Genomic DNA, 72,089 nt, shown 5'->3' with positions numbered 1-72,089 from the left:
GGTTGATATCTTTCCTGTACATTTGGACCTGTACCTCTCTCACTCTTGAAACACATATCAAGTACATCACAACAACTGCCTTCCTTCACCCTCATGTTTTAGCTAAAATATACCCCCATTGTATCCCGTTGAAATCCTCTGAAATCCTTGTACAAGCTTTTATAACATCCAGAATATCCTAGCTTCACTGGCTGGGAAATCATCAAATGATTGGGAAGAAGAAGTTTCCCCATATTTGTTCTGTTGCTATGTGAACTGTATATTTAAAAACTGAAATACTGTTGATATATTAACATTGTTACCATTTTTACATTTAAGGTCTCATGTCAGATAAATAGTTTTAATTTGTACACTGTTCATAAACTGAAGTTGAGCATTATCTTTCACATGACATACATACATTGAAACTGTAAATGGCTGTACACATTACTGGCCTTGAAGCCAGTCTGACTCCTTTGTGAAAGATGGAGGACATCATCCACAATCTTTCCTCCTTTCTTTCAAGCTCAGCCAAAGCTTCCGTTATATGAGACCTCAGCAGATTGAATTGGACAAATGAAGTGTGTACTGTGTATTCTACAGTTACTATCTTTTGTATGAAAGTCCTTGTTGTGATAATGTTGTACAAAAAAAATTAAAAAATAACTTCAAAGACATTTACAGTTTAATTCTTTCAATCCACAAATGGACCTTTGAGTATTGTTAAGACACTGTGATAATTGGGGGGCTTTAAGGTGAATCATTACTCAGATACAGGAATGAGGCTCAAACAGAAGAGCTTTATTGACTAATGGAGATGGATGTTGAAGGAGAGGTTGAAAGAACTGAAATTCCTCCCAGACCAGGACTTACTTTAGGGCTGCTCCCTAGCAGTGCTGCTTCCCTGCAGGAAAATAGAAAGGAGAGGAGTCATCCACAAATCCACTCCCTGTTCTGTCAGCACCACAGTACTCTAAAAACTAACAGTCACTTAGCACTTGCAACCCAGCCCACACTCCCTGAACCTTCTCCCTCCCTGGCCGGTGCTTTTTAAGGGCTACTCTCGCCACTTGGCTGGCTATTTATAACCATCCTCAGGTGTGCTTCCTCTAAGACCTCAGGAGCTGACAGTGGTAAAACTTCTGCCTGCTCGCTAGCAGCTGGTGGCAGTGATTTGATGGGAGCTGACCAAGGACTTGCTTGTGGATGAAGTGACACCACAACACATTAGGATGACAAAAATGCATTTTAAATGTGTGTTACTAAGACAGTTTTCAGTTTCCATAGGTCCTAATATGCCTTTGTTTGGACTTGTTGCAGTAACCCTGTTCTCCTGCATGACTGACATCATGCGTCATCATACAGCAGGAAATTAGAGGTGTTGAATCTTGTGGCATCAGGACACAGAACTTCACAGGTTTCACTCCAACCAAACACAGCAGCGCTTGGTGAGAAGTGAACACATCTGCACCCAGACAGGAACTGCTGAGCTGTTTGGATAACTGGCTGACAACCGCTAAAGGAAAAAGTGAGTGACACCATCCAGTAATAGGAATGAGCTCCCCAGAACACTGATAGCTAACAAGGCAACTTGTCAACCGCTGCCCCCTGCTGTTTGTGAGGAACAAACACAAACAGCTCGAATAAGCTAAAAAATAAAAAGGATAGCCTCCAGAGGACCATACACCTCCAACACAGCAATTTCAAATTAAAGAACACAACAAAATGAATCATAAACAACACAAAAACATTTTAGTCACAAAATAAGGATATAAACACACACACTCTCACAGCCCAGCCTGCTGGGGGAAAGCAACATAAATCCTGGGAGTTGTAACAAGAGGGTAGTTTTAAAAAAGTAAAACCACAAACACAAGAGGGTAGTCCCAAAGAAGAAGGGCCTGTGGATGCTCTTCAAAGCAAAAACCAAATATAACCAGAATAGGACCCTTAAACAGGAGCTAACACTAATATAATATAATATAACTAATATGAAGAAAACAATGAAATCCTCCCTAGATCCAGTCTTTAGTGGCTTTGAGAAGCTAACCTTGACAATACTAAACAAGTGTCTTGTACTAGTTTCATAGCAGTACATATCTACAGCAATGATAAGCACAGTTAGGGTACTTCTTACTAATTTCACAAGCAAATATATTATCTACCCTCTTGCACACAACAACAATGCAGCAAAGGCACAGTAGCAAGCTGTTCCAACTGTCAGGTTAGATCAGACGTTCATCGATTCAGCCCAATGATTGAAGCTTCTGGATTGGAGCACTGGACTGGGAGTCCCACCCCAGTCAGGATCACTGGTGAAACCAAACAGGACGTGGGAGCAGCCACGGAGACTGGAAACTGCTTGACATGTAAAAAGAGAGCACTAAAGAAAATGATTACACATGCACACATACACACACACACACACACACACACACACACACACACACACACACACACACACACACACACACACACACACACACACACACACACACACACACACACACACTGGCAGGCCAAAAATAGCAAAAGCTAAGATTGAGTAGTACGTATGTGAGTATCTGCAGTGCAGGTGGGAGTGAGCAGGTCTGAAATGACAGGAGACGTTAGTGACAGTGAATAACAAGATGAGAATGTGCATAAAAATTAAGCAAAGGTGGCTTCTTTGATTAGAGCACAGAAATTAAGTCAGGTTGGACCAGTAGTGGAACTGGGAAGGGAATTGGAAAACCCCACTTGGGGACCAAGAGACATAGAGACTCTGGCACAAGAAGGCGGTTAGGAGGAAAACCCTCACGGACTGAGGAATTACTAATTATCTTCACTTTAAAACTGGAAGTAAAACTTAAAAAGCATTTTAGGAATGGGAAGAATAACTTAGAGAATCAGAAATCACAAGAACAGGAATAAGTTATATATATATATATATATATATATATATATATATATATAGATGTTATGTTATATAGATCTTCTTTCTCTCTCTTACAGTTTTATTCATTTCTCTTTCTTTGTTTTCTTCTTCATGGTAAAATATATAAATACTGTAATGATAATAGATGTATTAATTCTGGTTATAAGCAAATGCAAATCTTTGCACATTCTTTCAATAAAATATAAAAAAGAATACTTTTGATATATTACAACTTGGGTGTTATTTTTGTGGTTTTGGCCATTGTTTCCATTTCAATGGACCTGATGATGCTTGGTTCACTGTGGAAGCTTAATGAAAAAATAACACCAGCGTCTTTCACTTTAACTGGGTTGAATGTGTTAGACAGTGACCTTTGTCAGGTCGGTTCACACACTGAAATAGCCAGCATAACATGCAACAGAAGTGAGGTCCTGCTGCTCAGCATCCAGCAGGGATTTCTGTATGATCTTGTTGGGATTCAGGTCGCAGTGAAAACTAGTCCATGTTGCTGGAGAGGAAATGGCAAAAACCTTTTAGGTGCCTTGCAGGAAGTCTGAACGTCACACTGTGTCAGAGTCACACAAAGGAAATGTGGGAAGTCAAGCAGGTGACTGTCTGATGCATCATTTATTAGAGATTCTCACAACAATGGAAAGCCATGGTTATCTTCCTCAAACATACAGCAGGATAAACAGGCGAGGTGAATGCCAAGAAAGGATTTCCACCAGGGGTCAGCCATTTTGGGAGAGGAGAATTAAAAAATTACTTTATAGTGTTGAGTGGCATTAGCAACATATTTGCTTTTGCCTTGAATATGTCTCTCCCTATCTTGGCTGAACTATTTTGATGATTGATTGTCATCAAGTACGTTTAGTAACTCATGTGTACCATTGTTCAAATCAAGAACAGTGGCAGGTCCTCTCTTTCTCTTAGTGTAAATGTTAGAGTAACCCTACTACAATAGGCTACAATAGAAATGGCTAAAGTACCCTACTCATGTCTCTGCAGTGGTGGAAGAAGTACTTGAATCCTTCACTTAAGTAAAAGTATCAATACCACAAGGTGTAATTACTCAGTTACAAGTAGCATTCATACACCTAACATCCTACTTTATTAGAAGTACTGAAGTATTGCCAGCTGAATTTACTTGCATTAATATAAAAGTATTTGTTTGGCAGAAAATCAGACACTGTGACAGTGACTGATATCAGGTACAGGAAAGAACAAAAAACACAATTCTGCTGCAGAAAATGTGACTTTTGGCCTTTAAACAACTGAAACATCAGTAACATGACATGAGCCACAACTAAACACAGAGCTTACAAGACAAAATGTTTGGAAACTAACATCTTTTGTATTTTATATATAATTAACTACAGCTGTTAAATAAAAGTAATAGAGTAAAATGAAATGTTGATGTTCTATATATTCTACCACTATTTCTCAGACTGGATTACTAGATTACATTACAAACTACTGGCTGCTATTACAGGACTGAAACACCATCAATATGTGTAGTCTAGTGCTGCTGTCTGTTTAAACATGGCCTGAGAAAGATTCAAGAACCTTTATGAATTGGTTTCAATGGGTAAAAGGGTGTGTGTAGGTTGAGTTAGACAGCTAGTTCTGCAAATCATGTATCCACATGTAGAATAATAGTCTGTACTGTATGATCATATTGATCCATCATTTAACTTGGATATTTAGTCCTTAACACTGAAGCTGTGAGAAAGTGAATGCAATCTTTATCCTCAATGTGAATGTGTGAGTCAGGAGGCTCGCCTTCACAAAGTAAAACTTAGCCTGCTGTGAAATAACCTTGGGCTCAAAAGAAACTGAAAAGAAAGAGTCTCTTGGTAACTAAAGATTTGTGTGTGTGTGTGTGTGTGTGTGTGTGTGTGTGTGTGTGTGTTTATGAACAAGACTTCCTTCAAAAAAGAGAATTTAAGGTTATTTTTGTTTTTTTGTTGTTGTTGCTTTTTTCATGTTAAATAAGAAATAATTTCAAAGACAGTTTATGAAGCAATTTCAACTATTCACCTATGTACTATGAAAGAGCATTTCATTCCACTTCTGCACTGTGCACGCCTCTCCTTTTATTTCAATGCCTTTCATTTGAAGTCAAGGAATAATCCATTAAAAGTAACAAACAAAGAGCAGGGGATTCAGTGGAGTTTGACTGAATACGTATGAACCAGGTATGAAAAACATGATGCAGTGTTTAGATTACATTGATTAGATTACTGCTGTACTGTTTTTTACCACACAACGTCATCTCAATGGATGATTGCTTTTTCATCTATTCCTGCATGGTCTAAAGTGGTCTACATATTTAAACAAAACAGTGAAATCGGCCTTTATTGCATTTTTTAACAATTGTGAAACTGTGTTTTAAGATAATCCAGTCCAAATTTGACCGGTCTAAGCAGATGGTCATATCAGTCATATCATTATGACCAACTTTATTATTTCCTGGGTTTTGTATCAGCATAGTCCCTAAATGTATGTATAAAATCCAGCAAATGGGATTCAAATCAAATCGTTTTTTTCTGAAGCTTTCAAAGCTTCAGAAATTTTTTTAGGGTCTTTTATAAAAAGTGTTTTTGAGGAGGACACCATATTGCAAAGTTTTTTGATAGATTTTCTTTGATTGAAAGATTTCTGATAGAGTCACTGTCACTGTCCACCATGGCAAATGTCATATTATCCAGAGTCAAGGTTGCCTTTTCACTGTTCGTTTCTTGACAGAGCATATTCATTCAGTTCCATTTAAAGCTGCCTTAATATGAAGCACAATGGCTTTGAAAGTGTCTTCAGATGTATGGAGGCCTTCTTATTAGCAGTGCATCACTTGACTATTTTACCTCATGCTTGCTTGCTGCTGACGACTGTAAAAACTCATTTCGTAATGTCATTAGCTGTATACCAGTTGAAACTGACGTCAATGAGAAAGTTACATGCTATTTAATGGAAACATTGATAGATTCCTCCTGCATACAGCATGATCATGCCTTGTGATTCTCTTTATTCAATACAGTGAAAATGTATAAAGTGATCCTCCACCCATCAAAAAGGTTTATTTATGGTGGTGATGGCAGCTTTTCTTAACGGCTGCTATGGTTACCTTCACACCAGATACAGTGTAGCGCTCAGGTTGGCGGTGTTGTTGTCACTTGTGTGCTCACCTCACTTTTGTCTCATAGCAGATCTTTTTCATTGGTGAAGGCGTCACCAAGGAGTTAGTGGGTTTGGGTGGGGGTGGCTGTGTTAGTATGTGCGTGTGACAATGATGATGATGATGATGATGATGATGATGATGATGCATGTAAAGCCTGTGAAAAGGTTGGAGTTTGCCTATCACACACTCAGTCTGCCATTCTGTCATGATGTGATTCTGTTTCCAGACACACAGCAGCTCTCAAATGGAAAAACAACGAGGGCATTCATTATTTCATGGCCATTGAACACAAGACAAACAATACAATATTCTAAGTAATTGTGTTGTAAATCATGACATATGAGATAACACCAGGAGTAGAGTGTGCGTGTGTGTGTCTGACAGCATGTGGGAGTACTAAGCTACTGTTCTGTATGAGATGCAGGTGTCTCCAGGTTACTGGAGAATGTAAATGCAAACAAGGCTGCTCAAACAGAGGAAGGGGGAGTTTATGAAACCCAGGGCTACACACATCATTGAGTATTGTGTGTGTGTGTGTGTGTGACTGTCAGTGTGTTCATGTTAGAATGATATCTCATTGGCCGATATATAGCCAATGTTGGAATGTTTTCAAAGATGTAACATGTATATCATATTTTGAGTTCTTCCTGGGGTTGTTGATGAATGAAAATCATTAAAATGAATATGTAGTGAGACTTATTTCGTTAAGACAATTTGTTTTTCATATAAACAGTAACACATGATGGTGCTCTGTGACAAAGTTGGTTTGGAACACCTCAGGGTGCTTTCACACCTTTCATACCTGTTTGATTCAGCTAAAACAAATAATGGAGCAGTTGCCTGTTCAATTCTAATTCTAAATATGACTAAATAACAGGACCAAGAGCTTTTTCAAACCTTTTCAAACGAGCTGATGAGTTAGTAAACTATTTGCGTTTTCCCCTTGGTTTGGATTCTTTGTGCAGAAAAAATAGAAGTGAATCAAAATGCATCACTAAAGACCAGCTGACAACATGTACAGGATCTTCATCCTCACAGAAGAAGATCCTGGAGAAACTCCTATCATCCAAAATATCAAGAAGACAATGTATTTTGTTGTTAGTTCAGTTCAGACAGTGATTCATTCTCCTGCTAGCAACCCATTGCCATGACATGGCAGCGTGCACTGACGCAAAGGCACCTCACGATCTGGACAAATGTGTTACTTTATATTGTCCTCAGCACAGGGATCCTGAGTAATGCAATTTCCTTCCTCTATATGTATTTCTTTATATAGAGGTAGAATGACAATAAATAAACTTGAACTTGAACTAGCAACTGTTGCTTGTTAAGAACTGTTTAGCTCAAACCTGCATAGTATACCTTGTTATTGGGTCAGGTCAAGGTAATGATGAATGGTAAATAGACTGTACTTATATAGCCTCTTTCTAGTCTTATCGACCACTCAAAGCGCTTTACAGTACATTACAACTCATCCATCCATTCACACACATTCATACACTGATGACAGGAGCTACCACACAGGGTACCAACCTGCTCATCAGGAGGAAACTAACCATTCATACACATTCATACACTGATGGTGCAGCAACGGGAGAAATTTGGGGTTAAGTGTCTTACCCAAGGACACATCAACATGTGGACTGGAGGAGCTGGGAATCAAACCGCCAATCTTCCAAATGGAGGATGACTGCTCTACCTCCTGAGCCACAGCCATCCCATCAGGTCATGTTAGCATCACTTCCTCTAAGCATGTGTATCAAACTCAAGGCCTGAAGGTTCTATGCTGCTAAGGAAGTAACCGGTATGTTTGTCCCAGAGTGCTCTCCAGTTGTGTTATCCACACAATGTGGATAGTTGTTTCTATCAATACCACCAGGCACTGTAGGTGAACTAACAACGTTAATAGTAGCGGCCTAGCAAGATGCAAAAGAAGAAAAAAGTTGACACAGTGAGAAGGCGAATAATGAGCCATGGGGTGGCTCATTATTTTCAGTTGATAAAATTATTATTACACACACACATTTTTTTAAATTTGAGCAATGTTTAGCTGGTGGCTGCCGCAGTAGCTCTGCAGACAACATTTAGGGATGAGGACAGACAGAGACAGCAGTCAAGGTTTGGCAGCTGAAGCAATAGAAAGAAGATGGGCAGCTAGTCTGGTTTAGATAGCAGGATAACGTAATTTAGCTCAGTTTGAAGTGTTTAGTGGATGGTAAGCTTAGAACTTACACAACTTTGTTACAGTTTATTTAAAAAATGGAAGAAAAGCCACTAAAATCAATTACATATGGTGCTGTACTTATCACTGTATGGTCCAGTTTGAATTATAATTATACTGTGATTTATATTTAGTATGGAGAGTAGAATGTGATGAATGCAAAAGCTTGTACTATGTAGTACAATTCAAGTTACCTTACATATTAATGTTCAGTTTTGCGGGTTGACTTATCTGGTCATTTTGTGAGTCTGTACTTGGTTGTGGTTGTATTGTAGTTGTCTGTGTCTGCTCCTGCTCATTAACCCTAACCCTCCACACCAACTCAGCAACCTCGACCAGATCACAATCACAGACCTGCCTTTTCCTGCCTCCAGACAGCCAGGTCCACCACCACCATGCTCCTCTACTGGAATTCAGTCAGCTCTCCCATTCCCCCTGTGCTTTGTTTTCAACATTAGTTTTTTCTGAATGCTTAAGCACTAATCATGTTCTTGTAGCACAATTTCTAAAACTATTAATACATATAGCAAAACCACTCACTGAGTTAGCCAAACTAAAAGCACAAATACTGCTTTGCACTCAGTTTGTAATTTTGTAACACACACTTTGCAAAACTGTAGGCACAATTCACTGCACAGCACTCTTTTTGCAGAACTTTAAACACAACTCGCTGCTTACACTAAAATTGCTAAATTTCCAAAACACTCCTAGCAAAATTATACACATGTATGGCTATTATTTACACTATTTTGCCAACTGGCACACTTTCACATGTGAAAACAATTTTAGAGAATTAGTTCACTTTGCAATCAGCCTAAGCACTAAATAAGCCACAGGTAAGCTGTCTGTGTGGAGTACAATGGAAGGAGCAAGAATCAGAGGAGGCCGAGGAAGAGGACGTGGAGGTGAAGGAGTTGGAGGAAGAGGACGTGGAGGTGAAGAAGCAAGAGGGTTAGAGGAAGTTAGAGGAAGAGGACAAGGAGGAGCAAGAGGAGGACGAGGAGGGGGAAGAGGAAGGGTAAGAAGAAGAAATAGAATAACTGATGACATCAGAGCAACAATAGTGGACCATGTCATAAACCATGGAATGACCCTGAGGGAAGCTGGCCAACGGGTTCAGCCTAATTTGAGCCGCTACACTGTAGCGAGCATCATTAGGACATTTCGAAATGAAAATAAGTACAGTCACATTGCACTAAGATTTGTAGCACTGCCCTACTCTAATGAGAAACACAACAATACCATACATGCAAAAATTCTGAAATTGTTACTTTACAGAATTGCTAGACATCCAGATGTTGGGGGCAGAGGAAGAATGTTCACTCCAGAGCAAGAGCCCCATATAGTGAATATGGGGATTGCCAATAACGCAATAAGACTACGCGAAATACAGCAGCGTATAATTGATAATGACACCATCTTCCAAAATATACGCAGTGTGAGCATGTCAGTACTAAGTCGTGTACTTGCCCGCAACAGAAAAAGGATGAAACTAATTTACAGAGTTCCTTTCGAAAGAAATAGTGAACGTGTGAAGCAACTGCGATATGAGTATGTGCAGGTAAGCTATAGTGTCATTGGTTCTGAATTTCGAAGTGCATAGGCTACTGTAGTGCTGTGTATGGGCCTGATGTGTTGCATTTGTTTTGTCTTGTCCAGAGAGTAATGGAGCTGGAGGCAGATGCCATGGGACACAAGCTGCTCTTTGTCTATGAGGCAGGTTTTAACCTCAGTAAAACAAGGAGGCGTGGTGGGAACATTATTGGACACCGTGCAATAATCAACGTGGTGGTAATGTCACGTGGTTTGTTTGGGTTAAAAAAAAACAATAATTTAGTTTAAAATGTTGCCAACAACGCCACCTAAGTTGAGGAGCTTAGGACTCCATAATTACAGATAGGCTACAGGTTCTTTTTATCAGGACGGAGCAGAGTTAAAAAAACACCAAAAATATAGAAAGTTCACCAGGATTTATTATAAAACATAGTCCAAAGTCTTTTCCTGGATCCGGACCGTCCTGGAGGAATCCTTCTCCAGACTGGATGCTGCCTTCTCTGGATCCACTTGTTCCCTCGGTCCGGTACTCCACCTGTAGACGTAAAACACAACCGCCAGCCCTCTATCGACACACCAGTCTACGCCCTCTCTCCCTCCTCTGCCTGGCCCTACAGCCGGCCTTCTCAGTGTCTGCATTTTAGATTTGCGAATTAACACTCACACTTATCCTGGGTGATAACTGAACGTCATTCACCCAGGCTGGAGTAGTTACGCCGACAGACACGGGCCGCTGCACTTCAGGTAGGAGGATCTTTCTGCGATGGTAGTCTCTTGGTAGTCTCTTGGTGGCCTGCTGGTTCTCCGGCTGGTTCCTCATCCTCATCCTCATCTTCTCCTTCTCCGGCCTCTCTGGCCTTCCTTCGTCTCTGGCTCATCTCTTCTCTGGCGTCTCTGGCCTAAAATAAAAAGGGTCATACCTGCGCAAGCTGCCAGCTGTGGCTTGTTGCGCTGATTGTCTGTCGGCTGTGGGACGTTCAAGGTCAGCTCGAAAAAAGGAACACAATGTGTAATTTCAACAAAACATAATTAAATCACAGCAAAACAAAACATTAAACTGACCCCGTCACAGTAACATCACTATGTGTGCAGCTATCAGCCAAAATGGTGTTGTTCACCATCATGCAACCATTGGCCCATATAACTCTGCACACATTATTGCATTCCTGGACACCTTACACGACATTCTCACTGTTCAGAGACCAGAGCAGACCCGATATGTCATCATATGGGACAATGTTAGTTTCCATAGGGCTGCTTTGGTCCGCAACTGGTTTACCGATCACCCACTCTTCATGGCACTCAACCTCCCCCCATACTCTCCATTCTTAAATCCGATTGAAGAGTTCTTTTCTGCCTGGCGCTGGAAAGTCCACGACCGCCATCCCCATCAACACGCAGCCCTTTTGCAGGCAATGGAGGAGGCATGTGGAGATATTGAGCAGGCATCATGTCAGGCCTGGATACGGCATGCAAGGAGGTTGGGGGGGGGGGGGGTCCAAACTAATAGTTAAAAAAGATAGTTCAGTATTATTTATGACAGTGTGAGACATAGCAGCCTGGCGTGAGCTCGTGACTCTCACTCTGATTGCGTGAGAGTTGACAGCTCTGGATGATACCTGGAAATAAGAACTAAACCCTCTGCTGTGCACTATTAGGAAAATAATCAACATTTGTAATAAGTAAGTAAGCGCCTATGATTATAAATGCAACGTTTCAGTCAGATAGACCTCATCAGACATTCACATGTTTCCATCCCTTCTCTACTGAAGCAGACACAGTCTGACATTACATTGAACTTTTTTTTATGGGAATCACATATTCATCTTCTGACAAAAGAACAAGGAATACTCAATTAGAAAATGTGGCTTACTTTTAACATTTTAAAATGATTTCTGGTGTTTCTACAGCTTCTTTTTTCCTTGTTGCATATTACTTTATACTGTTGCTATCACCATTAGTATTATCTAATTTCATATCCACTCACTGAGCACTTCATTAGGTACACCTGTAGAATATAATGCAACCCTGATGCAGCTCTGATTTAAATTCTACATTTATGAAGTTTATATTTTCAGTTTTCGTTAACATAGTTTGCCTACAGTTTCTACCTGTGATGAAATACAAGAACATTAACAAAAAATGAATAAAAAATAAAGATTATCCCGGACCACTAGGCTCAGTGAAGCCAGCCAACCCAAAGAAAGCCACCTTGTGCTAAAACGTCCTGCATATTTAATTTGACTTTCTACTGTGATGTAGTAACAAGCTCAGTCTCACCACTTACTCTCAAATTACTTATAAAGACAGAAGAGTTACAAATGAATCATTTTACAGTACAGTAGGCCCCACCATCACCCTAATCCATCCATCATTTTTAGTGTTTTCCTTTCTCCTTTAAACTCATTGATCTGTACCTCCAGCTGGACTTTTACATTGTTCATAACTGTCTCTCCACCTTAACCTTCCTGTCGTCCTCCCGGGTCAAATTGACTCCCGTCTGTTTTGACTGTTCCTTCTTTCCTCCCTTCCTTCCTTCCTTCTTTCCTTCCTCCCTCCCTCTTTCTCTCTTTCTTTCCTCCCTTCCTTCTTTCCTTCATCCATCCCCCTTTCTTCCTTCCTTCTGTCCTTCCTTCCTCCCTCCCTCCTTCTCTCTTTCTTTCCTCCCCCCTTCCTTCCTCTTTTCCTTTCTCCTTCCTTCTTTCCTTCCTTCCTTCCTTCCTTCCTTCCTTCCTTCCTTCCTTCCTTCCTTCTTTCCTTTCCTCCCCCTTTCCTTCCTTCCCTCCTTTCCTTCCTTCTTCCTTCCTCCCTTCCATCCTTCCTTCCTCCTTTCCTTTCTTCTTCCTCCCTTCCTTACTTCCTTCCTTTCTTTCCTTCTTCCTTCTTTCCTCCCTTCCTTCCTTGACTCGAGGACAACAGGAGGGTTAACCATCTATCAGGGTATCAGCCGTATCAGCTGAATCAGGGATTTGCAACCACACCACCCCTACTCCATATCCCCACCTACTACTGTTCACCTGCTCAGCACTGCAAAACATTGATAGAAGTGAGTACACACAAGCAGCATCAGCTACAGATCAAAAACAGCTGCCAGCAGCCATTATATGTGTGTATAAAATATCGGCGTATGTCCTAAATTCTCGGTCAGACCTAAGTGAGTGCATGAGTGAGTGAGTGTATGTGAACAGCCTAAGGAGTGGATTAATCATTTATTGAAAAAAAAAACCCCAGCAGAAACAAACATGGCCTTGTCCTTCAGGAAGTGAACAGAAACACAAGTCGCCTTATTTGGTTTGCTAGACCGGAGGCTTTTATTTCAGGGGGTTAGTGCTCCTCAGTTGCTACACTGAAGCACAGAGGGACCTGGTTCAGATACAGTATATAAAGAGATCTAAATGCCTAAAAGCAACACAAAACATGTGATTTAATGACAACACTGTAGAAACACAGATGTCAGTTGTCAGTGTTACATTTGACTCCTCTTGACCTCATCTATACTGCTTATGTCATCCCACATAGGTCTGTAGACTCATTATCCACATCTAATAAGCTGATATACTGTCAAAGTCACAGTCGACTAGTTTGAAGACAGTTCACATTGCCTGAAGATGCTCACAGGTTTGTCGTTTTGCTTTGGAGGGAAGTCTCAGGAGAAACAAATTCATGTGAACACAACCACATTCTAGGAAATATGAACAACTGAGATAGAAACACACACCTCTGACCCATGGCATAGCTCTGCTAGCACAACCCACAAGCTTACCATCAAGTTAAGGATGAGTCATCAAATATGTGTTAATATATAATTACATATTACAGGAAGACAAGAGAATGGGATTTTGAGATTAAATTACTTTTTTAAATTTTACTGCATCTTCAACACACACACACACACACACACTGTTGGAAAGGACTGAAGTGAATAGGCCAAAATGTTCACCTTGTAAGACCAATAACAACACTGCTGTGGAGGAACCATGAGTATATAGCTATACTGTATGTTTAGCATGATCTGTGTGAAAGTCAGTGATCCCTGTGTACATCATTACAGTATGCTATTTTATCATACATTAGCCATAGAGACAAGTAACTAATGTTGTCCCAGGAGGGACAGAGAGGGTTTTCTTGCTATATGATGTAAATGAGATTAATTTGGTGATTTAAGTAGTATTCTTCATTAAAATGTGCTCTGTCTTTACAGTTTTTATGTTCTTGTCACTGATGCTGTGCTAGAGCTTGTACTGGTGATGTAGATGTTTGCTATCCTGGTAAGAATACAAGTGAAAAAGAACAGATTTAACATTAAAACTGTCAAAGTTCTAAAAAATATCAGCATTGTTCTTTAATTTCAAGTCTTCCAAAATCCATCCTAGAGAGACGATAGTGTGACCATAATAAAACATTACAGTGTTTACTTGTAATACATCTGATCAAAATGTAGCATCAGAATCACCCTGTTTTACTCTTGCATGTGTGTCATTACACTGCATTAAATGCAGAGGTGGAAAGTAACGAATTACATTTACTCGCGTTACTGTAATTGAGTAGCTTTTTTGTGTATTTGTACTTTTTAAAGTAGTTGTAAAATCTGTACTTTTACTTTTACTTAAGTATGTTTTGTGTGAAGTATTGTACTTCGCTACATTATAAATCACATCTGTTACTGAGTAAAAAATGTTGAATGGCTGAATGTTTTTTTTAAAGCAAAGGGGATCGAACAGCATCATTAACCAGCATGATACAATAACGTAACATTCATGCAGCCTGTTACACCTGGCAGCTAGCTCTCATAGCGACATATAAACTCTAACACAACACAACAAACTCTAAAAGAAATGTCCGTTAGACGTTGTGCTGTCATCTGTCTCACTCTTCGTGTAGGACGAGGCATTGAGCATGATGCGTTCACGTGAAAAGGACAGCGTCGGAAATGAGAGAATTGAGCGAATGCTGCACATGGGCACAGCCTTTTAAACATGGGTACTTAAAAGTTTGGTCTTCTTTGGGTAATTTAAAGAAAAGTTATTGCTCTTGTGACTTTGACCCGTAGTGATTCATAGATTTGCAGTATGACTGTTGGTTTACAACAGGGTGATTGTAGGACTAGGATCAGACCTTTAGAGGGGCTCAGCTCCTAATGAGAATTTGACATTCAATGCCCTGCAAGTGTTTTAAAACCCCCCCAATAATCATTCAGTGTTTCCCACACAATATTTAGAGACTATGGAGGGTTTATCATTTATTTTTAGGGGTACTGAGATCAAATTTAGGGGTGTTAGAAAATCCCCCAAAAAAGTCTAAAATCGCTCTGGGTTTACAGAATCCACAATTATGCCACCTTCAATTTAATGGTTGTGTGATTTGAAATGAAAATGTTTTATGGGATGGTCTTATATTTTGTCATTGAAGCTGAATTTGTAAATGTATACCTTTATCTTTAATTAAAACAACTAGTTAAAACAACTAGTTAGAGATTTATGAGCCATCACTTTGTCCTACAGCCCCCCCCCCCCCCCCCCCGTTATAAAAGTAACTAAGTAACTTTTACTCAAAGTATTTTTTTAACAAGCTACTTTTTACTTTTACTTGAGTATATTTTTAGACCAGTACTTTTACTTGTACTCAAGTAAAATTTCATCGAAGTAGTGGTACTTTTACTTGAGTCAAACATTTCAGTACTATTTCCACCTCTGATTAAATGGTGTTTGATCAATTGAGGGCAGCAGAACTAGCTGTCAAACACAGCTTTTACACATAATTCACCTTCATAAAGTTCTTATGGCAAACATGTAAGCAAGCAACTTTCTATTTACACATCAAGCAAAAGCAACGTCTGAAAACAGAAGAAATTCAAATGTTTTGTTTTTTTCTTCTCACAATTATTTTATTGTCTTCCCAGTTTAAGTTGATCTAAATTGGATTGTAGTTTAGAGCAACCTGAATGAGAGAATATAGTATTAAAGACATTCCTTCTTGTGTTTTAGTCACCTCTTTGTTGTCACCTCTTCTGGACTCCCACAATAAAGCATTAAACAGCTGCAGCTCATTCAGAACGCTGCAGCTCCAGTTTTAACCAGAACAAAGAGATCAGAGCACATTACTCCAGTTCTAAAGTCTTTACAAAAAAAAAAAGAGTGGACACACCCACTCATCCAAAGCTTTTTCACAAGTCTACAAAGCTCATTATGGCACTGGATGGTTTTTGCGACTGCACTTAATGAACATTTCAAAGTTCTTGACACTTTTCTGACCTTGATGCCTTGATGTATACACACACACACACACACACACACACACACACACACACACTATGCCAATTTCAATATACTAATTTCTTTTTGAACAAATCTTCAAAAGTGAACGAAAATGAACCATTGTCAACCACTGAATCAGTAGATTTTCAACATTTCAATTCAGCTATTTTACCTGATTTTGAGAATAGCCAGTCATTGGTTCATTTTCCAAACCGCTTATCGTCTCTATAGGGTTGTGGGGGGGCTGGAGTCAATCCCAGCTGTCATTGGGTGAGAGGCAGGTCGCCAGTCCATCACAGGGCTAACATATAGAGACAGACAACCATTCATGAGTCTCCAATGAATCAAACCTGCATATTTATGGAGGAAGTCAGAGAGAACCCACGCAGGCACGAGGAGAACATGCAAACTCCACACAGAAGGGCCCAGACCTAGCATCAGCAACTAAGTCCAACTGTACAGCCAACAAAAACTATACACAATAAACTATGACATTGAAATAGGCAATAAACCACTACAATCTGAAATTGTAAATTAACTTACTTTTGATAATCATAGCAGGAATGTTGAACCCTGAAATGGTTTCATTATTCCAACAATTTGAACAGGGACAAATTGTTCAGGTTGTATGTCATCACATCAATGCCAGTTTTGATCTGACCGACAGAAACAGTCTTGGAGAATTACATTCTGCTGGTGACAGGGAAAGGGCTGAATTAGCATTAGCGTCTTTACTAGCTGGCACTTTTTGAGGAGAAAGTGGTGCAGAAGTAGGTGTCTGGGTTAAGAATGATTACTGAATTTAAGCTGAATTCTCTTCTTTCTCTTCCTCATGACATGTTTTTGTGACTGTTTTGTTTTACCATGATTTTTTTCTTAACCTACATTAAAAGCAGCAGGTTTCAGTTCCTCTGTACAATGTTCAGGCTGTATACTGAGTAAAAGTGGAGTGGCTGCTCCTCATATGGTCAATAAGAAGCAAGAAATAAATTATAAATACAATAGATAAACTGTTTTATTTTCATTGGTTGTATAGTCAGAAAATTTAAACAGTTCACTGACTGCTATGCACTTTATCATCCAGCCAAAAAAGGAAGCCTCCTGATTGGGTGAGGGCCAAGTGGATGGGCCCAGGCCCAACTAGGCCCACCCACAGCTCTGTGCCTGCACCCCTGTATTCAAATGAGTGGCTAATTATTGTGAGCCCTGCTCTGTCTGGATGACTAGTTTTTATGTGTGACAGATAACAATGTTTCAGCGTATATTGACCCCTAACGCCTTGATTCCACTGGAAACAGCCATGTCTGCTGTGGTGCATGGAAATCCCTCTTCTTGTTCTTACACCTGCTTGTAGTGTCTGGTATGGTCCTGGCACATGGCTGGCATGTGACTTTCTCCCTGCCCTTTACCACTGATGCTGTTGTCAGCAGCCCCTGAAATGGTCCTTTTCACCAAGAAGAAGAGACTGAGAGAGATTGGATTAAAACATCATCACCACCCTATGTGTTGGTATTAGTTTGGGTAGCCAACATACTCAGTCAGGTATTCATCAGTGCAAAGCAAAGTGGTTTTGTGGGTTGTCAGAGGTACTCCCCATTTGAGGATGTGATTTGTACACCTCATTATATCCTTCTTGTCAGTTAAAGGTTCACTACTTCTTCCCAGCCACTCTGAATCTCTCCAGTCTTCCAGACATGATGTTCATAGATAACATTTATTTATCAATTTATTTATTTAAATTTTGTTTATATCTTTACCCTGCAATATTTTTTAGTTTTTTAATAATGTACTGCATTACATTGTAATGCCATATTATATGGTCTTTCCCCACAATTTCACAAGCAGTGTCTTCTCACCCCAGGAGTTGATTACAAGCCATCCTAGAGGGAGGTGGACTCCTGGATTTTGGACGATTCTGTACCCTCACCAGCTGCATGCAGATTCAAATTGTGGAGTGGACAAAGTATGAGTTAGGATCCTGGAAATTGACCCAGATTGTCGTAGCCATTTGGCAATACTACTCTGAATATTGAACATTGGGGAGCTTTACATCTTTTGGGACGCTTCAGAGCAGGTCTGCTGTTCAGCTGCTTATCTCCTTTCCACAGACCATCTCAGTCAAGACTCTATGTCATTTGTCTGATCAAGGGTTGCACCAAAGAAACAGCTCTCTGTCTGGTTCTGGATCGCATAGAGACTTGGGAAAAGGAAATAAGGTCTATAAAGGATTCTCTTTATGTGGTGCTGTGAAGTCAGTCCATCCCTAAACTAGTACTCCACACTGTACTAGTGGAGGTCAAGGGAATCTGGAAGTCCAAACCATACATATCCTCCAACTTGACTGATCCTGATCCTGTGACCCCAGATATACTGCTTATGGTGCAACAGGATACTTCTCTTCTTCAAGTGATGTACACCAACAGTGACTTAATTGGAAAGAGGATGACATGGCACCATAGTCAAACTCTGGCTAATCAATTATGAGCAAGGTTCATCTGACATTGTCCACTAAACCTGACAGGTCAACCAGAGAAGGATGCAACTAACCTTTTAGTGTGGACAGGTAGTGATGATAATGGATGCTTGACTGCCTTGCGTTCCTTGGCCTGTCACGCAAATGACCCCGGTTCATCCAGAGTTAGATGGGTGTGTCCAAACTGTGGAAGTCAGAGTGACTCATACCCATCTCTTTCCAGTTGTCTGCATTGTGCTCTTACCTCAAAACCACACAGCAGTTTTTGGGGCAGCAGTGTTGAAAGTGGAGGTCACATGTTACATTATTTCACACAAGTATTGTTTGTGTGGTTTGTTTATTTTGTTTGATTTAAGTCAATTACAGGACAGCCTATTTCATGCAATTAATATTGTTTTGCTTAGTTTATTGTATTTATTTTGTCCCTAAGTTGGTGGTTCAGTGTTCAGTGTCGAATCACCACTGGCAGGAGGCCCGTTGTCTATAGCTGCTGATCAGTGTTAAGTGTCCCTGCATTAGGTCAACTGTAATTATCTCCACTAATTGTATATGGTGGTGTGTTGGTTTGGTATCTGTAGGTGGTGGTACCTCCTTTTATGTGTGCTGTGTTCATTTGAGCACCCCTGGATTTGACGTCATTGTGTATGTGTGTGTGTGTGTGTGTGCATGTGTGATTTAGGTTGGATGCCTCTCCTCCCCTTCCACTGGTAACCCTCAACTGTTAATAATTTCCCCTTTTTAATATATGTTTGGATGGTATGTTTAATTGCTCTTTTATTAGCTTTTGCTATTATTGAGTAAAGAATGATTGATTGATCTCCTGCTTATTAGCATAAGGAACCCGATTATCTCTTGGATTATTGGTCTGAAGTTCTTTGGTAAAACCTCCATGGTGGCGTAGTTGGTTTCTTTTTATTACACTGGTTAATGCCCTGTTACTCATGTGTGTTTCTTTGTGATCTAACAAATGTGTTTGTGCAGTCTTTTGTGTAGCAAATTGCTGTATATCACCTGTAGATCAGTGCAATGGTGTGAAAACCAACAAAGGACTATGAATCACCCATGAGCACATGCATGTGTCCTCATCCACATACATGGAACGCACACCAGGGACTGCTCCACAGCAGGACACCTTTAACTATGGGTCATTTAAGATATGATTGCTCACAGGCAAACCATGACTTAATAAGACATCTATCTCAGCATTTGTGTCACCCCGACATGCTGCTAAAAAAGAACAGCTCTGTCCAATCTTTGTATCAGATTAAGAAAAAATAAATAAAACCAGTGTAGAGCCAGGATTACTTCAGAAAAAAGTGAAGATGGCTTAATGCAGGTGAAAAAGTATGCCACAGTAACCATGGTAACTAGTATGTTCTATGCAATAATTCCATTACTGATTCATGACACTTACTTTGTGGTCTTAGATTTTACCTTGCACCATGCCGAACACTGCATTCAGTGTGATCCGGGTGTGTTCTTCTCAGCATGGAGGAAGAAAAAAGAAGTCTGACCCTTTCTTATTCAGGCTCCCCAAACTGTATCTATCATCTATCCATGGGCCAGGAAGTGATTAGTCACAGCTCACACAATTCAGTCTAGTTAGCGTCATCAAAACAGAACTTTCCCGGCCGTTGCTCTTGAAAAGCAAAGAGTGTCAAATGCTGACGGAACAGAGAACAGAGTTCCTGCGTGACTGAGGACAAGTTTCTCACTGCATGTTACAACACATTTTGTGACAAATCAAACAGTTCCCCAAAATTGTATTAAAGGCTCTGAGAGATGCTTTTAGACCATCATGAAATACACAGTTGTTCTCTTAGTTCAGTGGCATATAAGGCCCGTAAATAAAGGTGTATTTGACAGAAAACTTTATTGAACAACTACAGAAAAAATCCTGGCTAAAGCACATCTTCCTGTGAAGTAACAGCCTCTTTATGTGTTGGCCATTGTTCTGCACACGCAGTGAAAAACGACTTCTACAAACATGAAACGTTGCAGTCCACAATCTTGCATGTGGTTCCTTGCAGATGATTGGCCTCTGCTGTACTAGCAGCAAATCTGTTGGTCACATAAAACAATATTATTTTGTTTCGTCTTGATATTACTTTATTTACTTCCAGATTTGACAACATTTCATAGCCAACCTTAAAAATAATGTAGTTGCCATGTGCAGATAATGCAATTTAAATAAAAACACTGTCACTGAACATGGTAAAAGTGAAAAAAGGTAAATGTAAAGAAAGATCCACTACTAGAAACCTGTAAAAAAAAAAAAGAAAAAAAAAAAGTGTTGCAGTATCATGTCTTTATCTGAACAATGCCATGTCAAGTGTTGCCTACACTTATTAAAACATCATGAACAGATCAAAAGAGAACCAATTAATTGGAGTATGTTGACCTTCCTGGCGGCTTTAGTGTGTTTGAAGATGGTGCACAGAACACTTAACATTTCACTATTGCTTTATAGTAGAAACAGAGCATGCTTTGTGTAGTTAGTTATATTAACAAAAAATGGCTGAAAGAATATTAAATGTTATTCTTTATTTGATCTGTGTCTACTTGACACACTTCTATTATATTGTCCAAAGAGAAGACAGGTTGAACATGTCAATAAAGCCATCAGTATGCTTCAAAGTGATTGTTGTCTCATCAAATAACAGCTTGTAAGAGTCAGAAATTATACTATGGTTTGGGTGTTGATCATATAATATTGAGGTGGTGGCCCTACTGGCATATGTTTGCATTATTTACAGATCAAAACTTCTTATTGATCTTATCCTGACCCCTTATATTGCTCCTCAGCCTCTGTCTTCTGGAACTGAACAGTTATGCTTTCATTCTTCTTCACTTGTGGAGTGTTGTTGGTATGCTGCTGAATGCTGCATTACTGCTACATGCTGATCTCTTCTACCAATGACTACATCCTGTTAGCTACTCTTTCCCTCTCTATGATAACAGCTTTTTGAGATGACAACTTTTCAACCCCACCCTCAAGCATGGCCACGTGGAAAAGGTATACGCACTTTTGCACTTAGAAGTGTTTTGGAGACATGTCATACAAACTAGTCAATTTCTAGCATTCTTAACCCTTTAGTCACAGAGATGGTTCGCCACATCTGGAAACCTGGTTTGTAACAATAAAATAAAGATTCTTGTGTTTACGCCCTGACACTAGTGTGTAAAAATCAAAAATGTGCTGCATGACTGTTTTCTGTGTTGTTAAGATGTACCTTCATTTTAGAATGTGTGAGTCCCCTACCAATTGCAGAGCAACACATTCAGCAAATTACTGGAACATAGCTCAGCCAGTGTAATAAGTATTGAAATGTTGAGTTGTCATGGTAGTTACAGAGGTTACTTTAATATGAAATGAAATGTGCAAATAAATCAAATGTCAATGGGTTCTTCAGAGTGTAATTTTGCTGTGAGGTCTGTTATCCATAAAAAATATTATTATATTAAATATTTGTCTTACCAATCAGAGTTATAAATATAAATCTCAATCCAAGTAAAAGACTAATTATCAAGACAGACTGTGCAACTGGTACAAGTATGTTGTATGGGGTTGTCTTCCTTGGATGTATCCCCAGGGTTTCTCTTCTTCCCTCCCATAAAATAAAGGTAAAGAGCCACAGTGTGGTCCATCAGCGAGTCTTAAGAGGCTTCAACCTTGAAATGAAAAGAGGTTGAACGTGTGGATTATTTCAGTATAACAGAGCACTGGCAGGCATCACTGCCACTTATCTCATACACAATGCAACCTAAAGGCATTCACAGACTACATAGACAAGATGAATGTAATGATGACATCCAGAATATGTAGCTCTGCAAAGAGGCACAGGAGGTATGGAAATATTCCACAAATTGTCAATGTCTGAAATATGTTCTCCATTATTACTGCTGTTGGGTGAAAACCTTGGATTTGTATTTACCTTGAGGACAAAGACAGCGTTAGATAACCATCTCTCAGTGGAACACATGGATAGAAATGAAATTTTCCTAGTTGCATCGTTACTATAAACTATGAGGCTTCCAGTTCCAGCTACCTTTTTTCAGTGAAAAAGATCTGATGAAGCCATTATACACCAAACAGAAGACAGACACAGTCAGACACTAGCTGGTGAACATAGTGGGTCATTTAGCAGCTAAGGAGCCAGATGTTTTTGTCAGGAGTTAAGGAAGATCAAAAACAGAGCTACAGACAGAACCAGAGTTACTGTCGGTACAAACAGGACTCCAAATGAATGCTAATGTTGTTCTGTGTCTGTAAATAGGTAAGTGTTGGCTCACCATATAAGGTGATAGTTGTTCTACTGTGGCCAAGTGAGTGGTCTAAAAGATTAAGATTTAAGAACATTCAATCAGTTTCAGACTCTGACGTCAATACTAAAGGCGGGTTATAGACTCTTAATAATTTCTGGATTTCGGTTCATTTTGACTGTGTTTAGCAGTGTCTTGTATGTGGGATTGGGGAGGTGGTGGGTATCTACTGAGGGCCACAAAAACACTTTGGCCAGTCCTGCAGATACTCTGTCTTAAAGTGTAATACATCATATTTATATTTGGATGTCATAAATTAAATTCTTAATGCTCGCATAAGGGTTATACTTTCTTTCAGTCTTTCTGAAAAAGAGAAAACACTTTGTTCATTGATGTCAGTGTGATTTACAGCCCAGGGTTTGATTCAGCCCCCTCCACCCCTCTAAGATGGAATGATGATGATGATGATGTGCTGATGGGAAGAACAGTGCTGTTGCTCCTGTACCTTCTCTGTGTGGGCGTTGTTAAAATCTCCTGAAGCAGGGAGGCGGTGGGATAATTTATGCAGTGTATTTCCCTCCCATTGGTCCGTTAATAGAAGCTGCTGTGATGCTGTGGTGACACAGACAAGACTCCTGCGATAAAAAGAAAGTCGTCGAGCAGGAGATACACAAGTCAGAGGGAGGACAACGAGTTTCCATTTGATGGTAGATGCGACTCTGCAAGTCTAACACGGCTGGAAGTATCTGTCGAACTCCTGAGGTACAGACTTTACTTCTATACCTCGGCAAACTCCGACTTAATCCACTTTTTTGTTTTTTGTTTTTGTGTGTGTTTTGCTTTGTACTGGATAACGTAGTAAAAGAAGGACGGCTGATAATCCAATGTAGTTTACTATTAACTATGCACAGTGCGCACGGCTCTACATCATCAGTACAATTATTTTTTTAATATAGGCTGTACTATTATTAAAATAGGCTAAGTTATGCCTTTTAATTGTTGAAGAAATGAAATATTTGCATCATTGTGGATTTGTGTGTGTGTGTGTGTGTGTGTGTGTGTGTGTGTGTGTGTGTGTGTGTGTGTGTGTGTTAGGGATCTGTGGAAAATGGAGTGGTATGTCCTGATGCTGATGCTGAGCTTGCCGCCCTCCATCCACACAGATTGCTCTTCACAGTGTCAGAAATGCGCGCAGCAGATCCTCAGTCCCGACGCCGCCTTCAGCAGTCTGGTAAGCTCAGGAGCAACTTCACATCAGGGTTTAAGTATTTATTAGTCTAGAAGAATTTTCGCCTTTTTTATGGTAGCAGAAGTCTAATGAGGAATTTGGATGATTTCTGAACTCATATTAGGCCTCCTCCAAAATCATGGACATTTCAAAAGCGTAAGGCTAACTTGATCCTACTCTGATATTATAGTCTATCTTTATACATCCTAAATTAAGATAGAGACTATGTCAGACTGAATATGAAAATATAGTCTTCTGTATAATTCGCATAGCCTATAAAATATGGCAATATGGAAGGGTTTGAATTTTTTAACTCGAGATTCTACTTTACGCATCGTGGTCACTGCAGTGGACAGCTATTCAAAAGCTGTTTTCTTATCTATGAAAGGATTTTGATGATAGTTACACTTTAGCCACCACAGTGGACACTCGTTTTTTTCATTCATGCATGAAAGGGTTAATAACGCTTTGGACAAGTGTTTGGTATTATCACCTAAATGTTTAAAGCTGGAAATTGAGGTTCAGATATATCTGATACATAGCCTGTCATTGGTTTAGTTGTCTGAATTGAATTATAGAAAAGTCTTCAGCAAACAAAAAAGTAAATCCACGCACCTCACTGTGTTTAAAGGCCACCTGTGCACAGATGTCGGTTGCTTTCATACTCTTCTGTGTGTTTGTCCTTCAGTCATGCAGTACGGAGTGTGAGGGGCAGCTGGAGAGATGTGGACAGGGTCCGGGGCTAGCGGACTTCAGTCAGGATGAAGCCGAGGAGGAGGAGGAGAGCCAGCAAGCCGACCTGGTCAAACGCTACGGTGGTTTCATCAAGAGGATCGACAAGAACAAGAATAAAATCTTCACCTCTCCTTGGCGCGACAATTATATAGTGAAAGCTGCAGCGCTGCCCAAGAAATACAAGGACTTGTTGAAGAAGCTGGGAGCGAGAGATGTCGATGACCCGGAGGACATGGACGATGCTCCAGATGATCAGATGCTCCGCACTTATGATAAACGTTACGGCGGCTTTTTACGCAAATTCGGTCCCAAGTCAAAGAGGAGTAACTCCGCAGAGAAGGAGAGCCAAGAGCCAGAGGAGCTGCAAAAGCGCTACGGAGGTTTCATGAGGAGGATCCGACCAAAATTGAACAACCTAAAGTGGGACAAGAGGTACGGAGGATTTCTGCGTCGTCACTTCAAAATCTCAGTGCGCTCAGTGGAGGAGCCTCGTTATTCGTATGATGACCTGAGCTTATAAATGAACCCTGCAGAAAAAGAGAAACTACAATGAACTTGTGCACTTGAAATGCCACCATTTATCAAAAATGACAAAAATTGTCAAAAAATTTGACAAAAATGATCATATGCCTGCCTATCGTATTTATAGCCTACTCGGTTGCCTTCTATGTAACAACTCTCATCTTTGTGTTATTGGCATCATCGTCTATCGTTCAATAAAGGATGCTTGTTTAATAAAACCATGAATTAAACCACTTTCCTGTTTGTCCAAAAAGTTCAAAGGGAGTCGTGTTTGTGCGGCTGATGAGACCAGCAGACACAGTTCGTTTCGTTCCGTTGTGCCAAACTCTACTCAAGATTTAGATCTCAAAAACTCATAAACATATTCATGCTAAATGTCCTTGACAAAATATCAGCAGTCACTCTTTGATTCGACATACCTCAGATACACGAAGCTAATATTTATCATGACTGGCAAATACATTTGATTTGTTCTGAGTTTGCAAACAGCCCAAATAAAAAATACAACAAAAATACATTTCGAGTGGAATTTGCTGCGACTTTCACCCAAAATGTCACACGAAAGTAGCAAAATTCAAATAGCAGTCTAATCTTTCACAGCCCAGATCATTGAAACCAATAGGACCTATTATAATTAACATTTCCCCAAAACTCATGTTTCTGCTATTCTATCAGTAAAGTTTACACATAGCAACATCCAAATAGACATTTGCTGTTTTCTCGTTAGTCTGTGTCCATGAATCTAAACTGTTTTTCTGACTAAATCAGTTACAAATTTATTATCTCCCCAGGATAAAAAAAGAAAAAAAGGATAAAGAAAATAAATCAAATTATAGTGCATTGAAACCTAACAAAATATCAAGATTAAAAAAAAGCATTCTCATCTGCTGGTCACGAAACCAGATGAAGTATGCGCAATAACTAATGCTGCTGCGCCATCTTGTGGCCAAGTAAAGTCACACTTGCTCTTCTTGAATCAAAACCCCAATTTAACATAGATGCAGCAATGTGCTTATGCTTTCATCGTGAAGGCTATTCATCATTATTCATATTATTCTATATGCTGGTCTTAATGCTTGATGAAGTAGAGAACACTGTAGATGACAGTCAACATTATCTGTTCAGTAAAGGAGAGCTCCAGTCCCCCACACACCAAGTTCCCCCAATGTCCCAGGTTTACTGTGTGGTAATTAGTTGTGTTAATTTGATTAATTGTAAATATGTTTAGTAATGGAATGGTGCTAAACAATTAAATCGCAATATGAACTTAAACATAGGGACCTTAATGAATGGGTTCACAATTTTTCAAGTCTGTCCTGAAACAAGTCAGGTTCCCAAATTAACATTGAAGCTATTTTTCTTACTGTAATGATTCCTCCTGTTCATACTGACCATTAGAAGATCTTTTCATAATGTACTTACAATGTTAGTGATGGAGGACTAAATTCACAGTCCTCCTTCTGTGTAAACATGAATTTTAAAGTTGATCTGAAGCTAATATGAAGCTTCAGCATCCAAATGAGTCAAGTCTTCTATGTTTCAATGTTAGCCTTTTTAGTAGCAAAGTCTATACTTCCACCACAGCTCAACAGGAAACACTAAGAGGGGATTTGATGCTAAAAAGACTGTAAATGTGTCAGATATCACTTGATATGACTAACTCGCACTGATGAAGCTCAATAGAAGCTGTGTGGACACACTGTGGATACAGTCCTCCATCACTGAACATTGAAAGCACATTTGAAGATCTTTTAATAGTCAGTGTGAACAGGAGGAATGAAAACCTCTTTCAATGTTCATATGGAAACCTGACTGGTGTTTTTAAGACTCTCGTGCCTCTGAAGCCAAAACTAATGAAAAAAGTCTGTCTCTTTGTATCCTTATTTCAAAGTTTAGGTCACTAACTTATTTATGTGGACATGAATATGTAATGAGATGTTCAATTTGTAGTTGAAAACTGATCATTTATTACCAAACTGTACAATACTTTTTCTTTTTTACAGACTAAATGGAATACATCCATACAGAGACAGCTGTATCAGATATATTACATACAAATACATACATTATATTTACAGTAAAATCATGACTGAAATACACAATACTGACACCAAAGGCCATTTGCATATCTTAAAAGTCTATCTATCTACAAGGAAGGCTTGTGGCGCTGAATAACAAAAGTAACGTAATGCATCACATGAAACACACATTCAGACAAGGAACCAAACAAACCCTGATACAACATGTTGGACTCTGGAGAAAACAGCTGTTTCTAGACTAACTGCTGCTCCCCGTCTTCATCTTTAACCTCTTCTGGCTGACCTTTCTCATCACCGTCAGCTTGGCCTTCCTCTAGCAAATCCTCGGCAATGGTTGCCGTGGTGTCCACTACACTGATGCTACCGACTGCCTGTGAGATGGTAGTGTTTTGTGTGGTGGCCAGGCTCTGCAGTGCGGCTGGCAGTGTCACCAGCTGAAACTGAGGGCCGACCACCTTAACGAAGGCCGTGGAGGAGCCACTGACCCCAGGTGCGCCCTCCTGACCCGCCGCTGTGGACAGCACGGTCAGGTTAGAAGCGTCAGCTGTCAACTCTGTCCCGGAGAGCGAAGAGGTCAGCAGGGTGTACCCACCGAGGTTGGTGCCAGCCTGCGGTCCTGCCATGGTCAGCACCTTGCCCATCGGCAGCGCAGTCAGCTGGTTGAGAGGCAGCGTGATCTGTGCGGGGGTTGTGTTGACCGAGGCGGGGCCAGAGATGGCACGGGTCAGCCGGGGGCGTTTGGGTGCAGGGGAAGTGGGCACTGGGGTGAGGGTCATCAGGACATTGTTTAGGTGCTGGGATTTGCTCTTGAGCTCCTTGGCTCGCTTCCTGTGCTCATCACACTGCTGCTCCAGAGCTGCAGAACACATCACCTCATTAATACCTACAATCACCAAATGAGACTCCATCATACAGATACTATTAATTTCTCTACAGCTTCACATAAACATCATTCCATGATGAATGTAGGAATTAACCCTTCGAACACTGACCGGCGAGGCTGCGAGTGTACTGCTCTCTGTAACGGTCCATCTGGCTCTTATGACTGGCCAGAACCTTCTTCACCAGGTCCAACATCCCAAAGTTTTGCACAATGTTATTGAGCAAAACAGCATCTAACAGAACAAAGAATTCATGTCAAATGTTTGTTCTCACATTCACCTGCTGAAGGAGGAACATTCTCTGACCGTAAATCTAAGTAAAAGCTGTGGACAAATTATTTCACAAATACAGTAGTTAGAAAACCAATCCTGGTTGAGTTTGGAACTTACACAGACGTGATGTGAAAACTGAGAATGGATTTTAAAGTGAAGGAAGAGACATCTTGTGTCCAGCAGTTTAACTTTCGAAAATGAACATATCCACATATTCATAGATTCTGGATTTGTTCATGAGGAGGAGATGTCATTTTAAGAATTTTAATGAGGCAATTGAAAACAAATGTTTATTCAAAGCTGAGTATTATGTCTTCATACATGTGTAAAGGGTCTTTAAAAGCATTTTTTTTGTTGGCATTTTTTAAATCTACAAATATATGTACTGTCCAAATAGTCATAAAGACTGATAGCACTGTCAGGGCACTAGTGTTTTAATGTTTTATATATCAATCATTTGTATATGCATTTCAGGATATTCTGATTGTTTATGAATGATTTAATAATCCAGGTTAGGATTAGAATGTCCTACAAACTGTAGAAAATATTTTGTGGACAAAACATTTTAGAGATAGCAGAAATGATAAATATATGTAAATATATGTCAAACTACAGTTTAGATGAGTCACAGAACTGTGATGAATGAATGAAGTCATGTCTGGTTCTAGTGTTGAAGCCATAAGAGATATGTGCTGCTGTTGATTTAACACAGACTGTGAGTCTGGCTGTTGCTGCTATTTATTATTATTTATGTCAGACAGTCAATGAATGAATGAGGACGTTAGCACACCATGTCTCTGTGGAAATAAAAGCAAGACCCACTTTCTCCTCACCATCACTGACATCTCTTATTCTTTGGAGCTTTTACCCTCTTTTCTCTCTCTCTCTCTCTCTCTCTCTCTCTCTCTCTCTCTCTCTCTCTCTCTCTCTCTCTCTCTCTCTCTCTCTCTCTCTCTCTCTCTCTCTCTCTCTCTCTCTCTCTCTCTCTCTCTCTCTCTCTCTCTCTCTCTCTCTCTCTCTCTCTCTCTCTCTCTCTCTCACACTCACACTCACACTCACACACGGCAGAAACCATTAACCAATGTGTTTCTATTCTAGTGTGTTGTGAGGTTTGATTGTTGGTAACATACTGTGATAACAGCTTAGTAATGAGGTCAGTACTCACATTCAAACCATCACTGTTCATCCTATAATATTAATATCTGTCAGATGTTAACATTCTTGAATGAATATCACTTTCTTGAGATAATATCCACTGTTTGGTTATTGGTCCCAGAGCTCAAGTTGCTGCCCTGTTATTATTCATTCATATTAACTATTATTATTTGATTAATAATCATGTCTGATGATGATTAACTATTGCTAATAACCTAACTTGCTCCTAAATAAGTCCCAACATTTATTTACAGCCCTCCCTGTGTCACTGGTCCTGGTCGCAGCATTCATTACAGCAACTTTTGGGGTTTTTTTTCTCCTTTTTTTAAATAGAAGGTATTTGTTCGCCTCTGTTTGTATTTCTCACCTTTGACCTGTAGCGGTGGGTCACATACTCTCTCCTGCAACCCCTTCAACACCTCCTGCAGCTCCCTCTGGAAGTCCTCCACCACTTCCTCCAGCAGCCCTGTTTCCTTCACCCCACGCCAGAATGCAACTGAGTCCTCTGCAGACACACACACAAACACACAGACACACACACACACAGACACACACACACACACACACACACACACACACACACACACATTGTAGATTCACATCACATCACTCTACTCTACCAGTTCATTCTTTGTAATGATTCATATGTGTATGCATGTTCCTGATCACCTCCAATGGCTGTGACCCACTCTGAGGTTTCTTCTGGCACTTCAGGAAATGAGGCTGCTGCTCCGTTCACTAAACACAAACACAACATTCACTCAACTACATCTCTACACTGTGACAATTTATCCAAGTGTGTGTGCCTGACAATATTTCACTGACAGCAATAATTGTCTTTAATTTTCAATAATTGTCTTTAGGACAACTTCCACTCATGAGCTGAATCTTTGGTGGGAAGCTCTTTACCGTCAGCAGGTGGCGCCAAACATCAGAAACCTTCCTGACTTTAACTCACCAACAGTTTCAGTGATGCATCCTGGGACAGATGCAGCTCTGACATTGGCTGTGTTCGAAACCACATATTACATACTACATACTTCTATACTACATACCTCCATCCTACACACTAAACAACCAGATAGTAAGCACACCATTTACACTGTATTAAACTACACGATAACCCACAATGCATTTCGTTCCTACCCGAGCTGAAATCATCAGGCTGAAGCTGATTTCATTTTAGCTCTAACTCTGTAAATATACCACTTTATCCACATTTCTAACCTTTTTAGGAAGAAAGTAAAGTAGCCCTTTAGATCCACAATGTGACACTAATTTGTCCAAATAACACCTGTTTAAAGTTTTGTTCCTGCGAATTCAGAGCCACTCAAGTTAGCCGTAGCGAGTAACGCACTTCCTGTCATTTTCATAAAATAAAAACACCTGTTACCTTTTATTAAGAAAACCATAACGATAGAATTGGTGCTTTTATTTTGAAAACAGGAAGCAACCATACCCTCGCTGTTGCTAACTTAACCACTGAGGTGGTGATTAGTGACGTTTGTATTTTGGGTTTTTTTCAGAAGTTGTGTTGCATCTTGGGTAATTTCAGTGTGAGTAGTCAGCTCTTGATGCATACTCTGCATTTCTGGAGAATCTAGTAAACCATCCAGGAACTTCTCACATACTCTGAATCACATACTACGCAGTTGAAACACACTACATACTTCAAATGATGTCAGAGTTAGTACAAGTAGTAGGAAAGTATGCGGTTTGGAACAGACCCATTGATTGATGCAGTATGATGATAGTATGATGCCTGAGCTTGTGTGACTTACAGTTAGCTGATGATGGAGTGGAAGGAACCAGTTCAGCAGGCTGATCACTGCTAATGGACACTTTGGTCCCCACCAGGTCTATCTTGGTGCTGCGGCAGGTGTTGGAGCAGACCTTTGAGTGCTGGTAGAAGTCCAGCTCACCTGAGTCCATGATCTTCCTGAGGAATGAAATGTGATGACAGGATTTTAGGAGGCATCCAGATATACTCCATGTCTGATGGAACAGTGCCCTCCTGAGGAATATTTGTGAACCGCACATCACCCACTGAAAGGAGGGAAGAGGTGGAATCACATTTGTTTATGGAATGATAATAATTCAATGAAAATACAAAATCATTCATCTGAATGACATTTTCATGTTTTGTTTGTCTATGCTTCTCAGAGCAGCATCCTGTAATACTATGCATCATCTGCACCATGTTCTGAAAGGAAAATAGAAGATTTTCAATTCAATTGCACGCATGTAATCATCCTAAATCACAGAGAGGAATGTCCTTCATGACAGAGGAGCTGTACAATCAGCCGGATGCTTTCCTTAATGCACACAGCATGCAGTGGACTACTATCCATCTGCTTAAAAAGAACACTCCATGAGACAAGGACGAGTCAGAGGAGGAAACCTCAACAGCAGAGGAAAGCCAGGGAATTAGAAATACACTGCCTGGACAAAAAAAGTGTATTTCTGGCATTGTTTCAATAAGCTTCTGCAATGTCACAAGATTTATTTCCGTCCAGTGTTGCATTCATTTTTCACAAAGATCTTGTATTGATGATGGGAGAGTCAGGCTACTGCACAAAGTCCTCTCCAGCACATCCCAAAGATTCTCAATGGGGTTAAGGTCTGGACTCTGTGGTGGACAAGCCATGTGTGAAAATGAAGTCTCATGCTCCCTGAACCATTCTGTCACTAATTGAGCCCCATGAATCCTGGTATTGTCATCTTGGTACAATACAGACAGTTCAGTACATAATGTTATAGATGTGAAATACTAGAGCGATGGACCATTCTGTGTGCTGAAATGTGGAGAAAAGCCTGAAACACTGGAAACTACTCTACCTACTGTATGCAACAACGTTACTGCCTGTAATACATTAATGGTCTTTATGTATCATGTTATGTGCAGCCCCAAATTTCTCCGCCTCCAGCTGCATGTTCCATTCTGTTACATTAAAATACCAGTTCTGAGTAGGGCTAGGCCATAGTACCAAAATCTTATATCCCGATAACAATACCTATCCCTATATGGCACATTTTAATACAATGAATAAGTAGTCGGTCTGCACAGGAAAGCCCACAACTGCCATCCAGGGTTATTATAGTTTTTACATTTCATTACTTTTTAATTTTATTTAGTTTTTCAGTTTGCTTTTTTATTTCAGTTTAGTTTTAGTGAGTTTAACATGTGATGAAGTAGTTTTAGTTTAGTTTTTATTTAGTTTTAGTCTTAGTCTTAGTGTTTCAGGTATTAGGAGGAAAGCCTTGATTAGGATGAACTAAAGCTGACACTGAGGTTTGCTGTGTTTCTGACTGTGAGCTTACGTTAGCTGTCTCCTGTTTGTCTGTCAGAGCTTCCAAGCTGGACTTTCACATTAGTGGGATTTTTCCCTTTTAGCTTTTATCCCACAAATGTTCCCATCACTCTTCATCACCACACTTTTACTTTTATCTACTGTGGGGTTGGAGCCTAAATGTTCCCATATTGAGCTGTGACGTTTTCTACCTGGAACTTCTACTACTTCTTCTTTCAAGAAAAACATAAATTACACATCAAGCATTTTCTTCTTTAGCGTTATGCGGCAGCCAGCATCTGCTATGCTGAAAACAAAACAACCAAATCGAAGCTGATTTCATCTGCAATTCAGTTTAGTTTAAGATACTTTTCCATTGTTCATTGTTGCCTTGATTTAGTTTTCGTTTTTTCATTTTTATTTTAGTTAACTATAATAGCCCTGCTGTCATCAAGAAAATGCAGCATGTCTTTCTGATGGCTTATAGACCAGCAGCAGTCAATACATGGACACTCAAGGCCGTTTTTGATTTTTTTTTTGCAATACTCAATAACGTCAGCTCACACACCATTAAAACAACAATTAAGGTAACATCATAGACAACACATTGCACTTCCCTAGTTCTGAGGAGCAGAAACATGTGTCAATGTGACATGTTGGCTCAAAACACTCACAGAGTTAAAGCAGCAAACCAACCTACAGGAAGGAGCCACCACAGCTCACACCACACTCACAGCTGTTGTGTTCACTGTTGCTGGTGACATGAACACACTGTTGTAATATAGAAATGTTTACAGGGACACGGTGATACAGGACTTGGCTAATGGCTCCTTGGCCCCCCTACTTCCAGCACCAGTGTCCCAAAATCTAAATCAATCAAAAGATGCTGGACACCAACAAACAGACTTCCTCCACAGTGTTTGACTTTCCATAAAACATGCAAGAAAATCAACAGGCTTTGTTAAATGAATGTGGCTGTGGAGTCCAGACCTGAGCATGGTGCCGTTGAGGCGGATGGCTCTCTTCCAGTCCTTCAGAGTGGATTTCCCTGCTAAACACACAAACTCCTTCGGGCTGATGAGCTGCTCGTTGAACTGATGGGAGAGGAAACATAATCAATCATGAGCAATACATTCATTCAAATCTGTTCACAGTAATGTTTACAAAATGACAGTACACACCTGGACACATTTAACATTGATCCCAGGACAGACAAACTTCTTCCAGACCAGTGTGGCTTTGGCATCTCCACAGGTGATTGGGTAGAAGACATCCGCTTCTACATCCACCTCCTCAGTTAACTTCACTGCAGAGACAAAGACACCATCAAACACCTCCAGACTGAAGAAGCAGAACACCTTTACATGTGAGGGTTGTAATGAATATGTACTTTCAACCATAGAGACTCAAATGTGTTCATTTGCTTTATTTGCAGTGCAGACAGTGAGTGTTTTGAACAGTTTTCAGCAGATCATGGGACCAACACAAAGAGCTTTATTCCTGGAGTGGTTAAATAAAGCAGCCTACAGAAATGTTGATCATCTTGTTTAAGTTTAATGCCACACTTGTATATTATATAACGCATAGGAAAAGTCTGCAGGCCACATTACCAATGACTGCCTCTTCCCTTGAGAGGGAATCCGTTGTGCTGGTCTCAGCCTCTGCTTCTACCGGAGCTACTGTGAGGACATCTTCCCTGAAAAACCACACAAAATCAGTAGTGTTTGAGTTTCAGTTTAGCAACAGAACAATTTAGGGCTGGGCAATTAATCGAAAAATAATCGAAACCGACATTTAGAAACTCTAATTGACTTAATCTTGCTCATGTCAATTAATGGTGGTGTTCACTGTTGCCATGACAGTAAAGGTTGCATATCTTTAAGGAGTTTGAAAACTTGTCTCCAGTGATCATTTGAACCCAAACCATGATCTTTACATAGTTCTAATCAAGTAAACTAGACATTAACCACAGCATCACATCTTAAAACATCGTTATTTTCACTCCCTAAAGATACTCATGTGTGAGGGCAGCAGTGGAAAATACCAAACTAAAGAAACTGTGAAAATACATCATTGTTCATCAAGGCTGGAGATAATCGTTCATTGATCGTAATCAAGGTTAAAAGTTCAATTAATCATGATTTTGATTAATCGCCCAGCCCTAGAACAATTTCCCCAACACTTTCAGCATCATGACATCAACTGTGTGTGCAGTATGTGCGTGTTACCACAAACCCTGGCTGAGGGGTCAACTCTGCTGTAACCAGCACGGCCTTGTCCTCCTCCACCACTGAGGGGAGGTCCTCGCCTACCGACCCCGGTATGGTAACAATCACAACCTCGCTCATTTCTTGCATGCTGACCTCTGATGACGTCATGGTGGACAGATGGAACTTCAAAGCAAAAAATGGAGCAACAGCATGTAAAATATGTACTTATTGTAAATATTATTCACATACAGGCAGAGAATGTTAGGTAATTGCAAGGAAGAGTTGCTAATTATATTAAACTGCCATAACTTGTTAACATTGACACACAAATGAAAGACACCGAGGAGAGCAGTGAGCTAGAATGTGCAAGAAATGTGAATCTAAATAAAACGATGGATCAGACTTGACTTGAATGACTAACTTTTAACTGAAAGTAAGAATAAGATATCAATCAATCTGTATAGCGCCAAATCACAAGAAAGTCATCTCAAGGCACTTTACACATAGAGCAGGTTCTAAACCGTACTGATAGAATAAGATGAGAAGCTTTATTGTCGTTGCACAGCGAGATACAATGAAATTTCATTTAGCAGCAATCCTTGTAGCAGCTACAGTATCAGTATAAATATAAATAAATATGTATTAAAATCAAGTAACAATGTAAAGATAAAGTGCAGGTAAAAATACTGTGCATGGTAGTTATTGCAATAACAAGTACTAGATAAGGAGTCTCAGCTCATCTAGTGCATGTTGGATGATAAACTCTGTTATGTTTGCTTTATAAGCCAAACACTTTATTAATGCCATGTCACACTCAGTAATGTCTTACATCTTCTTCATTTCAAATATACTTTCTATACATCAACAACAAATTCAATCAGTCAAAGTTTTGTTGTGTAGTTCGGTTTGGTGTGTGTAGTTTAGTGTGTGTAGTTCATTTTGGTGTGTGTAGCTCACCTCACTGACAACAGGGGGCGTGATGGAGCGAATGCAGCTGCACTCAAAAAAAAAAAAGTAAATATATGAGACAGTAAATTAATCTTACCTTTTTCTCTTAGTTTTCTTTCACAGTCGTTAGTTAGTCTGTTAGATTATCTCTTCTGTTGCCTCGTCTTCTGGTGAAAAGATGGAAATGGGTTTGTTAGCCTGTCAGGATGTTTGCTAGCTAACGTTAGCTGGTCATTTCACTTAGCTATATTTCTATAAACTAACTCAAAGTCAAAAGCTGCTCATACATCATACGAGGTAACAGATCTCTCCTTAATATTTACTATAAATTCAGCCAGCACCTTGTCATCTCATCCTGCCTACATAGATGTATCCTTCTTCTACGGCGTTGATCAGTGTTCTTCTTCTAATGAATGTACAGCGGGTTATACGCTGAAGCGCGCGCTGCTGCCCTCTATTGGCACACAGGTTCATTCAAAGCTTTGCTGGTTGTCCTATATTTGAAACACAGACCAGCTGCTATAACAATAGTTTGGAAAATTCAGTTCAGAATACAAAATAGATTTGAAAGAGAAGGCTGAAAGAGTCAGACCTGACTCCTGACCCTGAATAACTGTTGTCTTTCATTTGTGTATTTGTTATTTATCATCATGAAATGTTGTACTGTGTGCAAATCCCCACACTGACACAAACCCTAACCCAAACCCTGGATGTTTTCCTATGTCTTTCAAATAGCTGGCTAAACCACAAGGCCCCAGTGCAGTGCACACAAGTAACCCATTTCCCTCCACCCCTCTTTATTAGGAAAAACATTGTGTAAACCTACAGTATGTCTCAGTAACCTACAGTACTGTAGGTAAATGATATAATGTGCTGTATTTTGCTGCTGTTTTTCAGTAACACAATGAGGCAGCGATGGTTAAAGCACTGCCTTGAGTTTGTACTTCCAAGATATGAATGTTTGAGAAAAGATAGGCCTGACAGTGACAGATCAGGCAGGGGTGTGAAACTTTTATTAAGTCAGGATTCTAGTATGGGAGACTTGATATCAGTTCCAATATTGAGTATTTGGCTGTTGAAGGACTAGCCATAATCCTTGTATTTAGTATTGTCAGCATATGATGAGATAATAAAGCATGTAAGATGTGCTATTATATGGGTTGGACTTCAATGGTCATAATCATTTATAAGGCAGTGACAGCAAGGACAGCAATGGAGTAGCTGTAGAAGAATTCCTGTTTAGGTGTGACCTGGTAGTGAACGCTGGAAGGCCAACCACATATATTGTAAGGAGTACTTACAGTCACATAGATGTATCATGTGCTTATTCAAACATACCCATAATTGGAGAGTTGGGTGTTATAGACATATTTACACTGGGTAGTGATCAATATCCAATTTTATGCAGATTTGGTAATGAAAATATTTTAAAAAATAAAGAGAGAGAGAGTGAGAGAGAGAGAGAGAGAGAGAGAGAGAGAGAGAGAGAGAGAGAGAGAGAGAGAGAGAGAGAGAGAGAGAGAGAGAGAGAGAATAGAAGTGGAAGAGATAGTTCCCAGATATAACTTTCCTCAGGCTAAATGAGATGATTTCAGGGGAGGGCTCAAAATGTAGTAGCAGAGATAGAAAGAAGATGAATCCCAGATGTTGGTTCCTTGGTGGAATAAATAATGAAATATAGCTGCAAGGAGCAGAAATAGAGTATATAGAAAATTAAGAAAACATCCAGTGCTGTGCTATCCATTGGAATTTAAGAGGTTAAAGACAGTAGCAAGAAGAGTAAACCAAATAGGGTGTTGAATAGTAGGGATTTTCACGAGATTAAAAACGCCAAAGAGATTCTGTTAAGATGTGCAGACTGATGCTCAGACACTAGGTTAATTCAGTACTTGCACGTTATAGGAGAACATCCTACTGGATTATGCGTGTGTACATCCTGAAACACTCATGTTTTCCTGGAATATAGCAACTATAAAACAGAGAGAAGCAAGTAGAATAAAAAGATTCAGAGGGCAGTCGGTAGAATGGACAATGTGAACAGGAGCACTTAAAGTGAACGCTGTAAATAGTACACACACTGTCTGTATTAGTGCTAAAAATCCAGCAGATGGCAGCAATAGCCCCAAAAGATGTTTACAATCACCAATAAACAGCAGAAGGAGACGAAGAAGAAATCGGTGCTTATGGTTAGGAAACTTATCGACTGGTGAACACATTGAGAGAGTTGCAGAGCAGGACAAGAAGCTGCTGTAGATTCAGTGGTGAACATGGCAGTGTGTGCCTGGTCAGAAGACATACTGCAACTCCTCCGTAGAATGAATAACTTTTATTCAGCAGGTAGACATGTTGTGTGACTGTGTCTCCATGAATGGCTGAAATGATGTTTTTGTGCTAACCAGTCACCAACTGTTCCCCGCAGGCTCCAGTCGTTCCAGCTGCTTTCGGTTTGAGATAGAAGGAACACAGGTAGGCTGGATCCCTCCGCGTATAGTGACGCTGCTGACGCGTTACCCAGATGTGTTCAATCCGCCGCACGGTGGCGCTGTGTCCCTGTCTCACAGGCTAGACTCTTACACGAAGAGATCTGAGGCTGTGGACGCTGTCCTCACATCTCTGAGATCTTTGATAGGAGAGAGCTCACTGAGCTGTCTGAAAGGATGGAGAGATGAGGTGAGACAGGAAAACACACACACACACACACATACACACACACACACACACACACACACACAGAGGTATCATGGAATTAGATTTGGTATGATGTTGCATAGCATTGGATCATGTTTGGTTCCCATTGTTGGTGCCATGTTAAATTTAATCAATTTAACATATTTTAATAATTTTATAATAATAATTTAATAGTAAATTAAATATTATATTAATGCCTATTAATGAAGATATGTTAATTAAAAAAACTAACTAAATTATAACTAATGTTCAAAAAAATGTAGGGCCCCTGTCAGTCACGGGAATCATCCTAACTTTTCACCCCCTTATGGGGCCCCTGGCTGTATTGGACCAGTAAAAGATGGTCCTGTGTATCACTGCTCAAACCCCTTGAGCATCCTGACTCGACCCCCGCTCAATCAGTCTAATAAGGGAATTGGGATGTACGCATTGTTTTCCATCAAATACAGTGGACTGAAGAATTGCATCCTAATGCCTGAATTCACCCTGCATGTTCACACTGACACCATGTGACTCCCAGGAAATATGACACAGTCTCATCTTTCAGAAGTACAGTGTGATGCAGAGATACTCAGACCCTCCCTTCATGTGGATGGAAAGAGCAGCAACCTGTAAGTGTGGGCACACAGTGACAGGTTCTTAATATTAGTGTCCTGTGAGCTAACTGTGATGCTACTGAACAGGTCTTTTTGGGGTGAGGCGGTATGGAGTCCATGTTAACGGCTACACTGTTAGTGAAAGTGGGGAAATCAGCATGTGGCTGGCCAGACGTTCCCTCACAAAGCAGACCTATCCTGGACTACTAGACAACGTGGTGAGTTCAACCTGTCACACTGTCAGGACATGATGCTGCCATAGTAGACACTATAAAGAGTTTATAGATATGAATTACATGAATAGCTCAACATTTTGAATAGTTTAAATATATGAAGTTCTGTAAATGCTGCTTGTTGATTGGCTGATGTGATGTCTACAGAGGAATAAGGGAGGGCTGATGTGTTGTGTCTCTGAAGGCAGCAGGTGGTTTGGCTGCTGGTGTTGGCATCAAACACACACTGGTCAAAGAATGTCAGGAAGAAGCATGTATCCCAGCAGCCCTTGCTGAGAAAGCTTGTCCTGTATCCACAGTGAGGTAAGCTTGATGCTACCACTGATAGAGAATCTAACAATGAATTGATCTACTAACAAGTAGTATGTGTGTGTGTGTGTGTGTGTGTGTGCGTGTGCGTGCGTGTGCGTGCGTGTGTGTGCGTGTGTGCGCGCGTGTGTAAAGCTAATCCAATGTACAGAGATGATAAAAACACATCAGCGAACCACACTTCTGTACTGAGAGAATTTAAAATACAAAATTAAACTTTGCACAGATTTTGAACTTATGTCAAGCAAATACAGATGTTTATACTATTTTATGATTTATTGTTTCTCAAGTATGGCCTCTATATGGCTCTTTGTGCTGTACTTTATTGAACTGGTAGTTGCTTTTAGATGGTTAACCACACCTGTCATCACAGAGGGGTGCATGAATGAGGAAGTACAGCTGAGTTATCTATTTTTACAAACATTTTAACAAAGATCTGCACAGATCACATTCACATTTAAAAACTGAGCCACCTCTGTAAATACAGTAAACCCACACAAAAGTCTGATCAATCAATCATTCTTCACAGTTGATTGACAAGTTGATAATAAGACAAAGCACGTGTAGACCAGGAACAACACAAGGAAAAGGAATACATATGATAAATGAACAAAACAAAGAGCAAATTACAAAGGAATTTAACTTAACTTAATCACTTCTATACATTTTCTAGCTACACTTACGAGGATGACGAGGGCGTGTTTGCAGAAAACCAGTTTGTCTTTGATTTGGAACTTCCCCTCCAGTTCAAGCCCACAGTAGGTGATGGAGAGGTGCAAGCATTTTACCTCCTGCCCATAGATAAGGTTGGTATATTTGTCATGTTCTCAACAGTATTCCCTTGAAATTGATGTACTGAGAATGTGTCATAAAGCTGGCAGTAATTTTGGGTTCAAAGTAAGAACATTTCTACACTTATATTAGTTGATGAACACTAATGGTGAGTATGTTGTAATCTGTCTGTCCTGGTTTCAGGTGAAGGAACTACTGGCAACTGATGACTTCAAACCCAACTGTGCTATGGTGGTCTTGGATTTCCTCATTAGACACTCCGTTATTGAGCCTGATAAAGGTTTGTGGCTGTCCACAAAATAAGAAAATGATTTCTGTTGACATCCTCAGATTTCTTAAAGATCCCCTCCAGAAATGTACAGACATATAAAATACTCTATATGAATCATTTTTAAAGAAACTCTTAATCGTATGCTTTTCCTTTCAGAGCCGTTTTACCAGGAGTTTGTGAGCGGACTGCACCGGACGTTATAGAGTGAAGCTGAAGACTGAAGCACATTGTTGTTTACATGTATCACAGTCACATGTCAGAACATTCATCAGTCAGTGGACTCTGGTTTATATGACAGCTGCGTTCAGCCTTGCTTTGGGAGGGATGCTGTCATCTGCAAAATCCATAAATGAAATATCAGCAGAGTCAGCACTGTTTACACAAGCTGATATACAACTGAAACTAATGTCTACAGGATTGTTTATAAAACTTAACTCAAAATTAATTAATTATTTATGGGTAAAGTCATAGTTCACATCCACAAAAAGTGAAGAGTGTCATATTTGTAGCTCATTGTGTTCAGTTTTAAAATTAGGCATGTACTGATATGAACACTATATGTGGCATAAATGGTTTTAAATAGTGACAACAGTATTAATTCAGCATTATTGTAACAGCATTATTTAGAATATTAATGATTTAGTAACTGCAGTGCTGCTCATCCCTCCAGTAGAGTTCACAGACTGTAGAATCAATGTTAAGGAACATTGAGGCTCTTCTGGTGATCCAACACCTTACTAAAACGTAGTGAGGGTTTTTTCCTTCTAATTTATCATCATCTGTGTAGAAATACAGTGGCCTATTTTCACATTCTCCCAACACATCACACATTGGGTGCATCTCATTGCCATTAATTGCATCCATGTCTCCCTCTCTTGCATTTCAGTTCTTCTCACTAAAGCTAGATGGAGAGATGCAGGCAAACCATGCAAGAAGAAATATGTGTTTATAGACATGAGACATTCTTTCCTCTGAAGTGTCATGTAAAGCAATATCTGTTTCTGATGATGGTGACAGATGACCACAGCTGATCAGCTGTAGAGACTTCTGATGGAGTTTGTCTGCATACATGCACTGTGCTGATACTAATAAAGACAGTTATAACTGACAGAAGCAGTGTTTTCTGTCAAACACCTGCACCTGAAGAAAAACCCGCATTCTCTATGTATACTGTATCATGTGAAGCTGGCAGAATGTTTTTATATTATTCATTATTGATAATCTGATTCATTATTTAATAACCCAGAATATGATCAGGGTGTCTTTTGAACACTGGAAATAATTTAGGTATTAGACTAAATGTTTCAGGGAAAATGGAAGTTATGTAGGTTAACTATCAATCCAAAGTCTTGAGCTACTTTGAAAGTATCAAACATTTTTAATCAGCCTGTTGAAAGCATCAAAGCTGCACACTTTCATCACATTCTACATGTCTGCTGCATCTTTTGAAACATATGTGCTGTCTGCGGAAACTTTGGGATCTGAGTAAGAATTTAAACAGTTGAAAGGCATCAGTCTGTTCTCACTGAGTGAACACATGATCTGTAGAATAGTATGTGAACAGTGACACCAGTGGTCAGATTTTGTCATTGTTACAATTTATTTCCTTTAGAATACATTAAAAAAGACAACTAGAGGATACATTTGTATACAAAAGAATATTCCTCTTACAAATAACCAATTGTTTAGGAGATGCTTGCATCTTGCATGTTATAATTTGACATTATTTTCAAAGTGTTTAAATCACGCAGAGCTTTTCTTTTAAGATGTGTGCAAATTATACAACATAAGCCAGTAGAATATCACATGGAGTTAAAAAAAAACAATCATAAAACAGAATAAGAAGCAAGAAAAGAAAAGCTGTCAACATTGAGTGAACTGGCGGAATGGAAACAAGGTAAAATACACTTCCAATAACACCATGGCATAAACATATACCATCAATTCCCTAATAACTGCTATTTAAATCATGTGAGTCTCATTAGAAACAGCAAGTAAAGGCAGGGATAAATACATAGAGAGGAAGCAGAAATACCTGGAAATTCATTACATAATGTACATTTTCACAGCACGAATTGCATCAGTGATTCAGTCATGCCATTAGGTTATATAAAAGTTCATGGAAAACCATTTGTATTTTGCCAATTTTAAAGTTGGTTAAAATTTGACCTATATTTGGATGGAAACCTGGCTGCACTCGCCTGTTCCTGAGTTTCTAACAAAAATACTGTTTTCTTTCACTAATTATTTCTCATTGTTTCCTGCAGATGTTTCAGATTAGAAGCTAGTAAGTGTTGTTTCATTGATGGAATGAGTGCTGTGGAATGTACATGACTACAGGTGGAGGAAGAGCTGAGTTCATCAACTGTAATTAAAACAGGAGCAGAGATTCAGTCCCGTCTCTAATAAAACCCTGTTTTACAATAAGGCCTGCTCCTCTCTATAGTTTCAGTAAATTAAGGCCCTGACCACTATTTGAGGATTTATGGTTATTGACTAGAGGATTTTTACTAATTAAGTTCATCCTTCAATAACCAACTGCATACAGTGTGTCTGACAGTCCACGTCAATTCAATCACATACAGTTAAGCTGATTGAGTGTGTTGCATTCATTAACGAGCTTGTATAAAACACTCAAATCAATTGGTCTCCTTACAATTATATATTTATGCTTAATTTCCACAAATCAAACTTTCTGCTTTTTAAATTAACTGAATTTATATCAAATCCTACAGTTTGTCAAAGAGAAAGGCTTGTCCACATAAAGTTAGGCTGCTGTATGTTTCTGCAGGGAAAAAAAGAGAATTTTAAAAACGGATGGAATGATGGGACAAAAGTGAAAGACAAGCACAGTCACACTAGAAGCCATGAAGTCAGGCATACATGTGTGGAGCAGTCACACTCCTCTCCTCTGGAGTAAACCACTGTACTCCAGTCAGAGTACTGGAGATATGACTTACATAGACTGCCACACTTTGAAAAATAAGAATGACAAATCATGTCCTCTAAATGTTGGGAGTTATGAGTCCTAACCACAGATTACAGTATTTTCACTTGAAAGCTAAAAGCTAGAACCTTAAATGTACACACTCCCTTTTTTCATTGCATTTGACCTTCCTTTTTCCTCCTTTGGCCTGGTTTCTCTTTCCTCTCTCATCTCTACAAGCCCTGTTTAATTTGGCCCACCCTGGTGACACACATAGAGGAGGGATGCTGATCTTGGCCTGGTTTGGTTCCCCCTTCCCTCCTGATCTTGTGTGAGCTGACACTCTATAGCAGAAGGCAGCCGCCCTTCTTGCCTCGTCTCTTGGCCTGCAGCGCCGCCCTGGTGGCCATCTCAAACACCTCCCTCACACCATCCTTCGTCTTCGCTGAGCACTCCAAGTAACCGAAGGCATTGATCCGGCTAGCCATGTCCCGCCCCTCTTCAGACTTAACTGGTTCCTGTTTGGAAAAAACATCATTAAAAATAAATCACTTCAACTGCTAGAAATCAGAAGATATTTACAAAGTTGATAGAAAATTCTTATGCAAATACACCAAGTGCTGAATCCAATGTAAAAGTGGCAGGAATGGGAGACAATTATTTATCCCACAAGGGGCAAATCAAATCTAAGACCTTTTAATACCTAAACTAAAACTAAATCATACCATTTCCACATCAAATAAAATAATCAAAAAATCTAACGCAGATAACACATGCATTTTCCCATTATGATAGCTTCCTCTTCCTCTTCTCTCTTACATTCACTGTTTGTCAATGTGGGAGACAGTGAATAAGACATAACACTAAAATCCATAAAAAAAAGATTCATAAAATACCCATATAACACTAGATACAGTCATATAGGTAGATTCAGAGCAATCTCTGTCCAGTCTTCATCTCCAAAGTTTAAGACCTCTCACAATTTAAAAAAAAAGACTTATTTTAGACATTTTATAAAGTTAAATTTTTAACATCAAATTGAATACTTTTTAAGACTAAGGATCTGTGCTAATCTGAATTTATTGTTTAGAGCAGTTAATAGGAAGGAATTTAAAAATAATTCTAAATAAGATAAATAAGTTTGATGAACACAATGAAGAAGATCATAAAAAAGCATCTACCAATAATAAAAAAACAAGGACCTACAGAGTATCTAGTAGTTGATGTGGGGATGAACGATTTAGAATAGTAGTTAGTTTAACAAGCAGGTAAAAGATGCTTCTGGATGCTCTACAGAGAAAATTCATTTGCATGAACATGTTAAAACATGTTAAGACAAGTGTAACTGTCTTTTTGGACGATTTGTTGTTTGCAAAAAGAATTAAAAATCTCTTTGTTTTGTCAATCTGAAAGTTAAAAAAAAAACTCTGCACATTAATGTCAAAATATTCAATTAGAAGTTCTTCATTCCAGTTCCTACTCAATACAACATTATGAGAAAATATACTTCAAGTATCAAAAGTAAAAATTCTCCTTCTGCAAAAAAGATATAGTGTATGTCATGATTAGATTATTAATACTGAAGCATCAGTGTGTAACAACTATGAACACATTTGATTTCCAACATGGTGGAGCACACATGGTGAGAAGCAGTAACGAGTGATGATGTATTAACAGTGACAGAGTCCATCAGAGAGCTGACACTCACCTGCTTCATCTTTGCCAGCTCTCTGCGTGTGTGCTCGTCATTGCGAAGGTCCTTCTTGTTCCCCACAAGAATAATTGGCACATTGGGACAGAAGTGTTTGACCTCAGGAGTCCACTTCTCAGGAATATTCTCTATATGAGACACGACGTATACATGTTAACAGTGTGTGTGTGTGTGTGTGTGTGGTACAAAAACAACAGAGAGAAAAGAGAAAAGTCTCACCTAAACTGTCGGGACTGTCGATGGAGAAACACATGAGGATGACGTCAGTGTCTGGATAAGAGAGAGGTCTCAGTCGATCATAGTCCTCCTGACCTGCTGTGTCCCACAGAGCCAGCTCCACCTACACAGCAGCAGCAGCAGCAGCAGCAGGTTATTACACACTCACATGTTTCATCAGCTCTGAGGCAACACACATAGTGACAGTTAGAGCTTCTTCAACTTCTGTAATGTGAAATGTTTCCAGTGACACAGACTTACGAGAAGGATTTGACTCAAATCCTATAGATCTTCTTTTTGTTTTGTTTTTAACTTTATTGCTATACATAAACATTTACAGGCAATTTTAGCTGTACAGAACAAAATTGCCTTGAGGTTGGGCTTCGTTCCACACATATGAATTGAAAGACAGTAAAAATATGATTTCATTAAAGAAATTATTTAAAACCAAAACATTAGAAAGTTATGTAAGAAGTGAATATGGGGATTTGTGAATAGTTGAAATCAAGTATCTGGATATTCATGCTTTTAATTTATTTGACTTTGTCATGTTTAAAAGCCACTGCTACTGATGTAAGTTTAGTTTGAAGAAATGTAATTCATGTTTTAAAAAGGGTAGACAAAATAAGCTCAGGCTTCAGTCTGCACCTTTTTTTTGGTCAAAGAAAATAAAAGAGAGATTCATTAATTAAAAAGAAACATATAGGGATGAGGAAAGAATGATGATATATTAATTGTTTTGTTTATGTATCTTATCTTTGTTATTGTTTATTTTGTTTTGTTTGCATGAACATTTGTTCAGAAATTATTCACGGAATATATTGTTAATTTATTTTGTAAATGATCGGAAAAATAAAACTTACCTTACCTAACCTATGTAAACATGGTATAGGCTCAAAGTGGATACCATAGGTCCATACATCACATAAAGAATCAAAGTCTTAACCACAGTAGAGAATAACAGGTGTCCATTATATGTCCTTATAAATATATATATGCATTTTTAGCTATAGGAGGGCAGTCATATGTTCCATCACATAGACATAGACATCCATTTAATGGTATCCATTTTTCTTGCAATCATCAACAAAGTATGCATTATATAGCACTGATTAATGGTAAACCTGGGTGCTTTTCCAATAAGAAAAATAGAGGATCTTAAGATTTTCTCCATTTCTTCCTGGATGTCTCTCCAGAATGTTTGTATTTTGGGGAAGTCCTAGAAAATATGGATATGATCCCCAACCATACCACAGTGTCCCGAACACAGGTGTATATAATATAACACCTGTGTATATTGTATAATATAAATATTCATCTATGGTTGTGTTGAGCTCCATTTGAACAAAGATAACTCAAGCTGAACCAAAGTAAATGAACAAATAAAAAGGCTGCCAGAAGCTGCTACCTAGTCTGTTCCCTCACTCCATCACACCTGTTCACTCAGCCTCACCTGACTGGAACGTACCATCTACTGAGGTTACCACAGGGTGAGCTACATTCGTACACAACTTTCAAAACATACAGAGCACTGATGTAGAATTTCTGTCATGAGTGAGCAGAATGATAGTGAATGTCATCCTTCCTACCTCCACCTGTCAGAGCTGTGACTCACTGTTTTACTGCAGGTAATGAAGCACTGAACTGTTGTCACTGTCTGTCCTACCAGTGTGTCATATCAGTGTGTTGAGTACAGAGCTGCAGTCAGGATGATAAAGGATGGAAACAGGGTCTAGACCTAGCAGCACATCTAAAGCTCACTGTTAACATGTTGGATTTTATACAGAAACTGACATGCAAAATGGGCAGTTTGTGACTTTTACAGGGAACTGCATGTTGGAACAACAGCCTGGCTCAGTGACTTCCACAAATCTTGTCATCACTTAGTTGCTGGGCAACCGGTGAAGAAGATTCACAGAAGTGCTGGACAAATATTCAACAACAAGTAGTTAGCTAATAACACCCCCTAAAACCACAAACACTGTACATACTGTACATACCATACTTATTGTGACTGTAGGATGTTATTGATATTACTCTTATCAATACTCCTTATTGGTTCAGTTCTCTACTGATACTATTATAGTTATTTTATATTATTAAAGAGCTGCTTTAAAAATAAAAATACATTTAAAAAAAATTCAGAACAGGATTAGAAATTGTTCAAATTTTAAATATAAATAAATGTTTCTAGAGAATAAACAGTAATGTTTACAATAACATTCACTGTATACATTTAATATCTGACAAACTAACAAAAAATTCAATAACATGAATTATATTCCTGGCGTTTAAATGTCGAGTGAATTTGAAAGAGAATGGAGAACACAGACATCAGCTACTCACCTGTTTACCATCCACCTCAATATCTGCCACATAGTTTTCAAACACTGTGGGAACATAAACTTCAGGGAACTGATCCTTGCTGAACACGATCAGCAGACACGTCTTTCCACAAGCTCCATCACCAACTATCACCAGTTTCTTTCTGATTGCAGCCATCTGAAAGGAAATGAACACAGACAATATAAAATATAAATATATAGGATAAACACAATTATCAATACACTTGATCAGGAATTTCAACATCTAATTCAGATTGTAAAAGTACTTTGAAAAGAGTTATATGAATGTAGTCCTTTTACCATTTTTTCCTGATTAAAACAAGGTTACACCTAGAGTAGTTTCCTATTGGAATTTTCAAAGAGAAAATATTAATATATAATTTCAAAAAACAACTTACACAATTGAAGTTTTGTAAAGTGAAATAAATTAATTTAAAATGACTTGACAAATTGTATCCCTGTGACAGTATGACTGGATGAGTTACTGACAAAGGTACCAGTTGTACCTTTTGCAAGAAAGAAGATTCATACATTTATTCTGAAATTGTTTTTGGTAAGTGGGAAATATTTAAGCGAGGTCCAAAAGTGTGAAGCTACACTGTAAATATCTAATATTTTACACAAACTTGGAGATAATTGGAAAGTTCGAGGATTGAGAAACATTTAAAAACACAAGAAGTTATGGCATGAGGAAACTGAGGATGAAGATTTCTACATCAGCAATCAATTTTAAGCTAGCTGTACTAAAGGTCAGATTTCCTTGACACTCAGCTTTATTTGATCTACTCATCAGAGTCTGGTTCAAGTAAGTCAACTTGCAGCTGTTCACCTGTTATAAAGCAGATCATTGCTTACTAAGCAGTATGTTGATAGTGGAAACATGGCATCAGAACTCAGTCACGGTGTCACAACGTCAGTTTGTTACTTTAAGTATAGAGGAGCTTGCTCAGGTTCACATCATAGTGAGACTAAAGGTTGGTAAGGGGGCAGTGCATCAGTGCAGGACCTCTAAAAACACACACAACATGCACCAGCTCTATCCAAAGAACCATCAGTCAGAACAAAAGTCACCACACTACCAAAAGATCAAATCATCAAGCTTAGTTCACTGAGAGATAGAAAAGCAACTTCATCACAGACATAGAATTTGATAAATAAAGAATGCAAGAGAATCCAAGCTGAAAAAGTACTGTCAAAAAAGGCTGTGTTGTTGTGATCACTTTCTAAACCACTTCTCAGGAGGGAGAACAAGGTCAAACACTTGGGGTGAAATGCCAACATTTCACAGTGGACGACTGCAAAAAACCCTATTTATTTATGGCAGTAAAAGAGGGGTGAATGTGAGGAGAGGAACAAGAGAGAGAATGATACTGCAGTGTTCTCCATGTACACCTGCTGTTTTGCTGCTGTGTCCTGTCAGCAGTTTCACAGATGTCTCTTTTACAAACGTGGTCTATAGGGAAAATGCTTTTTGGGGCACAGGCAGATTTTTCACTACAAAACAGCAAGTGACCTATCTGAAATATTGGCTGCAAATGTGAGCAGCAGAGAAGTATCCAGCTCTTATAATACATCCATGGTCCTGACTGTCATGGACTTTTCTCCACAGCACATCTGACCTCAGCCTCATTCCTAAGGCACTTGAACACTGAGAAAGACAAGCATTCTGTGACATCACAAAAAGACAAGAATCACATAGTCAAATCATGCAAAGATAACATGAGTCATCAGGTTTTACATAAACTTTAAGAGTTCATGCCGGCTCCAGTTCATGCTGTCATAACAGCAAAAGGGGAACAAACCAAATACGACGTTGTTGCTCACTTTGATTGTAATTCCTCCCTCCAAAAAGGTATGAGTCAGGCAAATGTAAAATACATTAATCAATGTTTACCAAATCTACCACAAATGTAATCTTATTACAAAGATACACTGAAATCAATGACATGCAAAACAGGTCAGCAATCTTTGGAGCACTTAGCAAAATCGTTGCCAAGCATCACATAACGTCTCTGCGTAGTATCTTAGTTTTTTGTCATTTATGGCATGCAACTTCCCCTTTGTATTTATCTATTTATTTAATTTATTTTCAATCTGCCACGTCTGATTATTTTAGTTTGGTAAATAAAGCTTAACAAATGGTAAGTAAGTGCACAAACAGACCGTTTAAAATACTTACTGTAGCTACTAGGCGTAGATAGTGAATGTGATGTTGACGTTGCTATACTATCTCACTTACTAGCTGTTTTTAACGTTAACTGTCACTTCTAATGTTGAAGGTTATTGTGTGTGTCAACTCACCCTCTGGTGAAATGATTTACGTTACAGACAACGTCCCAAGCTAACTGAATGTTACCTTCATTTTGAATAATATTACTTTTGGCCTACGTTTGTTTCCGAATCAGAGAAGTGTAAGCTAACTTCTAGCTAGCTAGTTTCCATTACATCTAAGGGAGCTAACAGTTAGCTTGCTAACTTTGCTTAAGGTGTCCAGACAGCTGGCCTCTTGTCAAGCTGGACACACAATTTTGAGACTAATATATTACACAATTCTAGCAGAAACCTTCAATTATATCGCATCTAAGCAGAGACAAATTCTAAATAGAAACTTAAACATGATTTTACCGTTTTATTTCAGATAACGTTACTCGCCTTTCTTTAGTTTTCCTGTCGGTCCTAACAGCCCCGCCCCCGACAGTGCCACGAAGATAGTGTCCGCCCATTCTGCATACTTTCAGCCAATGGGACACCGCAAAATAATGAGTGAAGCGTAAAATAGCCAACCAGCAGACATAAAAAAAATCGCCCAGTTTAACCAATATAAAGAAATAGACATTGGTAAACCCTGGGTTCAGTCTGTCAGGGATCGTTTCTGTCAGGTAGCATACAAACCCTGCTGCTAAATCAACATCGTCCCATCTGTTTGTCTCAAATGTGAGTACATAAAAAAGTGTGATATTAAATGCATGTCTGTTGATAAATCAATTAATGAAGGTTGATACTACATGCATGTGTTGTGTAATTTATCTGTCTTCTAGTGTACATATATGCAGGTGACATGCAAGAAAGGTCAAACTGAACTATGAAAATAAAAATGAACTACAAAGTGTAGACTAGAAAAAACAAGTGTGTATGAGCATAGGAGGGCCACCAGCATCCAGATGTGTTGTGTAGCAGCATACTGCAGACTGGGAGGAAACTGCCTGAGAGATTTAGCTCAGGGCAGAACAGAAAGACACTTCATATTGACTTCACTTTACTTCCCTTTTCAAATCTGTTCCTGTGGCTTTGAGGAAACTGATTAAAGGGACATTACAATATTCATCTGCAATACCTGCATCTACTACGCTGTTTATTGATCATTACAATTTTTTAAATCACAAATGTGATAACAAAAATTTGAGATAAGTAATTATAAAAGGCAGACACTATCAAAGTTAGAACTAGATATTTGTCATTTTCTGTTCATTTCAAAACAATTAACACTATTCATCCATGCATAGAGAGCTCTTAGGGTAAGATTTCATTTGGATTTTTAAAAGTTGTTTTGTCACACATAAAAAATGACTTTTCTTACAGTGCCTAGAGACTCTCTGAACTACTTACGCATGCTTTATTTCCCTGCTTTGTTACTGATATGCTCGATTGTCTGAATAACTTCACTCCACTTAATATTTTAAATGTGGATTAAGATTACAGTACTTTTGAATCACTTATATCGGAAGTTTTATCAAATAAAATGCTTGACTTTAAATCTATTAATCCATGTGCACAGATTTCCACATTTGTTTTTACATTTGTGGCCACAGGATGGCAAGAGGAGAGGCAGATAGCACCAGCATGGAGTTTAGTGAGAGAGTGAATGGGAAGAAGTGGAACAAGGGCAGATAGCTGTAAGAGGAGGAAGAAAAACAGGAGCTTGTGCAGATACAGAGAGTGACAGTATAGACAGTGTGGATAAGGTCCTGAAGGAAAAGTTACTGAATGTAAGAGTGAGATTTGAAGGAGAGGGGGGAGTAAAGAAAGTCGACCCATTGAAGCTAACTAAAATAATTCTACCACTATACTAACAAACACACATAAAACAGCTGTGTGTAAACAAGTCTATACAAGTAAACAGACTGAATGAGAGTGCGTGTGTGTGGGTGCAAAGGGGGGGGGGGGGGTGCTCAGCTGCGAGGGAGCTCATTATGGCAGACTCAGTCGCCATGAGTGTACAGGAGAGGCAGATGCGGGGTGCGTTTCCGCTAGACAAAAATTAATATGGCGTTGCTGACCTTAACACACACTGCCTCAGTAGTAAAACGTGTGCCTGAGGATCCTCGGCTGATTCAGCGCTGTTTTGCGGTTCTGTCTTCCCTTGGCCATTGGCAGTAAGGCGGGACAGTGTATGCCTCGTCTGTGCGAGGCATGACTGCAGGTTTTTATCCATGTGCAGGTGTTTGTCAGATACACCGATCAGTCATAACATTATGACCACCTGCTTAATATTGTGTTGCTGCCTTTTGCTGCCAAACAGCCCTGACCCGTCAAGGCATGGACTCCACTAGACCGCTGAAGGTGTGCTGTCTTATCTCGCACCAAGATGTTGCAGCAGAATCTTTAAGTCCTTGCGAGGTGGGGCCTCCATAGATCGGACTTGTTTATCCAGCACATCCCACAAATGCTTGATTGGATTGAGACCTGGTGAATTTGGAGGCCAAGTCAACACCCCAAACTCGTTATTGTGCTCCTCAAACCATTCCTGAACCATTTTTGTTTCCCAGCAGAACATTGCCCAAAGCATCACACTGCCTCTGCTGGCTTGCCTTCTTCCCATAGTGCATCCTGGTGCCATGTGTTCCCCAGGTAAGTGACGCACATGCACTCGGCCATCCACGTGATGTAAAAGAAGATGTGATTCAACAGACCAGGCCACCTTCTTCCATTGCTCTGTGGTCCAGTTCTGATGCTCACATGCCCATTGTTGGTGCTTTCGGAGGTGGACAGGGGTCAGCATGGACACCCTGCAGCCCCATATGCAACAAATTGCGATGCACTGTGTATTCTGACACATTTCTATCAGAACCAGCATTAACTTCTTAAGCAACTTGAGAAACAGTAGCTCGTCTTTTGGATCAGACCACAAGGGCCCATGTGCATCAATGAGCCTTGTCCGCCCATGACCCTGTCGCCGGTTCACCACTGTTCCTTCCTTGGACCACTTTTGATAGATACTGACCACTGCAGACCGGGAACACCCCACAAGAGCTGTAGTTTTGGAGATGCTCTGACCTTGTCGTCTAGCCATCACAATTTGCCCCTTGTCAAACTCACTCAAATCCTTACGCTTTCCCATTTTTCCTGCTTCTAACACATCAACTTTGAGGACATGTTCACTTGCTGCCTAATATATCCCACCCACTAACAGAATGGTGAGATGAAGAGATAATGAGTGTTATTCACTTCACCTGTCAGTGGTCATAATGTTATGCCTGATTGCTGTATGTAATATAACATATCCTACTACTATAATTGGAGAGCGGGGTGTTGTTCCGTCTGTGCGTTCACCTTTCATCAACCCCCTCCATGGTTCAGGGAGCCATTGCATGTGGCATTTTTTTCGCATTTCATTTCATGTCAAGTTCAATTTCTATTCATCAATGGTGAATAAATAGTCTGCAGTTAAACTTTACATTTGGGACTCTGGAGCTACTGGGACTATTGTTTTAGCCTGTGACGTATATGTGTAGAGACGCCGTACATAGGGGTGTGAACGACGGGAGGAGAAGACCACAACGAGAGGAGACATTTATCCATGGTCACGGACATTTATAATATTCCTAACAAGAGCTAATCACTGTTGGAAAATACTTGCGATACCGTGAAACGCTGCATGACATTAACGCAAGGTGGCTTACCTCCAGAGAAGTCGAGAGGCTGCATTTATGTTGGTTGCCACTAAACAGCCAAGCTGCAAAGTAAACAATCACTATATCTATGAAATATATATATCTACAATCAACACATTTCCTTTTCAACTGTCTATTAGATTATGGTGGGACGGGAAGTGTCCACTGAGGTTAAGGTGAAGTTTGGGTTTATAAACAACTTCTTCAGCAGAGAGCCAGCAACACAGGTCACCATTTCTGACGGTCACAGATTTTGGTGTAGCACCGGTTAAAACGAGGGAAAATATTGCTGCTTCACTTTCTTACCTACCTGCTAGCATTACCATGCTAATAAAATACCTACCTATCCTTCTACTATAATTGGAGAGCAGGATGTATTTCCGTCTGTCCGTTCACCTTTCTCCAGCCCCCTTCATGCTCCATCTCCTCCAAGGTTCAGGGAGCCAGCCATTGCATATGGCATTTTTTGCGCATTTCATTTCATGTCAACTTCAATTTCTGCCTGTGACGTATATGCATAGAAATGCCGTAAGCATGAACGATGGGATGAAAAGAGACAACAAAAGGGGAGACTTTTTGTTACGGTCACGGACATTTATCCACATATAAATGCGCTGTTCCTAAGAGGTTACATAAAATAATAATTAGCTTTAAAATCATTAAAAGGACATAGAGTGCAAATGAAAGATTACAATGTAAAGTGCTTTAAAAGAGCTCAATCATAAGCTCAGGAGAAGAGAAGTGTTTTTAACCTGGCTTCAAAAATGTTCACAGTTGGGGCTGATTTCAGTTCTGCTGGTAGTTTGTTCCAGATGTGTAAAAGCTGCTTCATCATGTTTAGTTTGAACTCTGGGCTCAACTATCTGACCTGAGTCAGTAGATCTCAGAGCTCTACTGGGTTTGTATTCTACTAACATGTCATTCATGTATTCTGGACCTAAACCATTCAGTGATTTGTAGACCAGTAGCAGAACTTTAAAATCTATTCTATAGCTGACTGGGAGCCACTGTAGACTTTAGAACTGGAGTAATGTGCTCTGATCTCTTTGTTCTGGTTAAAACTCGAGCTGCAGCGTTCTGAATGAGCTGCAGCTGTTTAATGCTTTTTTTGTGGGAGTCCAGTCAGAAGACCGTTACAGTAGTCGAGTCTACTTGAGATGAAAGCATGAATCAACTTCTTCTGGTCTGTTTGAGACATAAAACCTTTCACTCTGGATATGTTCTTAAGCTGATAGAAGGCTGTTTTGGTGATTGATTTGATATGACTGCTGAAAGTCAAATCTGATACACACACACACTCTCTCTCTCACACACACAGGCACACACACACACACAGACAGTTCTGGCAGTAGTATTTTTTTGGTAGTTGGATAATGCTGGAAGTACAGTTATTGTTGATCTTCATTTTTTATGAGAGGCTGCATTTATGTTGGTTGCCACTAAACAGCCAAGCTGCAAAGTAAACAATCACTATATCTATTAAGTTTATATATCTACAATCAACACATTTCCTTTTCAACTGTCTATTAGATTAGGGTGGGACGGGAAGTTTGGGTTTATAAACAACTTCTTCAGCAGAGAGCCAGCAACACATGTCACCATTTCTGTCCAGTGACGTGCAGTCAGGGTATGCAGGGTAGGCAGTGTCTACCCTAGGCTGTCAGGAAAAATGTAATTATTCAGTTAAAGGTTGAATATGTAGAATATTTATTAAAAGCTATATTTTTTTTTAAATAATACAGCCACGGGGCATTTTGAGGGGTACAGAATGAAAGTATTGCTTTTCCATAAAAAAAAAAAATTTAGTCTAAATTAATATTTTTACATTTTTTTGACGGGTTCGACAATGACGTTCTGTGTACATTGTACCATCCAACTAGCGGCCGGAAGTACGGGTTGCCAGGGTTGTCTGTTGTTCCGGTGCAGCTACTGTAGACTGGCACAGGGTGAAATGGAGTTGTAAACAAGCAGAGCTGTGTTGGACTTACTAAAACCAGCGTTTTTTGCTCTCAAGTACAACTTTTCATCACAAAACTTCGAAGGTAAGACAGAATATCTGTTAGTCGCTGTAAATAGGTGGTTGTTTGCCTTTGTATTCTTTGGCTGCTGGTTCACTGAGTTTTTAGCGCAATAATAGTGGTACTGTTGAACTCGCCAGGGTCTTAGCTTTCATATGAGATGCTATTTGTTTGTGTACCATTAAGTATCAAAACGGTAGCAATGGAAATGTAGAGAGTGGGCTGACTTTCTGACGGTATTCGGATTTTGATATTTGATCATTAATATGCTTGGTGTTTGAGTTGTGTTTGGTGTGTGTAAAAATGACGTGCTTGTAGCGGAGTTTCTCCTATTTAATTTGATGTGCAGTATGACTGTATTGCTACATAATTAGGGGATCATCTCTATGTTCCCCGGGTCCTATGTTCCCCGCTTTGTATGTGACCAGGGAACATAGGGATGATCCCGTCTACAGTTAGCCAGTTAGCTGAGTTAGCCGCCGAGTTAGCAGCCGAGTTAGCAGCTGAATTAGCAGCCAAATTAGCCACCGAGCTAGCAACCGAGTTAGCCACGATCGGGGAACATAGGACCCGGGGAGCTCCCCAGGTTTAACTGCTACTCCCACTGGCGTTACAATGTAATGTACCTCGGTGGTTTCAAGTCAGTTACAGCGAGGGTATGTTCGCTTTCTGTTTTCAAAATAAAAGCACCAACTCTATCGTTATGGTTTTCTTAATAATAAAAGGCAACGGGTGTTTTATTTTGTGAAAATGACCGGAAGTGCGTTACTCGCTACGGCTAACTTGAGTGGCTCCGAATTCGCAGGAACAAAACTTTAAGCAGATGTTATTTGGACAAATTAGCGTCACATTGTGGATCTAAATGGCTACTTTCTCGCCTAAAAAGGTTAGACGTGGATAAAGTGGTATTTTACAGAGTTAGAGCTAAAATAAAATCCGGCACCGGACCTGGCAACCCGACTGCTGGAATTACTTTTTGGTTGTTGCGACTACGATCTCGAGACATTAGATGGCGTTGTTCTGCTCATTCTACATATTCTACCTTTAATGTAAGGGTTGATTATTTTTTAATATCAGATAACTTTACTACAGGTTTGAATGTGTCGGCATTTGGTGATTTTAATAGTCTAATAAAAGCGACTCAACAGCGCTATCTGGCTGCACAAGCCATTCGCCATTGCGCTGTATTACAGAGCAAAGGCACAGACCTCCTCTGCCTTTCTGTCTCATTGGTGTTAGGGCTGGGCGATATGGCTGAAATCTCTATCACGATATAAGTGTTTCATATTGGTCGATATCGATAATTATTGAAATATTGTATGACCTATTTAATCCTTACTCTAATTGTAGGCAATAAGCATTTAGGAAAAATGCATGTCAACACATATGTTCAATGTTAAAATCACAGTTGAAAACTGAACAATTATCAATAATAAAGTGCTTTTTATTAAGTGTTATAAAAACATGTGCATAGCAAACCTGTAGCAAAATGTAGCAAACATGTGTAAACATAGCAAACATGTGTAAACATAGCAAAACCTGATATGAGAAGAACAATGATATTTTCTACTGCAAGTTTAGTGCAAAAATGTTAATAACAATAACATTTAAAAAAAAAATATATGCAGTATTTTATAAACAAAATAAATTAAAGTAAAACTGAGGTAGACTTATACATCTGTAACATCTGAACTATTTATTTTAGCTCAAGGTTTTGTGCTAAGAACACCAGCTGGTTGACCTTCTCTGGTTTTAAAGCTGCCCTGGTGCATGTAACAATATTACCCCCAGCAAGTGAACCCTGCTTGAGGGAGGCAGTTTTCCAGGGAATCCCGGGAAATCGACGATTTTTTAAAAGGCAACACTAGCTGAGCCCTGGTCATTTCAAGCAACACTAAATGCAACGTGGAGACATTATGCATATGGGTTCCCAATCCGACCATTTGTGTGTATTATTTTGTCATTATTAAGGCAAAAGAACTAAATTTATGTCCATCGATTTATAATGAATAGGCTATAGGCTTAATATTAGTTTGCAAGTGTGCTGCGTGGACTTCATTACATCTGCTGCACCGCTGCTACCACAATTATCAAATGGTAAGTTTATTGTCTGTGACTGTGTCTAATAAAAGTAATATTTTACAAATCTGCATTATATAAACTAACGAAATTCGTTAAAGTAAGTCATTTGGCGACTTCTAAGTCATTAAACTAAGTCTTACTTTTACTGGAGTAATCTACCTCGTTCGCACCTGTCACTGTACGTCTTGTATTGGAAAACTTTGAATTAAAACCTACTGAGCGAACTCTCCCGTTCTCTCCTATGAACGAGTCGGACAACAACGTGTATCAAACATGAAGCAAAGTGAAAACATAATAAAGTACGTAACAACAACACCCACGAACAAAAAAAAAAAAAACATGCATTAGCCGCACCGTAGTAAAAGCCGCAGTGTTCAAAGTGGCTATTAGCGTGTCACTGCTCATTCGTTGCTAGGCACCAGATGACAAGTGCCTTTGCTAATGCAACCAAGCTTGCTTTGCAACGATTTAAACCCATAACCAGAGAGCGCTCTGGCTAAATTTACGCCGGTTTCTTGAGAAAAAAAAATTCTATCGAAACGTTCTATCGAACACATTTTCTATTGATATCGAGTACGTGTCTATCGAGATACATATCGTTATCGTTTTATCGCCCAGCCCTAATTGGTGTGTATTTGACTGTTTGCGCATGGGCAGTCAATTTCCCATATAGTTAACATGTACGTCAAAAGGCAGATCGCTATGCTGCCTTTTGACGTTACTGAACTATGTCTGTGCTGCACTTATGTTCACGTTGTTTTCGTGAATTGTCAACACACCGTCACGCCCTCTCGCTGTTTTGTGTTCAGCAATTTAGCGGGAGGTTTAATGATGGCTCTACCAGAGAGACTTGAACATTTTTCAAGGCTGGCATTTGATGAAAAACGACAGCTTTTATCAGAGGGGAGACCCACGCCTGAGCTACCGGACCTTCACCAAAGGAAGGGACAGAAAATTTTATACACTTTGCAAACTGAGTGGTATAAGAAAAAGGATTGGCTCTGTGAGTGTGCTAAGCTAAACAGGCTGTTCTGTTTTCCATGTTCACTGCGGCAGCGACAATGTGGTCCACATTCAGAGCCAGATTGCTCTGAAAAAATTTGGACACAACAGAATCGACCTGGCTTTGAATGAACAACAGCAACTGGGCATCAGCATACACAATGAGAAGGTACAAAAAAATTGAGAAATCCTCAAAAGTCTCATAGACGTTGTATGTTTCCTCGGGAAACAGGAGTTGGCTTTCCGTGGGAACAATGACGGTGAAAGTTTCTCAAACCGGGGGAATTATATCGAACTGTTGCACTTGATAGCCAGCAAGGATGCTAATTTAGCCTCCCACTTGGCATCATCTACAGTGTTTTCCAGCATGTCAAACAGAATCCAAAATGACTTAATTGAAGCGATTGCAGATTTTCTGAGAGAAGACATAAAAGAAGAACTGAGTGTGGCTCCGTTTGTTGCAGTGGAGGTAGATGAAACTACGGACATCACAAACAAAGCTCAACTGCCAGTCATTGTAGGAGCCATTATTTGTCTGCTTATTTTTAGTATGTTTGTATGTTTATTTTCTAGTTGTCACTGGGTGGCAGTGCAGATTAGGGTGGTGGTTTGGGTCCACGTCACAATGGGTGCAATTATTATTTAGGCTCAGGTGTATGGGGCGGCCAATTAATGCATGGGTGATGGGGAGACTGCACGGTTTTTACCGCTCCCTAAAGACACCATCACAATCAATCAAATCTCGCTATAAACCTTTTGCTAATAATCCTGCTTAATTGTGACGGTAATAAATGGGAACCTCACCCGACCGTGTACATCGCTGTGGACATTCATTCATTCCATCTATCCATCCATTCATTCATTCATTCATCCAGTAAGTGTGTTAAAAACAAGTCCCATCCCGCACCCAGCCGAGTGGCTAATTGGTTGCCAGGATAGTCGCCACAGTCATGTTAAGGTATGTCTGAGGTGAAAGAGGCTTTTTAGGGCTTTGATGATGTTAGTGATGACAGGAGAGCGACAGCAATTTCTGGATATGTGTTAGCTGTTCTGGACAAGTTTAACTGTGCACACAAGTTGATTGTGCAAACATACAATACAATACATACATTGATTTTTACTGATCCAGGTCCACACTGTGGTGTTGTACTGCAGACTCTTCACTTCACCTTGATTGTCACTACCTGGTAGATCTTGAGCCAGGGCATCCTGTCTTGCGTCAATGTAGTGTTTTGCTAGGGGAGATTTCCCTCAGCAAGTTTCAGCACATTTGGCAAACAGTGATGAACTCCTCCCTGAAGCGATGATAGAAGCTGCGTGTTGAAGGATGGATTCGGTCAACTTGGTCACAAAACTGTAGAATATATATGAAGACATCATTATTAACATTCAGTATATCACTTTATGTAATTGTAGCTCATAAAATGCTGTTAAGCTTTAATACATGTGCCAGGTATGCTAGCAAAAATAAAAATACATTAGTAGATACATACAGATAAATCAGTTATTTAAAAACAAGACTTAAAAAGAAAAGCAACTTACATAGCCATTCCCCTCCACATCTCCCAGGAAAGGATATTTCACAATGAAGGAACCATCAAACAGGTATCCAACCATGGCTTCAGTGAGTCAACAGTCTCTCCATCCACGTCTTTTTCTGAGATACAACCAGACGGGGAGTTCCGGTCCTCTGAAATGAGGACAATGCGCAAGTAACTTAGAACTGCATTCTATCAAAAGGCCACCAGGGGGCGACTGTTTTGGTGTCAAAAGGACTTCCGTCTCCATACAAGTCAATGGATAATTCACCAACTTCTCACTTGATTTCTAACCTCAGTAAACGTTTTCAAAATGTGTTTATGGTCTCAATCGCTAGTTTAAAGCCTTGTAGTATGATGTTCATTTGTGAAATTTTGGCCTCCCTGATTTTATATTTGACAATAAAGCAGGGTATGCATTAGGGCGTGGCTATGTCGTCATTGACAGGTTTATTGCCCAATGTCCTCGAGATCCAGCCCTCGCAACCTATCGCAACCTCCCCGCCCCGCCCATGGCCCCGCCTCATGACCATATAAGTAGAATCCGTGTTTTTATTTTTCCCAGCATGCACCTGAAATTTTCATGATGGCGCTGCCCAGATTCGAAACTATTGGCTTCCGAGCAGCAGTCCACAAACCAATGGGTGACGTCACGGATGTTACGTCCATTTCTTTTATACAGTCTATGGATACAACATACAGATGCAAAAATTATGCAGTTATAAGTCATTAAGTGTAAACACACACACACTTCCGCGACCAAATATTTTGAAGAGGGGAGGAAAACCGTTGGAAAATGGCTGACTTTAGCTTAGCTCAAGGCGGGAATGTTGCGCCGTTCTGTACAAACGGTAACCACAGCACCTAATCAACGTCTGTGTAAAGGGCAGAGCAGGTGTTTCGGTTCAGCTGGCGACCGTGCTAACTGGTGTTCTCCCAAATACTTTTTAAATACATACCAATATGTGTTTAATATGCAAGTTACACAAACCATTTATACAAGTTAAATTGTGCTCAGAAGACTCATTCACCTCTCATAACGTCATGTGAGAAAGTCACCAGTTAACATGGTCACCAGTTAAACCGAAACACCGGCATGGCGGGACACGGAGTCTGAAATCCGGAAAGGATGCCAAAACACACCAAACTAGTTAGCTAGTAAACTCACTGACTTTTCACAGCAACTCCACGTTACATAAAAAGCCTAAAATGTACGGACTACGGAGCCAAAATGTAAGTGCAAGTGGCCGCTAGCAACCACGCATCATCAACAACAGACAGTTGGGGCGTCAAAGCAGTTACATGGTCAACCCGTGAAGAAACGTGAATGCTGTAGGTAACAGCCTATCAAGTTTTGTTTTTTAGGGCCCGAGCGCTGACCAGCGCGAAGCCCTATTGTATTTGTCCGGATTATTCTCTTTATTCATCTGACAAAGTAACGGCCTTTTTGACCCCCTAAACGGGCCTTAAAAGTCACCAAAGTTTGCATGCAAGCCAGACCTGGCGAAAAATTTGATATTTTATGGTTTGCATAAATGGGCATGGCAAAATGGCTCTCTAGCGCCCCCTGCAAAATCAATAAAATCGAGCCCCTCGCCACAGATTGACATAGAGAAACGAAACTCGGTACACATGTTCATCATGTCAAGATGCACCAAAAAGTCCGTGGGTCCCATGACGTCACTCCAACAGGAAGTCGGCCATTTTGAATCAAAATATTGATTTTTGTGCTGATTTTGCCATCATATTTTAACGAACTAGTCCTAGGGATTTCATCCCATCCACTTCAAATTCACTCAGAAACATCTTGAGACATTGGAGATGAAAAGTTATCAAAAGCTTTTTTGGCCGTCATTTCTGGTTGCCGTGGTGACGCGGCCAATTTCGATGTCTCGCCATGAAATTTCAAACCCTCATAACTTCACTCCACATGGTCTGAGCTTTTCCAAATTTCAGATGCTTATTCAGCGTCCTGGTTTGAACACATGTACAGTCTCATATTTTGTGACAGTCATAGTGCCACCTACTGGCAACAGGAAGTCACTTGCTTCATTCTTTCACTAATTACTCTCATAATCGTAAGTATTTACACCTGAAATTGACTCAGCTGAGACATAAGACCTTGGTGATGCTACATTCTCCGACTGAGACACAGCCTGACATGCGTGGGGGCGCGAGGGCCAGTTCATCGCTGCTTGCAGCTTTAATTTTTAAATTGTATCTTTATTTGGAATGGGCAGAGAAGTACATCCACATGACACATCAACAGTAAAGCTGAAAACATAAGCCATTCCAGTTTTTGTTTTAAGTCCATAAAGCGTGCAACATCAGTTCTCAGGGCTTATAGGACCAAAGAATGTACAGTCGCACATTTTGGATCAGACTCTGCTCGGCCTTGCAGATCCCACCATCCTGTAACAGCATAGACTACGTAAGACTTGTGCTAAAGCAGCATCAGTGGGAACACAGTTATCCTCTTTAGACCCAGACTAGTTCGCTTAGAGAAAACTGATACAGCTTAATGGAAGGTAGAACAGATAATACAAAACTATGTACAAAACCCGTGGGGGGGGGGGGGGGGGGCATGACCACAAGGAGTGCTCCTTGCTCCTCTGGGAAGTAGGTCAGCCCCGCCCCCTGAGGTTCAATCCAGCAATCACCTCACACCTCCAGAAAAGTCTGGTTCACCTCCACACCACTGCCAGAAGATTCCAGTCACCGAGCCTCATGGTCAGCCAGCCTCCAGCCTCCAGCTACCACTGCCTGCACCACCCCCTGAAGCGGCCCGTTTTGAGTTGTTTCTTCCCCTGTGAGGAAGCCCAGCCCGACCCCCCTATACCGCTGCTTCCAGCGTCTTCTTGAGTTTTGTTTTTTTGTAAATAAACCGCTGTTTTGAACTGCTCCCTGGTCTCCTGCCTTTTGGGTCCACCCTGCACACGAATCATCACAGAAAGGAGTGTTGTGAGACCATGCTTTGTCCATGATTTGAAGCTATTAATCGTTGTATTAATATGTATTAATCACCTTCTGCCAGACTTGAAGAGTGTGGGTCAACCAGGGGTTCCCCAACTTTTCCAACTGACATATTAAGCCCTTATCCGCTATTACAGCATGGATGGGGAACTGAGTTGATAGACTGGACTCCAGCTCCTTCCATTTTCCTATATATGTTTCATTACACCAATATAAAAGGGGAGCTATCCCTATCAAGTTTTAAACAATATTAAGAGGCTACTTCTGCAGCATCAACAACAAGCGACTTACAGGGAGGCCATGCCAAGCTAGACCGAGGGTGGAAAAAAATGGGCTGCATTTCCCAAGTCCGCAGGGGTTCAGCAAGGGAGTGCCAAGCCCACCCCCCACCCCCATACAAATACAGCAAAATAAATCTTAGTGTTTTTTGTCATTCTCTGTAATGCAGAGAATGACAAAATATATCAACAGCGAAACACAGATAGTAATAAAATAAATTAAATATAATAAAACTTCACAGTATCCCCTCATAATTAGTATCTATCAAATTTCTGTATAACAAATCATTCATGAATATGTCATCAGTAACAGATAAGCCAGATTAATCCTTATTTTATTTATTTTTTGCCTTTATGTACAGGTTAGTAGAGAGAGACAGGAAACAGAGAGGGGGGAATGACATGCAGGATAAGACCGCTCGGTGCAGGATTCGAACTGAATTAACTGAACTAATTAAGATGCTTTCAAACGTAAACATGGACCCTGAATGTATGTGACGGTTAATCGACCCAATCACTCTGAAATAGCTAATCAGAGTGTAACCTATCTAGCAACAAGCCATAGCATGTAGCTAGCTAGTTAACTAGCTAACTTACAGTAGTATGCATTGACATAATAAAGAGTAGACGCCGTATCGACCACTAGTGCCTATTGGCGCTGACGAGCCGTGAGGCCGCCATCTTGGACCGGTCACCAGCTCCACTCAGTGTTATCTGTTTGGCAGACGCAATGAAGTGTCAGCGCATTTAATCAATCATAACTCCCTGAATACTTAACTGATTTTCACACGGGTTTTTTTGCTGCAAACGTCATACATGTAGCTATGATACAGGACACATGTATATTAATATTCATAGTGGGCTTAACAGTAATAGAATATTCTGATATGTGATATATATGATGTTTGATAGGTATTTTGCAAAACACACAACACACACACACACATATATATATATATATATATATATACTACACTAATATATGATAGAGATGCAGAAGCAGATAGAGGCAGTAAAAGTACTACTCAGCTTTTTAAATAATTAATAATAATAATATATATATTTTTAATAAGTTGAAAAACATGAAGAAACAATATATGAATACATTGAATATACAGATATGTAGATCTATATATAGACAGATAGATATATCTATCTATCTATCTATCTATCTATCTATCTATCTATCTATCTATCTATCTATATATATATATATATATATATACACATATACAGATATCTCTCTCTCTCTCTATATATATATATATATATATAGATATATACATATAAGAACTGGTTACTGCCTCCTCATCATGAACTTGTATTCCAGCTTCAATCATTTTTTCAATTAGTGCATCCATGGATAAACTTGACACAGCAGGAAACCCAATCGACATTTTTGCTCTCTCAAGTGGGAATCCAATGGCGTATGATCCCTGATCACTGACACTGACCCCTGTTGGTCTTTCAAAGTAATGATACGAGGGTGATAGTCTCTTACCATTTGAATAGACCAACCATATCGTGATAATATTTTAGTTTTTTTTAACTATTCAAAAAATCTATTAATTTATGAGTTACATGATACCAATGTCATTTAAAGACTAGCTGAATTAAAATACAAAACCAGCTAAGTTATTAGTTAAGCTCATACAATTAGGCCAAACTGACCACTAATTGAATGGGAATTTGCCAGTACCCTATCTCATTTCAATAAACTCAGCTCTCTATTTAAATTGAGATTTTTTGGTCATCGATTTGCTGCATCATTTGCTTGTACCTTAAATTTGATAAAAGTACACTTATGTACCCTTTGCTGTCAGCAATGAATTTGTACCTTTAAAATTAAACAAAGGGGAGTCCGGCGAGTGGCTGCACAAGATGGCTGCGTAGATTTCAGCTCCTCAACCCATCGCTTACAATTTTGTTTATAAAGATCGTTTGAGTGATTTTTTCCTGAAAAGCAAATTATTTTTATGTGGAGTAAAGAACCGTGACGTTTCGCCTGATGGTGATTTTGAGATTGGGAAAGGGCGCAATGATGGACACTGTGCTATCCAAGTTAACCAGCGTGGATAGCGTGCTGGGAAAAACAGATGCTCGTATTGCTAATATGGACAGTCGGTTTGCTGGTTTTGATGCACGCCTCGACAATCTGCAAGGCGAGGTGTCTGGTATTAGGGCGGACTTCACATCGCAAAAAAAGGAAATTGGCAAAATAAGAAAGGAGGTTAGCGTGATGCAAGCTAATGTGGGAGCTAACTCCAGCAAGCTAACTGAACATGATACCGATTTGGAAACTATGCGCTTTAAGTTAGCCGACATGGAGGACCGCAGCAGACGCTGCAATGTGAGGATCAATGGATTGCCAGAAGGGACGGAGGGATCTAATGCTATCCAGTTTCTCACTCAAAAACTGCCGGAATGTTTTCCCTCTCTTGGCAACCCCCAGAGAGAAATTATGAGGACGCACCGCATCTACAACGGTACCGGGGCTACAAACGTGCGGGGCCGCACTCTGATTTTCTGCTGCCTTCGGTACACAGTCAGACAAGATATCCTCGCCGCTGCAAGAAGAAAGCCTCCCGTCATCGATGATCGGAAACTACGTTTTTCACCGGACTACAGTGCCCATACAGTAGACTTGTAGTCAAGACCGCCTAAACCGAGACCAAGACACTACCAAGACCAGAGGGTATCAAGACCGAGACCAAGACGAGACCAAGGCCAAGCCAGACTGAGTCGAGACGAGACTGAGACGAGACCAACACCAAAAAAAAAAAACAGCTAGTGAGCTAGTGTTACACCATAACTTGCATCAATTGAATAAGAGCAGCATACTGGGGTAAGAGGTTCAGTCCCAGTTTAAATTCAATTTAAGAAGGTATTATTTCAACTACAGACAGAACAATGCAGAGACAGAGCATGTCATGAATGTGTGTGACTGTGAGCTCACTCACTGTAAATGTTTTCGTAGACTGGGTGAGATAAACTATGTATAGCAATTGCATTTGAAGGGCGTGAAAGGCGAAATAATTTAATGTTGCATTATCGAATGTTATGTTTTGTATCATGGACATTATTTGTTGCAAATCTCCCGACCACTATGTCGACCTGAGACCGCAAGACCAAGACAATGAGACCAAGACAAGACCGAGGGATCCGAGACCAAGACAAGACCAAGACCAAAGACGGTCGAGACTGTGACAAGACCGAGACCACGTAAAAGTGGTCTCGAGACCAAGACCGGTCTCGAGACATCCAACTCTACCATACAGTGAAGCAATGTTTGGCCTTCTCCACGACCATGGATCAAGCCAGGGCTAATGGCATCAAGTTTTTCCTGATCTACCCGGCTACCCTCAAGATCAAATCCAAAGCTGGCGCGGTGGAAGCCTTCCAATCCCCGAGGAAAGCCGAGGAATATATCATGTCGCTGCTGAGAGGATCACCCGGAGCGGACTGTGATGATACAGACAACTAATTGGTAATATCCACAGCCAGCTTTTATGGCTACACCTCACTCTATGAGTTTTCATTATGCCCTTATTCCGCAATGCTACTTGTTTATTGACAAGTTGCTAGCCATGACTGAACTGCAGGCTAATCCTAGCTGCTACTGCCATGTTGGATCCTTCACAGACATTAAGACGCACGTTAACCGGCTCATGGTTATTGATAATCTTCTTGGTTTTGATGCACACTTTCTGAGTTATTGCTTCCCATGCAGACTCATAGCCCACTGCCCCGACTGCACTTTTTATTTTTCACTATGTGAGATTGGGATGATTCTTTCTCCTACTGTGTTTGTTTATCTTCAACAAAGGGGCTGGGCTGGTATATTTGTTTTTGGTAAGAAGATTATTGCTGTTTTTTTGTGTCCATTATATTTGCTCAACGGTTGACTGTGTTATTTAAGTATTGGGTTGGGTCCTGCTCTTTCGCAGCCCTATGTTCATACCAATCGCGGATCAACATCAGTGTTTGTTTTCTTTATTGTTTTGTATAGTTTAATATTATGTTTTTAGGTGTATTTGTTTTGTCATTGGGGTTAAGGTGCCACCTTGGAGTTTGTAGGAATATTGTGAGGGATGTGTCTTTTTTATATCTCGGGGAACATGTTCAGAAATGGATATTGGTTAGTATGAGGAGATTATGTCTATACCGGCTGCTTACCACTCTGTCTAAATCTGTGAGCAGTATCTGGAGCATAATACAACTTGATGGGTGAATTAACAATCTTGGTGTGGAATTGTGATGGTTTGAATATTCCCCACAAACGAACCAATGTTTTAACTTTGCTGAAACGAAGGAGAATAGACAAAGCCTTATTTCAAGAAACACACCTGTTAAAGAAGCACTCAACTCGCATGGCCAACAGATTTTATCACACTATAGCATCTTCCTCAGCAGACTCGAAAAGTAGGGGAATGGCCATTGTTTGTAAACGCAATTTGAATATTAAAGTTTTGGATACATGGTCAGACAATAAGGGGAGGATGACAATTGCCCAAATAGAAATGTATGGAAGAAAGACAGCTATTATCTCAGCCTATGCCCCCAACAAATTTGATAAGGAATTTTATAGTGCGCTCACTCAGGAAATGTTGCAATTGACTGAATACTCATTTATTGTTGGTGCTGATATGAATGCTGTCTGGCAGGTATCTGAAAGGTCTAGTGCGACTGCTAATAAGGACCAGGAGCTGGCGACTGCATCCTTACAGGCCTGGGTGGAGAGTTTAGGATTGATAGATGTCTGGCATACTTTTAACCCAACTTTGACAGATTACAGCTTCTTCTCGGCCAGGCACAAAACCTGCTCGAGGATAGATTTTCTTTTCTCTTCACCTCAGCTGTTTCAGAATATTAATAATGTCACTCTACTTCCAATGGCGCTTTCGGATCATAAAAGGGTCTACGGCAATGTTTTAATTGGTGTTTTTTCTAAAAAAAGCAGCTAGATGGCATTTCAACTCTTCGCTATTGGGGAATGAGGCTTATAAATCACAGTGTAATGCTGAATTGCAGGATTTTTTAGACATTAATATGGGCTCACTAAAAGATCCCAGAGTTCTTTGGAACGCTGTTAAGGGATTCATCAGGAGTAACACCACTCTATTCTCTTCGAACATGCGCAATGCTAGAGCTGTTACACTACAAAACTTAGAAGCAGACTTTGCTAGTTTAGATTCAATATGACAAACTAATTATTCCAGACAGATTGAAATACAACGTGACATTGTTAAGAAGGAAATAAATAATATTCTAAAACAACAATCAGAATTCCTAATACATAGGACTAGACAACGATATTATTTCCATGGCTCGAGGCCCAGCCATCTTTTGGCTTGCAGAATTGGATCCAATGAATCCTTTGCAGATATTTCATCCATTAGGTCGTATACTGGTAATATCACAACTGACCCTCAACAAATAAACAAAACCTTCAGAACCTTTTATTCTAACTTATATCAATCAGAGATTCAAGCGGATAATGATGGGTGTGCTAAATTTCTTGATAAGATAGACCTTCTTAGGCTCTCAGAAAATGATGCTGCAAATCTGGATGTACCAATTTCTTTGGAGGAACTGAAGGGGGCAGCACTAGCCATGCAAAGAAATAAATCTCCAGGTTTTGATGGGATACCCCCCGAGTTTTATGTTACATTTTCGGATAAACTTGGCCCACTAATGTTGGATATGGTGAGAACATCAATAGACGAAGGTTGTTTTTCACGAGATGTTAATCTTGCAATAATTTCTTTGTTGTTAAAAAAGATAAGGATCCAGTTGATTGCACCAGCTATAGACCTCTTAGTTTACTAAACGCTGATCTTAAGATTTATGCAAAAGTGCTTGCAAGACGCATACAGTACAAAATCACATACCTGCATTAGTTTATTGCGACCAGATAGGGTTTATTAAGACCAGGATGGCTGCTGATAATGTTAGACGTCTCCTACATATAATAGATGCCACAGCAGCTAAGAATACACCATCGGCAGTTCTTTCATTGGACGCGATGAATGCCTTTGATAGGCTCGAATGGCGCTTTTTATGGGCTGTGCTAGAAAAAATGTATTTTGGGGGGAATTTTGTACACATGGTCAAGGTCCTGTACTCTAAGCCTTCTGCTCTAGTTCTCACTGGACAACTGACATCTGCTTTGTTTCCTGTCTCTAGGTCCTCTTGGCAAGGTTGTCCTTTGAGCCCGGCACTGTTTGCGCTTTCTCTAGAACCCTTAGCCCAGATGATCCGTCAATCCGTTACCATGCAGCCTATTTCAGTAGGCCGTACCTCTCATCATCTGGCGTTATATGCTGATGACGTACTTGTATTTATGGAGAACCCGGTCCAATCCCTTCAAACTCTGCTCTCCATCTGTAGTGAGTTTGGTGATCTATCTGGTTTCAAAATCAATTGGAATAAGTGTGCCTTGTTACCCCTTAATGACACAGCTAGAGCACTACAATTCCCACCCAATATCCCTGTTGTACAACAATTTAAATATCTGGGAGTACACATTTTCCCATCCCTGAATCGCATTGTTTCCCATAACCACTTGTAAATTTGGAATAAAGTTAAATCAGATCTAGATAAATGGATTGGCCTTTCCAATTCTCTTCAAGCCCGCATCTCCATTGTGAAAATTAATATTTTACCCAGGATTAATTTTGTGTCCTCTATGATTCCCCTTGCACCACCGGCTAATTATTGGAAGAGAATTAATTCTAGTATTTCACAATTTATTTGGAATAAAAAGCGGCCTCACTTGAAACTGGCCTTTTTTTGTGTGGGCTAATGCTGATATATCTGTCTCCTGGTGTGAATTGGAGGAAGACATTGTTCAACCACTGACGTTGCAAGGGGCACTTTTTTCCAACATATCCGACTCACAATGTAAACTTCGTTTTGGTCCTTTCTTATCCAGACCTGGCACACAGTTGAATCCCTGTCTAAAATATCTTGCAAGTGGCACACGCTCTCTCCGCTACTCCACAATAAGAGTCTTATGATTGGAGGCAGACCCATCACAGCATCTCCTTGGACTAACAGTACTATCCGCTATCTAGGTAACATTTTTAATGAGTCAGGGTTGCGCTCCTTTCAATATGTGAGAGACACCTATGCCTTACCGCCTTCAGCATTCTTTTTTTATTTACAATTAAGACATGCTCTTAATGCACACAGTATTCCCCTAAAGCAAGCTTTAGCTATTCACCCTCTTTATAAATTGATCATAACACAAAGAGTTAATAGCGGCTTGGCTTCCAAATTATACTCCTTTTTCCTGAAAATCTAACAATGTTTTTCCTCATCTCTAAGGTCTCCCATATATGAAATGGGTTCTTAGGTTAAAATATTTTACTGCAAACATTGTTAAATTGATACATATTGTCATACACCCCAAACTTAAAAAAGAACAAAAATACAGCCTGGCCGTATGGGAGTTAAGCCATATAAACTCATGTAGATTAATAACACAAGCTCTGACAGCTTTGAAACTTGACATAATTGTGGTCAGGAAGTGGCTTTACCTAGTAGAAAAAACTGGATGTGAATATCTTGATGTGTGTAACATTTAGAGACCTATGAACACTTGCCTAAAATAAGCGGACATACAAAAAGTGAATATCTATGCAGAATATTCTCATTTACTTTGTAGTTGCTTTGCCAGGGATTGTCATAAACACACACATCATGGCTTTTTGGAAAGATGGGGCTGTGCTGAATCCAGTGATACCAAATATATGAATATAGCATGTATAGTCAGTGTGTTACATCACTAAGTGTATGAGGTGTCCCAAATGAAAGAAAGTGAAACATTGACACATGGTTGTGATGAATCCAGCAATGCCAAATATGTAAATACTATGCATTATCATTCATCACTAAATATATAAACTGTCCCAAATAAAAGAATATGTTGCATTGCATAACAATGTATTGTACTGTATCGTTTGACATCACCGGGGGATGGGGCACACAGCTCATACTCATATGACAGAGATCTGGTATGGAAGCTGGCCCGAAACGTAAGGGAGAATCAGCAGCAGGTCCCTGCATGGTCTGCATTCAATGTCTTCACGTCAGACA

The 72,089-nt window shown here is 39.8% G+C and overlaps 4 protein-coding genes across 5 annotated transcripts; 2 read left to right on the top strand and 2 right to left on the bottom strand.

The window, feature by feature from the left end:
• Nucleotides 1-23,452: 23,452 nt before the first annotated feature.
• On the top strand, nt 23,453-25,322 carry pdyn (prodynorphin; the record flags this gene model as incomplete). Its single annotated transcript, XM_053317232.1, is given in 4 exon segments — nt 23,453-23,567; nt 23,570-23,613; nt 23,930-24,070; nt 24,756-25,322. Coding segments are annotated over 4 exon segments (867 nt in total), but the record flags the coding sequence as incomplete, so codon positions are not given.
• A 1,963-nt stretch (nt 25,323-27,285) lies between these two features.
• Nucleotides 27,286-36,498, bottom strand: gmeb2 (glucocorticoid modulatory element binding protein 2). The gene is made up of 11 exons (XM_053317572.1): nt 36,462-36,498; nt 36,218-36,287; nt 35,198-35,355; nt 34,573-34,658; nt 34,144-34,268; nt 33,953-34,056; nt 31,454-31,611; nt 30,342-30,410; nt 30,040-30,177; nt 28,356-28,478; nt 27,286-28,219 (listed from the first exon to the last, which is right to left on the bottom strand). The coding sequence occupies exons 3-11, from the start codon at nt 35,338-35,340 to the stop codon at nt 27,597-27,599; spliced, it is 1,569 nt and encodes a 522-aa protein (XP_053173547.1). The 5' UTR covers nt 35,341-35,355; nt 36,218-36,287; nt 36,462-36,498; the 3' UTR covers nt 27,286-27,596.
• Nucleotides 36,499-38,340: 1,842 nt separating this feature from the next.
• Nucleotides 38,341-41,269, top strand: tpk2 (thiamin pyrophosphokinase 2). Its single transcript, XM_053317856.1, has 8 exons — nt 38,341-38,457; nt 38,540-38,790; nt 39,356-39,419; nt 39,492-39,622; nt 39,822-39,940; nt 40,620-40,752; nt 40,922-41,018; nt 41,166-41,269. Exons 1-8 carry the CDS (start codon nt 38,388-38,390, stop codon nt 41,210-41,212), a joined length of 912 nt encoding a protein of 303 aa, XP_053173831.1. The 5' UTR covers nt 38,341-38,387; the 3' UTR covers nt 41,213-41,269.
• A 1,327-nt stretch (nt 41,270-42,596) lies between these two features.
• LOC128356793 (rho-related GTP-binding protein RhoA-C) lies at nt 42,597-50,895 on the bottom strand. 2 transcript variants are annotated; one of them, XM_053316918.1, is made up of 5 exons: nt 50,860-50,895; nt 48,209-48,364; nt 45,866-45,986; nt 45,644-45,774; nt 42,597-44,453 (listed from the first exon to the last, which is right to left on the bottom strand). In XM_053316918.1, the coding sequence occupies exons 2-5, from the start codon at nt 48,362-48,364 to the stop codon at nt 44,280-44,282; spliced, it is 582 nt and encodes a 193-aa protein (XP_053172893.1). In that variant the 5' UTR covers nt 50,860-50,895; the 3' UTR covers nt 42,597-44,279. The 2 variants fall into 2 exon arrangements, with proteins under 2 accessions (XP_053172893.1, XP_053172894.1); XM_053316919.1 differs by having other exon boundaries at nt 50,833-50,886.
• Between the last annotated feature and the right edge of the window lie 21,194 nt (nt 50,896-72,089).

This window comes from Scomber japonicus, chromosome 4 (assembly GCF_027409825.1).
Source record: "Scomber japonicus isolate fScoJap1 chromosome 4, fScoJap1.pri, whole genome shotgun sequence".
Taxonomy (NCBI): Eukaryota; Metazoa; Chordata; class Actinopteri; order Scombriformes; family Scombridae; genus Scomber; species Scomber japonicus.
This window is presented reverse-complemented; position numbering and strand designations above follow the sequence as displayed.

What these genes read in the sequence shown, in the direction of transcription:
- gmeb2 (XM_053317572.1), bottom strand. Translation starts at nt 35,340, where the DNA reads ATGACGTCATCAGAGGTCAGCATGCAAGAAATGAGCGAGGTTGTGATT. An exon ending in GAGTTGACCCCTCAGCCAGG is followed by an intron (nt 34,659 to 35,197) that starts GTTTGTGGTAAC and finishes GTGGTTTTTCAG; the next exon opens with GGAAGATGTCCTCACAGTAG. An exon ending in AAGGGAAGAGGCAGTCATTG is followed by an intron (nt 34,269 to 34,572) that starts GTAATGTGGCCT and finishes TTGTCTCTGCAG; the next exon opens with TGAAGTTAACTGAGGAGGTG.
- tpk2 (XM_053317856.1), top strand. Translation starts at nt 38,388, where the DNA reads ATGGCAGTGTGTGCCTGGTCAGAAGACATACTGCAACTCCTCCGTAGA. An exon ending in GATGGAAAGAGCAGCAACCT is followed by an intron (nt 39,420 to 39,491) that starts GTAAGTGTGGGC and finishes GCTACTGAACAG; the next exon opens with GTCTTTTTGGGGTGAGGCGG. An exon ending in ACCTCCTGCCCATAGATAAG is followed by an intron (nt 40,753 to 40,921) that starts GTTGGTATATTT and finishes TCCTGGTTTCAG; the next exon opens with GTGAAGGAACTACTGGCAAC.
- LOC128356793 (XM_053316918.1), bottom strand. Translation starts at nt 48,364, where the DNA reads ATGGCTGCAATCAGAAAGAAACTGGTGATAGTTGGTGATGGAGCTTGT. An exon ending in CGACAGTCCCGACAGTTTAG is followed by an intron (nt 45,775 to 45,865) that starts GTGAGACTTTTC and finishes TGTCTCATATAG; the next exon opens with AGAATATTCCTGAGAAGTGG. An exon ending in AGCTGGCAAAGATGAAGCAG is followed by an intron (nt 44,454 to 45,643) that starts GTGAGTGTCAGC and finishes TTTTCCAAACAG; the next exon opens with GAACCAGTTAAGTCTGAAGA.